We start from the raw sequence: 50,783 nt of genomic DNA, 5'->3' as shown, positions 1-50,783 counted from the left end.
TGGACAAGGCTGCTGACTACAGAGGGCTCCAGACCTAGTTCCACATCTACCAGCTGAAAGGATTAAGTCTGTCTTTCTCCCCCTCCCAGTCTCCCAGTCTGTCTGTCTGTCTTTTCTTCTCCTTCTTCTTCTTCTTCTTCTTCTTCTTCTTCTTCTTCTTCTTCTTCTTCTTCTTCTTCTTCTTCTTCTTCTTCTTCTTCTTCTTCTTCTTCTTCTTCTTCTTCTTCCTCTTCTTCCTCCTCCTCCTCCTCCTCCTCCTCCTCCTCCTCCTCCTCCTCCTCCTCCTCCTCCTCCTCTACCTCCTCCTCCTTCTTCTTCTTTTTTGAGACAGGCTGGCTCGAACTCAGAGATCTGTTTGCCTCTGCCTCCCAAATGCTGGGATTAAAGGCCACCACCACCACTGCTTGGAAGAGTAAGCTTTTATTCTGGGCAGAAAATGGCCAAAATACCTATCTATGTCATGAGGGTAGGGTCTCCAGGGAGGAATAGGTAAGTGGGTTACCTAGGTTAGGACTGCCCCAGCCTCATTTGGACATCTTTCCAAAAAGAAAAGGGGAGTTGGCTATGGGTGACCTCGGGCCACAAACTGGAATTGACCAGAGGCCTCAGGGAGCACAGGAAGCAGACAAGCACACAGCACCTCCACATACCAGTGGCCTCCTAAACCAAGGGTTTCTTCCAGCACACCAGCCCTAGGCAGCATTTGGAGCTCTCCTTTCCAGGTCCCCTCCCCCAGCTCTCCTGGAAAATGTGCCCTCCCAGCTTGTCCCGGCTCCCCACTCAACCCACCCGCTGGTGCCCTCATAGGGGAGGAGCCTGCCCCCATGTGTTCAGGAAAGTTGTCTGCCTCTGTGAAGTGAGGTGGAACTCTCAGCAGTAGAACAGAGAAAGGACACAAGGCCCTGGAGAGAGAGAAACGGTAGAAGGAATAACCCAGTTTGAGAGTGGGGGGTGGCTGCACTTGCACCCTACACTTTATGCCCCAAGACTCGTCACTATCGTCACAGGAAGATGGGACCTCAGGGTGTGCTGTTCTTCCACCAAGTACATGGGCTGTGAACCTGCTAGGCTCAGAATGGGTTTGTAGTACTCCAGCCTTGGAAGGTACTTCACAGTCCTGGACTACTCCAAGGGTGGTATTCCAGTCTCTGTGGATTAGTTAAAACATAAATATAAGTGAGCTGGGCATGGGCTACACAGCGAAACTCTGTCTCAAAAAAAAAAAAAAAAAAAAAAGTAAGTAAATAGTTAATTAATTCAAGGGCTGGATATGTAGCTCAGTTGCTAGAGTACATGCCAAAGTCCTTGATTTGATTCCCAGTACTGCAGAAACTGGGTAGCAGCACATTCCTGTAATCCAACACTCAGGTGGTAGAGGCTCAGAAGATCAAGGTCATCCTCAGCTACAGAGTGAAAGCAAAGCCGGCCTAGGATACGGGAGACCCTGTCTCAAAAACAAACAGATCAAAGAGATGCTCAACAAGAGTGTTTGCTGCATAAGCATGAGGACCTGAGTTCAAATCCCTAGAGCCCATGTAAAAAGCTGGGTGTGGCCTTGCACATATCTATAACCCCAGCCGTGGAGGATGGGGACAGAGATAGAGGGTCACTGACTTGCTGGCCACCAGCCTTGCTCCATGTTCAGTGAGAGACTGTCTCAAGGGAGTAAGATGGAGCAGGATGGGGCTTGATAGATGGCTCAGTGATTAGGAGCACTGGCTGCTCTTCCAGAGGTCCTGAGTTCAATTCCAAGCAACCAGATGGTGGCTCACAACCATCTGGCGCCCTCTTCTGGCGTGTGGGCATACATGGAGGCAGAATGTTGTATACGTAATAAATAAATCTTTAAAAAAAAAAAAAAGATAGAGCAAGACATTCAGCATCTTCCTCTGACCTCAGCACACACACAGGGGCAACACCCCCCAACCCCCGCACCACACACACACCACCTTATAGCCTCTCACACACAAGTTAGAGCCATAATAATGGTCACAGGAAATAAAAAATAGTACATGGTGAAATTTGCTTCCCATGGGAACTATTGGCTTCTACGGAAGATTCAAGGAGGCAGAAGCCAATCCTGATGACATCTTAGCAGAATGCCAAGGAGAAGGATTTTTGTTTTTGTTGTTTGACACAGGGTCTCTTATATCTCAGGCTGTCCATGAACTCACTGTGTAGCTGAGAGTGGCCTTGGCCAGGTCCTCTTGCCATTCCATCTGAAGTGCTGGTATTGCCAGTGTATACCACCATACCAGCTTCTCTGGTGCTAGAGGTATCAAACTCGGTGGTGCATGCTAGGCAAGCACTCTGCCGACCCAACGGGGTTGTTTTAAGACCACTTTGTGCTGTAGAGGGAAGTGCTTAAGAAATTCAGTTGAAGCCAGGCGATGGTGGCTCACGCCTTTAATCCCAGCACTTGGGAGGCAGAGGCAGGCGGATCTCTGTGAGTTCGAGACCAACCTGGTCTACAAGAGCTAGTTCCAGGACAGGCTCCAAAACCACAGAGAAACCCTGTCTCGAAAAACAAACAAACAAAAAAGAAATTCAGTTGACTCTATGAAAACCTTCACTCAAAAGCTGTGTTATTCATGAAAATGTTGGCCAAGGATTGTGTGGTTTGTGTTTCAGGTACATAGTTAAACGCTGAGTCTATGTGGGTCCCCTATGCAGACCCTTCCCTCTATACACAGGGTCCCTGCACCCTTTCCTGGGTCTGATCCAGGGCCCCAGGTCTCTTCCTTAAAGTGAAGGGGACCCCATGGTAGTTGGGTCACAGGCTTGTGCCTCACAGCTGGGTGTGCTCCTCTGCAATCTGGGTGTTGGCTAGGGACTCCAGCCGCAGAGATTTCATGTGCCTGGTGGGTCCAGGGGCCTCCTGCGGGTCCCTTGGGATCAGTGGCGGTAGCTGTGGCACTGGTGGCAGGGATGGCGGCCGAGCCACCGTTGTGGCAGAGTGTTGGGTGGTGCCAGAGCTGATGCTGGTGCGGGGGCCTAAGGCTGGGGACGAAGCAGGAGAAACACAGGCTGTGTTTAGCATTTCCGGAAGCAGCTGGCCTGATGGAGTTCTCCCCCCAGGGAACAGACTGGAGATGCATTGTAACGCATGGCCAGGCTGTCCACTGCACCTCCTCTGGTCCTGGTCCTGCACTTTCAAGGGTGACTAAGACACATGACTCAAAAAATGGGCACTAGAATAGAATGGTGCACCTGGGGGGAGGGGCTTGGAGCTGGGGCTCAGGTGTCAGGACTGAGCCTCAACCACGTTGTCTTTGGAAAGGACAAACAGCAGAAGAGGCAGACAGGAGGAAGTGCTCTGTGCAGGTCCTCTGGAGGTCCAGAGACAGGAACCAGGGAAGCTCAAGGGCCCAGTTCTCTCAGACAAGAAGCCCAGGGCTGTAAATGGCCTCCTTTGTCCCACGTCTGCAGATGGGGGGGGCCCTCTGGGGACAAAAACCCAGCAAGAAACTCCCCTGAGGGGAGTGTAGACGGCCAGAACCGCTAATGGCCAGAGAGCAAATGGCTGCCAGGATGTGGATGAGCAGGCCAGAGCTGGAGAGGTGAGTAGAGAGGGGCGGGGGAAGGACCAGGAGAATCTGGAGATCTGCCAGAACCCCAGGGGCGTCAGGTACTCACGGGGGTAGCCCGGAGCAAGTAATGATCCGGGGCGCACACGATCGCTCAGGTTTTGAACTGAAGGATAGGAAACCTTCACAGCTGAGGAGAAAAGATGTGACTTGGGATGTCAGATATGGGTAAACTGTCCTGTAGCTCTGGGGCCCTGGGGTTTCAGGGTGAGCTCTGACAGCTACTGGGGGGTGTGGCCTCAGCCTAGTGCATGTAGTGCTCTGGTCCATAGGCAGCCTGTGGAATTCCTATGGGTTAGATGCCCTGGGATCCTGATTCACTCCTGATGTAAGCGCTGCAGTTCCTGGGCAGGGGCAAGCTTTAGACATATCCTTCCCAGAGGAAAACATCCCCATGCGTGTACAGAGAAGCTCCGTTTTTTGTATTATTTTATTACACACCCAGTGAGGAAACTAAGAATTTTGGGGTCCTAGACACCAGAATAACCACAGCAACTGATACAAAATGCACAAAGATTGGGGTCTCTCGCTGCTCTGACCCTGGGCTCCTGGGTCTGGGTCTGGCCATGGTTATTTACCCTTACCTAGTTTCTATGCTCCAGGTAGACTCACCCTCCTGCAGTTCTACCCAGCCTACCACAGGGCCTTGAATCTGTTCTTGCTCCACATAGACCACACTCCTCCCTCTCCTCCGCTAACTCACTCCTGTATCTTCTTCAGAAGTGTTCAGGGCGCTGTCTAATCGCTCCCCCATGGACCAGCTTTGCCCGGCACAGCTCATCCCACCAGTGTGGCATCCCCCCAGGCCAGCATTTGCCGGTGTCCAGCTTCAGCTCAGCTATTCATTTCCTTTCTAGTACTAGTAAAAGAACCCAGGCCCTTGCATTTATGAACTCTGTCACAGAGCTATATACCTTTTGTCCCAAGAGACCCCAACTTTTGTGCATTTTGAAAAGGTCAGCTGGGGCGTTTTTGTTTATCTTGCTTTGTTTCCTTAGCTCTGACTGTTCTTTAACATCATCTGTAGACCAGGCTGGCCTTGAACTCAGAGACCCACCTGCGAGGCCAGCCTGGTCTACAGAGTGAGTTTCAGGACAGCCAGGGTTACACAAAGAAATCCTGACTCAAAACAAAATAAAACAAATGAACAAAAACCAAAAGGTGTGTGCCACCATGGATGGCCGGTTCAGGTTAGTTGGTTATCTCTGTCTGCCACTAGGGATTCGTCCCTTCTGTTGCGTGCTTTTAGGCCCACCCACCCACCTGGTAAAATACCAAGCACACAATGGGGACTCTACTCTTGGAAGTGACTGTGAGGGCTCCTCAGCCAGGGGGCAGCACCAGCCCTGAGTCCACCTGCATTCCCCCGTCCTGGCCAGCAGAACCAGACCCCAGGGTAGGAATCCCAGGAAACACCGATGCTCCTCACCTGCCAGGTCCTTCTCCCCAGTCCGTGTCCCAAACTGGGTGTTCATTCGGCCTTTGTACAGGACCCCATCCACTCCCAGGATGTCCACCTCAGCCTGTGGGATGGCCCAGGTCCCAAGTCAGGGACTCCATTGCCACCCCTTTCTCTTGATGCACACAGACACCCAGAGCCAGGACATGGCCTCAAGATGCCCTCGGCTCAGGGCTTCATCCCACTCTTGGGGTTGGGTATGCGGGCATCCAGCCTCTGAAAGGAGGGCAAAGCCAGACTCACCGTGTCATAGTCCATTATCTCAGGGTCCCCGTAAGGGTAGACTGTTGACAGGTCATTTGGTTTGTGCTTGAAGGTGGTCCCATTTCGGGGTCCATCACCCCAGTCCTTCTGGGGGCCCAGACCCTCCTCATGGACTCCAAAGTTGTGTAAATGCAAATGTTGTTCCCTGGACAGGGCAGAGGTCAGCAGCCACATGGTGAACCCTCACAGAGGAGCCCTGCACAGGCCCCAAAGAAGTTGGGTGGTACAGCAGGCAGGCCTGGAGCTTGGTGAGTAATTACAGACATGGACAATTCTAGGAGGGAAATCGCCCATACTCCCTTCTCTAACCAACCACACCTGGAGCCTGGGCTCCAGTCAGCAGACAGGGGTTTAGGTGAACCACACAAGTCATTCATCCTTCCCCTTGCAGTGATTAATGCTCAGCTGTTCATTCCCCTGCCCCTGTCCCACCCCTGGCCAGAAGCTCACACAGACTGGGCCCTGGAGGGACCCCCTGGAACCCAAGAATGAGGGAAATGAAGAGGAGGTCCAGGTAGCCAGCTAGGTTGAGGGAGGAAAATGATGGCAGGTAAGGCCCCAGTCACTCCCTAGCCATGGTGTGGTCGTGGGCAGGTCACTTTGTCTCAGCTATGAAGTGGGGTGAAATTGTAGTACATTTCCAAAGGAAGCCATATGACCCAACAAGACCTCAGCAAGGGCTCCCAGAGGATCCTCAGTTACCCACCAGGAAACAAGCACGTTAGTTAATACTATATTCCAAGGATTATAAGACCTAACAAGGAGCCCGCCCATCGCCACCCTCCCCCCATTCGTTCAGCTGGAGGTTGAATCCAGGGCCTGTGCAGGCTAGACAAACTGTCACTGAGCTATATCCCCGGCCTTGGCCTTGTTCTGTTTCTTTTGAGGCAAGGTTTCACTCTGTAGCCTAGGAAGACCTTAAGATCCTTTTACCTCCGTCTCCTGAGTAGCTAGCACAATATGCCTCCATTACAAGACCCTCCTGAGTTCCAGCCCACAGCAGATGCCAAATGCAGATGTTGGCTCCTCTCCTCCCCTGCCCTCTGTGTACTTATCAGCCACACCACAACCCCAGATAGGCATCCCGGGCCCTCTTTGGCTCTTGCATTGAAGGAAAGTCTGTTGGCAGGGGTCTTGGACCTCCCTGGGAATGGGGGTGGCCATGGCCCTCACCTTATCAGCTGCCGTTGCAGATACTCAAAGCTGTTGGCACTGGCTGGCCTCACTTGTGACAGCCCATGGGTGTTGCGGATGGTGATGAGCTGTCTGTAGAGGCAGAGGGGACCAGGGCTGTGGGAGGTCCAATGCCCAGCAGAGGGCTCCAGACCTGGAGAGAGGAAGCCTAGGACTTTCAGGCAGCTCACAGCCTGAAGCCCAAGTCCAAAGCTTGCAGCTGACAGTTGGGGGAAGATACAGACACCGTTCAGAATGTAAAGTGAAAACCAAGCCAGAGGCGCACACGTGTAATCCCAACACTTGGCAGTCTGAGGCAGGAGGAGAACAAGTTCAAAGTCAGCCTGTACTATTAGGACATACTTCATTCAAGGCTAAGGCTACCTTGGACGTGTGTGTGTGTGTGTGTGTGTGTGTGTGTGTGTGTGTGTGTGTGTGTGTGTGCCTTTCTCCAGTAATAAGTAACTAAGTAAATAAATAGTAGTCAAAAACCAAAGGAGGGAAATCCTAGAGATTTGTCACAGATAAGGGTTTGCCAGGAGCTATGCGCACAAGGAGGGGGACACACTGCTTGGAAGGGCCATGGCAAAGGACTCAGGTACACGTGGGGTCTGCACATCACGGACACACCAACTGTGGGAGCTCCCTTCAAGTGGCTAAGGTTATGTATGTCCATAATCCAAAACAGCCTTCCAGGGAGCTGGGCCCACTCCACCGCTCCCTCTGTGCAATGGTCACATACATGCAGACGTGTTTGTTCCCGTGCAGACGGTACACTGCATTGAAACATGTTCAGTGAGGCATACTGATCTGCATGTTATAAAGTAAAGGAAGGCACGAAGAAGCAAGCTCCCTAACAGGGACAGACTCTGACATTCATATCCTTCCAATATTATGTCCATGTTTGTGTAATTTCTTTAAAGAAAGTGGGAAAATCACATGCATATGGTCTGATTTCCTTTATCATTTTTCAAGTCATTAATATTCTTCCACAGCCATGCCATCCAGTATAGTAGCCAGTGACTACAAGTGGCTAACAAAATTCAGATAAGATTTACCACCCAGATTCTTGGTCACATTAATCCTTAGCACATGTGCACAGTCATGATCATAGAGATCAGCAGCCCGGGACAGAGTACCGTCTGGAGCATACAAAGTTACTATGTGACCCAGTGTCTCTCCCAGCCATGGAGAACTGGCACTCAAACACACACCCGTGTTCACTAGTCACACCAGCTTAGAGACATCCCAAATGCCCACCTGCTGGCGAATGGATACACAAAGGGCTTTCTGCCCCTACAACGGAATAGTAACAAAGGAGTTGTAACAAAGGAGCGAAGCATTGATTTGGCTACAATGTGGAGGAATCTCATTAAGCCCAGTCAGGAAGCCAGACACCAAAGGTCACATATTGTACAGTCAGTCCCATCTACAGAAAACATCTGGAAAAGACATTCCTGGGCTACAGGGAGGTGGCAATGAGAAGTGACTGCCAACAGGACAGGGGATGGATGCCTTTGGGGGATTGAGCAGTGCGCTGGAATTGACCAGAGGCAACAACTGCAGAATTGCAGGCCACGGGATCACGCCATTTACAATGATAACAAAGTAAGGGCAAGAAGCCGGAACTAAAGATGTGCACCCGAAATCCCATCACTGGGACGGTGACACAGGAAGATTGCAAGTTCTGAGGCCAGCAAGACTCTGTCTCCACAAAGATTAACGAAGTCAGAAATAACAAATCCCTGCTTTCCCTCAGCGATCCCTCTATCCTTTTCTTTTTCGTGTTTCTAACTCGGAGTGGTAAAGGTGAGAGAGATCTACTCCCCCTTCGAGGGAACCACTAAGGAAGGACAGTCTATGGTGGCTATAGAATGGTGCGGAAGGATGTGTAGGCAGGTGTGTGCCTTTGCTTGAGCTCTGCAGAGCGGAGTCACGATGTCTATAGGAGAGTGCCCCTGGTGGTGGTACTCACGGGCCGGTCATCATCTCTACTGGCCGGTCACAGGAGATGCACTTCACCCGCTCGAACAGTTTCCTGGAGGACAAGCAGGTCAGTAGTCAAGGATTAGCAGGTTCCAGGGCTTGGGGTGAGGTGAACTAAAGGTCCCCCAAATCCCTTTGTCATTGCCTGAGGCCCCAGGACAGAGCGCTGTGGTTTCCCACCTCTTACAGGCCCAGGCACATCAACCTCAGTTCCTGCACTAGTGAAGCCACCTTTGGAGGAGGGACATACAGGGCGCTTGATGGCAAGCCTCTCTGTCCGGGGCGGGGTCATAGACCCTGACTCAGGCTCTAGTTAGACCTGCCAATTCGGTGGGCCTATCCTGGTTTCCCTTCCCTCTCTGAGCCACGGTTTCCTCATTTGATGGATGCTCTCTACTGTGTCACACCCTCCCTGACCCCTCCCCATGGCCACGGTCTAGAATTCTAGGCATCCATCTCTTGGCCAGAATATCAGTATAAGCACCCTCACTTCTTAAAGCCTGCGGCACTGTCGGGATCGAATCGCAGGCCTTCTATCAGGAGCTTCCGAACGATCTTCCAGACCTCCTCTATGTCCTTCTTCAGGCTATTGAGGTCACTGTGGACTAGCTGCCAGTCACAGGGAAGAAAGAAGTCCCACCAGTTAGCTGACCCCAGCAACCTGTAGAGTCCCACAAAGAATGAGATAAAGCAGCTCAAGACCCAGGAAAGGGAGAACCGTTCAGCTCACGCCTTTGCGGGCGCTGTTGGCATAGGGGACTTGCAAATAAGACTCCCAGCTCCTGTGTGACCAGAGGCTGGAAAAATGTTTCTCCGGTGAACCCTGTATCCTGACGTGGGTCACAAATATTTATGGAGGGTTTGCATATAAAGTGGACAATTGTTTTAGTGTGCTCATAAAGTTATGTAACCATCACAATCAAATTTATTATTATTACTTTAAATTTTCTTTTGAGACAGGGTCTCTCCACAGAGCCCTGACTGTCCTGGAACTCGAACTCACAGATCCATCTGCCTCTCTGTCTGGGATTAAAGGGATTAAAGGCATGCACCACTGTGACCAGCAAACTTATTTATTTATGTTTGTTTTTTGAGACATGGTTTCTCTGTGTAGCCCTGGCCATCCTGAAACTTGCTCTGTAGACCAGGTTGGCCTCAAACTGGCATGTGCCACCATCGCCTGGCAATTTTTTATTTATTTATTTAATTATTTGAGCCAGTACCTCACTATGTAGCTGAGTCTGGCCTGGAAGTCACAATCTTCCCACCTTAGCATCAGAAGAGCTGAAATGGCAGCCTTACACCTCCACACCTGACTTCATAATCTATTTTAGAACATCTACATCACTCCCCCCCCCAAAAAAAACATTTCCATATACCCCTATTTCCTTCCAAATCCCCAGCCTCTGGCAACCAACAACCTGCTCTCTGTCCTCAGGATTTGTCTGTCTGGATCCCTTTTCCTTTTCCCTATAAGACAGGGTCTTGCTAGATTACCTTGGCTGATCTCCAGACTCACTGTAGCCCAAGCTGGACTTGAACTTGTGGACCTCCTGAGTGCTCGGATTCCAGCTGTGCACCACACCACCCCCATCCCTGGGAACAGTGACTTATGTGTTAATTCCTACTCGAGTCACATTGTCAGTCCAGCTTTAGATTCATTCCGTTCCACTGAAGCAAGAAACACAGGCCAGCTGTGCTGCAGAATGCTATGGCATTGTGGCTTTGCAGTGACTTGTGTCCTTTCTTTGAGGAATTTGTGTCTGCAAAGACGGTGCCCCATCTGCTTGGCTCACTGCTCACCCAGCAAGGAGCATGAATGGATCAATCTCCAGCTTACAGAAGGAAAGCTGAAGCCTGTTCGAGACGCAAACCAAGAGTACCTGATTCTAAACGCGCCACGCGGTTAAAAGAGCCACGGAGCGCGCTGGGACTGCCCATCTGCATTCCCCAGGCGTGGCATGGCATGCCGGGGCAGTCACTGACAGAAACAAATGACAGGCATGGTCCTTTCTGCAGGAAGCCCCCTCACCCCAACCTGTTAGTTGGGGTGCTTGCACCGCCCCGAGAGTTCCGGAAGTCAGCCTCCAACATGGCTGCAGATACGGCTGGGACTCATTCCACCGGAGCTGTTTCCTCTTGCTCTGAACAGGGTCCACTTGAATAATGAAGAGGACGACATGGAAATGATGGGAGTCTCATTGCACATTTTTTTTGTTGCCTTGGGTCACTTGGTGTGTGCGGTGGGGGAGTGGCTGCCATGTTGTGAGGCCCTTAAGTGGCCCCAAGGAGTCAGTGTAGAGACACTGAAGCGCTTTGACGACAGTGGCTTCACCTGGCTCGTTCAGGTTGTACAATGGGAATGGCATACCTCACTCTGACTTGGGAAGTCATAGGTCCTGAGCCACCTAGTAAGCTGCTTCCAAGGTCTTTAAAAACCATCAGCTTTTGCTCCTTGAGGCTGTTAAGCTCTGGGGCAAGTTGTTGCGTAGCTCACCTTAGTGTTCAGGTCCTTCCTGAGGTGCTTCAGCGACTTCTTCCAGTCCCCCTCATAGGTCGTGATCTTCAAGAGCATGCTCTGAATCATCTCGTTCAGCTCCATCGCCGTCACCTCCAGGTCCGCCCGGTTTGCCTTGCTTGCCAGGGCATCCCTGTCAGCTTTCTAGGCAGAGGGGGTTCAGGTCAGCAAGACCCCTGATCTCTGGGGCCAGCTTTTCTAGTTGAAGACCATGAATATGTGACCTTGGCTTAAGTGCAGTGGTGGTGTCTACACTGGCTCAAACACAGCTGTGGAATCTGAGCCAAACAGGAAAGTTGACTGTGATTTTTATGTCTATTTTTTAAACACAGTCCCATGTACACCATGGGATACAGGCTGGCCTTGTAGCCCATGGTCAAGATGACCTTGAATTTCTGAGCCTTCTGCTTCCAGTGGTGAGGTTATGGGTTCACGCCACTGTGCTGTGCTGAGGACTGACCCTAGGGCTTCATGCACACTAGGAAGGCACTCAGCCAACTGAGGGGCATCCATCCAAGGCCTAATGCCTGCTTCTTTGTCTTTTTTTTTTTTTTTTTTCTGAGACAAGGTCTGTCCTGGAACTCACTATGTAGATCAGGCTGCCCTCGAACTCTGAGATACACCTGCTTCTGCCTCCCAAGTGCTGGCCTTAAAGGTGTGCACCACTACTGCCCAGTTATGATATATATATTGAGACAGGGTCTCTCTGAGAAACAGTCCTGGCTGTCCTGGAACTCACTTTGTAGACCAGGCTAGCTTCGAACTCACTGAGATCCGTCTGCCTCTGCCTCCCAAGTGCTGAGATTAAAGGCGTGCGCCACCACCGCCCGGCTGATTTTTAAAATAATAATGTCACTAATCTCCAGTCATGGGAAAGAGGAGTGGATAGGTAACTTTTGAGGTCTCCCAGATTTCCTGAATGAATAGAGGCAGAGGGAATGCTAGCTGCTGTCTTTGCTGCGTGATTCCGACTCTGACTGGCAAATAAGAGGCAGGGGATGAACAGTGGGGGGCAGGGGATGAACAGTGGGGGCAGGGGATGAACAGTGGGGGGCAGGGGACCTCAGCTTACTTCTCTCAGCTCCTGGTCCATCGTAGTTTTATCGGCTTTAATCTGATCCAGCCTTTGGATTTCATCCTTGAGGGTCTAAGGGCAAAGTACAGTCAGGTCAGCCTTTGCTGTGGCCTTGAGGGTCACATTTATTTTGTGCCTCCAACTTTGCCACCTGCTAGGAAGGGAACTGAGGCCATGTGGGTAAGGAGCAGATGGCTGGGTTAGAGCTCCTGCTTACAGGCAACTGGGACAGAAAAGAAGCCACAGAGACTAGGGACAAACTAGCCCTAGTCTCCCGTGTCACCAGAGGTCAATCCAAGGAAGCACAAGGCAGTGCTGGCCGTGCCGTTCCCTGGATGTTTAATCCAGTCCACCTCATCTAAGCTGCAGTGGGGTCCCAGCATCCTGACGTCAGCAGGCCATACATCATGCCCAAGGATTAGAGGGGAAACCTTAACTCCTATCACCTAACTTCATGAACTCCCCTGTTGGTGCTGGCCTATCTCCACTTAATAAACACCCCTCAAGACCAGGCAGTGGTGGCACACATCTTGAATCCCAGCCCTCAAGACGCAGAGACAGGAGGATCTCGGTGAGTTCAAGGCCAGCCTGGTCTACAGAGCTAGTAACAAGTGCTGTTACACAAAGAAACTCTGTCTCAAAACAAATAAACAAACAACGAATAAATAAACTCCCCCCCCCCCCCGTGACAGGAGCAGCGGCTTGCCTGCTTGGGAAGTGCCTCCCCGGTCCCCAGAGGCTGGGGTCACTTTTCCTCCCAAGCCAAAGGGACTTCTCTCCTCGCATCTGGTCTCTCTCACCCCTCGGAAAAACTCCCAATTTAGCTGCCCAGATGAGAACTGCACTCCCAGCCTGCCTTGCATTTATATCTACTGGGATGTAAATGGAGGCTACAGGTGTGGTGTGATGAGCCTTCTTCACCCTCCGCCCTAGTTTCTAAGCAGTGGAATTTGGTTCTGGGCACGCTAGGCAAGCGCTTGCTGCCTCACACTCAGCTCCATTCTTTTTTTTTTTTTTTTTTTGCTTTTTCGAGACAGGGTTTCTCTGTAGCTTTGGAGCCTCTCCTGGAACTAGCTCTTGTAGACCAGGCTGTTCTAGAACTCACAGAGATCTGCCTGCCTCTGCCTCCCAAGTGCTGAGATTAAAGGCATGCGCCACCACTGCCCGGCTCCTAGCTCCATTCTTAACCCTGCAGGAGGAAGAACTGGTTTAGGGGGAAAGTTATAAACATAACTATTGCTACAAGAAATCCTCTTATTAAAAAAAAGAATAGAAGAAGAAGGCCAGGTAGTGGTGGTACACATCTTTAATCCCAGCACTCAGGAGGCAGAGGTAGGCATATAACCATGAGTTTGAGGCCAGCCTGGTCTACAAAGCGAGTTCCAGGACAGGTTCCAAAGCTACAGGCTATGGGGAAACAGTGCCTCAAAAGAAAAAAAAAAAGGAAAGAAAAAGGAAAAAAAAAAAAAAAGAAAGAAATCCTCTTATGCATACACTGATCTCTTTGACAAATGTCACTAAGCCTTAGATCTGTCCTGCAAAGGCCCTCAAGGATACACACTGTCCAGGCCCTTTGTGTGTGGGATTTTAGAAAAGATTTATGTGTATGAATGTTTTACTTAAATGTTTGTATGGGCACCACGTACATGCCTGGTGCTCATGGAATCAAAAAGAGGGCACTGAATGCCCTGGAACTGGAGTTAACAGGTAATTTTAAGCTGTCACATGTGGGCTGGGAATGAAACCCAGGTCCTCTGCAAGAGTCGCAGTGTTCTTAACCACTGGACCGTCTCTCCAGTCCCTGGGATTTCTTTTTCTTTTTCTTTTCTTTCTTTCTTTTTCCTTCCTTTCTTCCTTCCTTCCTTCCTTCCTTCCTTCCTTCCTTCCTTCCTTCCTTCCTTCCTTCCTTCCCTTTCTTTGTTTTTTCAAGACAGGGTTTCTCTGTATAGACTTGGGTGCCCTAGAACTCATTCTGTAGACTAAGCTGGCCCCAAACTCACAGAGATTCGCCTGCCTCTGCCTCCTGAGTGCTGAGATTAAAGGTGTGCGCCACCACCTGGGTGATTGAAGTGTACTTTGTGCAGAGTAAAATATCTGTTTCCCTTGCATTTAGTGGACCCCACTATAAACCATTTGGGGACGGTCTCATCATCCCAAGGAGGAATTCTCCTTGCCTCCCTCTTGGTCCTCAGACCTCCTAACCTTGAAGTCATCTATGCGAATCTGGAGCTTTTCCACCGTCCTGTCGAGCACCATGTAGTGACTCTTCATTGTCTCAATCTGGTGGCCCCAAACTCTCTCAAGTTCTTCTTCCTAAATGGGAGAGACAATGACATCCAAGGCTCTGCTTCCGATGTTGCCAAAATAGGAGGGTCCTAAGGTCAGGAAGCGATATCGGGCCTGTGCACACCAGGCTGGCCTCTGCCGGCACATAAAACACTTATTGATGGGGGACAACAGAGCCACCTGCCCATGGATTCTGCATGGGTGCTGTTGATGCCACCCCACCCACTTCTGCAGGTCCCTTTCCAGCAACAACAGAGCTTGATTGGAAGGGTGACAGTCAAGAGGCAGGTCCCTAACTCAAGGCAAGCCACCATCTTCTGCCTAGGGCACTAACCTGTAGCCTGGCTTTCTGGAGGTTACAAATCTTCTCCTCCAGCACATTAATTGTGTTGCCAATCTTGGCAGGGTCTCCAATGTTAGCTGAAAGTAAAAAGAGGGAGCGACCACTAAGAGGAATGTCGGAGGGACATGACGTGAGACCTCCCACGCCTATGCTGTGTCCCAAAGAAATACAGTGAGCCTGGGGTGGGGGTGGGGGGCTTGAAAAGGATGGTAGATTTTCTGATACAGTTTCTACAAAAACTCACAAAAGAACATATGAACCAAGCATGGTGGCACATACCTTTAATCCCACCACTTAGGAAGCAGAGGCAGGCAGTCAATCTCTGTGAATTCAAAACCAGCCTGGTCTACATAGTGAGTTCCAGGACAGCCAGGGCTATTTCTCAAAAAGAAGAAAAAGAAAAGGAGGAGGAGGAGGAAGAGGAGGAGGAGGAGGAGGAGGAGGAGGAGGAGGAGGAGGAGGAGACATAGAAGAAGAAGAAGAAGAAGAAGAAGAAGAAGAAGAAGAAGAAGAAGAAGAAGAAGAAGAAGAAGAAGAAGAAGAAGAAGAAGAAGAAGAAGAAGAAGCAGCAGCTAAACATGGTGCTATATACTTGGAATTCCAGCACTCGGAATGGAGGGGGGGATGTTTACTATAAAAAGAGTAGATTATTAAGAGGCTAGTAGTGCTTAAACCAAAGGGATAGGTGGCTAAAGTTTGAATGGAGATCTTGCTGAGGAAACCCAAGGAGCCAGACTACAGGGAGGGCCTGAGCCTCTGCTGCCCTCCCCGGGGTTGACCAGGCCTACCCAGGTAAGTTAAGCGCTGGTGCAGGTTGGTCGACAGATGGTCAAACTCTTCTTTGAGGGAATCGTGCCTGATAGGCATCTGGGCTATGTGGCTCATGGAGTACTGGACAGCCCTCTTCTTCTCCTCAGGGCTCTCAGCCTGCATGGCAGTTATCATGGCCTGGCACAGGACTGATCTGGGTACCATGGGGTGAAGAAGTGATGATATGATCTCTTCAGGAAGGTCTTCTAGCTCATCGTCACTGAAGGGCATGAAGTCGGTGGCCCCACGGCTAGATCCTGCACCCAGGAAATCTGCAAAGGCCCCTAAAGGCCCACCCTCTGCCGCAGCTGAGGCTAAAGAAGCCATTTGGGCTGCAGGAACATCTCTGACTGCCTTGACCGCAGCTTTGGCTGCCTGGGCAGCTGTGTTTGCTGCCGATGCATAGGCTGCAGCAGTTGCTGCAGCAATCGTCAAGACGGACTTCAGCTTCTTTAGGGCCGATGGAGGGACCTTACGGTGTGCTGTTTGGGTCATGTCTTTCTGGGATCCATCTTTGGTGGCCATGGCCTTGGGAACTGTGTCTTGGTAAGCCTCATCTTTTGGGGCTCTCTCACGGGGGGCCCCATCTTTGTGGGGTTTGTGCTTGGGAGCTCTACCCTTGGTGACTCTGTGATGGTGCACCCTATCCTTGCGAGTCCCAACCTGGGGAGCCTCTTCCTTGGCAATCTCCTCCTGGGGAGCCCCTTCCTTGGCAATCTCCTCCTGGGGAGCCCCTTCCTTGGGAATACCATCTTCGGGAGCCCCTTCCTCAGGAACAGCATCCTGGGGAGCCCCATCTTTAGGGATTGCTTTATGATACATTTCGACGTAGTCATATTCGGATTCGTCCCCTCTTTCTTCAACATCTGAAAGTTGGCGGGCTCCTACTTTAGGAATCTGGTGTCGTGGCCACACCTGAGGAGGCCATGGTGGTCCAGGTTCCATGACTGGGAAAGGAGCCCTGTACATCTGGCCCAGAGGGACAAATGGACCTAGGCTAGGCTGGAAGGTACGCATATCCCACATAGGCCAAGCATTAGCCCCAGGCCAGCCTCTTGGTGGTAAGGGCCATGCGCCTGGGGGAGCCAGTTCAGGTCTAGACCAACCGGCTGGGATGAAACCAGGACCAGGTCTCCCACTAGGCCCTGGTACTTGTCCAGGTGCAATTATAGACCCCGACTGAGATACGGAGGCCTGAGCATACTCTACCCCCTGGGGGGCGCTAAACTCAGCAGCCTGGGTGAAGGCATCCTCCTCAAGGACTCCCGCGGTTTCAAAATGCAGGACGGTCTGCAAAGGGGTGGCGCTGTGGGTAGGGTGTGAGACATCAGTCTGGCCGCCATCCTTAGCCGGCCCCGAGGTAGGTTCTGGAAGAGAGGTCATACTCTGCCACGTCTTGGAGGGTTCCAGTTCCATCTGAGGTCCCTGTAGGGGAAGGGGTTGAGTTGACCGTCTGGTTTCATGACCCCCTTGTCCCATTCCTCCTCCTCCTCTTCCTCCACTCACCGGAGTGAACATGGCCTCATGGAGACCACTCCAGAGCACCATGTCCTCAGGTTGGGGGACAGCACGAACCTTGTTCTGGAGGGTAACCTGTGCAGTGGGGTGGAGAGGGAGTGTGAGCTAGGGTTGGGCTGCTGTGGGGGATGTTGTTAACATGAATTCTTGCTCCCTGAAACCCTTTTCAGGCTGTGCTGTTTCCCACAACTATTCCAGCCCCAGAGCCTAGGGCAAGAAAGAGAATCCCAGGATCTCACCACTTCCCGCTGCAGGGCACCCAACTTCCGGTTCTGTATTTTCAAGTCTTCACAGACAAGCTCCATTCTTTCTGGGTTCACCTGCCAGGAACCATAATCCAAGGCTGGGGTACAGGTTCTGGTCTCAGCCTGGCTGCTTCTCACCATATTAGGCAAGTGAGTTTGGGATGACGGGAGTTTCCAAGCAAAGAAAAGGGTTCCATAGATTAAAAATAAAAATAAAAAAAGTTTGGGAAGTGTTGGGCTAAACACCTTCAACAATTTCTGAGCTTTTCAGAACATTGAAAGAGTAGAACATTAAGAATCTTAGCTGGGGGGCTGGAGAGATGGCTCAGAGGTTAAGAGCACTGACTGCTCTTCCAGAGGTCCTGAGTTCAATTCCCAGCAACCACATGGTGGCTCACAACCATCTATAATGAGATCTGGTGTCCTCTTCTGGCATGCAAAAATACATGGAAGGAATGTTGTATACATAATAAATAAATAAATCTTAAAAAAAAAAAAAGAATCTTAGCTGGGTAGTGCTGGCACAAACCTTTAATCCCAGCACTCAGGAGATAGAGGCAGGCAATCTCTATGAGTTCGAAGCCAGCCTTGTCTACTGAGTGCGTTCCAGGACAGTCAGGGCTACACAGAAAAGCCCTGTCTCAAACAAACAAACAAACAAACAAAAGACTCTTGAAGAGGAGAGCTGGCAGCGTGACCTAGGTGGTGAAGTACTTGCCAAGCGTCTATAAGACACAAGGATTATCCCCTGCGCTGCATAAAACCAAGAGAGACTAGACATGCAGTCTTAGCACTGTGCTGTGGAGCGGGAGGCCCTAAGTCACTCTCTGCTACCTATCAGGCCGGAGGCCAGGTGACTAGAGACCTGCTCCAGAGCAGGTGAAAGTGGAGCACAGCAATGACTGCAAGAGGTGGGCCAAGAAAGAATTGTTGCTCAGATAGACTTGCCCCAAGGTGTCCTTTCTAGTTGTCCGGTCTGGTTTTGTGTGTCAACTCGACATGAGCTAGAGTCATCAGAGGAAGGAGGAAATGCTTCCTTGAGATCCAGCTGTAAGACATTTTCTCATTTCATGATCAATGGGGAAGACCCAGGCCACAGTGGGTGCTATCTTCCCTGGGCTTCTGCTCCTAGGTTCTATAAGAAAGCAGACTGAACAAGCCATAGGGAACAAGCCAGTAGCAGCTCCCCTCCATGGCCTCTGCATCAGCTCCTGCCTCCAGGATCCTGCCCTGCTTGAGTTCCTGTCCTGCCTTCCTTTGGTGATGAACAGCAAGGCTGAAATGTAAGCCTAATAAACCCTTTCCTCCCCGGCTTGTTTTTTGGTCACGGTCTTTCATCACAGCAATAGAAACCCGAACAAAGACACTAGTTTTCACGGTCCTGCTTCCTGACCCAGCTCCAGATCAGCCTGAGACTCAAATGCTACATTAAAACCACACTGTTTGGGGTCAGTGGCTCCACCTCGGCCACTTTGCTGGCCTGGAAGTGAAGACCTGGTTCCTGAATCCAGTTTGATTTCTTCGGCTGCGGTCTGGATGCTGCTGCCTCTTGCCCCAGGGATTCTGTGCTACTCTATGGTTGGCTGGGCTGCGTGTAGGCTGGTGGATGGAGTTACATAAGAACTGTGTCTGTGCTGGCTCTTCCTGCTTTTTAGCGTGGAGTGTGCTTGCGATGAGAGGAAAGTTGGTGACACCAAGTTCTGGAGTTGCTAACTCTTGGACAACCTGAAACCTCCCAACATTTACATGGTGGCTGACAACCGTCTGCATCTTCAGGTCTAGGGGATCTGACACCCTCTTCTGGCCTTTGCAGGCATTAGATACACATGTGTGCACAAGCCATGCAGGCAGGCAAAACACCCGTGCACATAAAATTCAAAAACGAACCATGTTTAAGCACTTTAGAAAGTAAAACAAGGGCTGGAGAGGTGGCTCAGGGGTTAAAAGCATTGACTGCTCTTCCAGAGGTCAATTCTCAACAACAACATGGTGGCTCACTACCATCTGTAGTGAAAGCTGGTGACCTCTTCTGGCCTGAAGCATATATGCAGGCAGAAGACTGTATACATACATATTAAATAAATATTTTTTTTAAAAAAAGGAAGTAAAACAATAAATTCTATTGTTTATCCTAAGTCAAGATGAGCTGGTACCACAGGAGGTTCAGGACAGGGGACAGGAAAATGGCTGGGGAGAGTTAAACCCTTCTCGTCCCTTTATGGTCATGTTCTCTAAGGACAGGCCTAGAATTTTCCTTACTGCCCTAACCCCTGGAGGTCTAACCAGCATGCCAAGTGAGGATAAGGGTAGAGGGATGGCTACCTTTTCAAATATGTACTTTATCATGTCCACGTCCTTCTGGAGGGTTTCAACCGTGTTCTTGAGTAAATGGAGGTCGGTGAGCAGGTCCTGAAGAGTCTTCATGATCTGAAGAGGGGAAAGGGGGAATCGGTGTGAGGGCTAAATCACATCAGAAGTTCTCGGTGACAGCCATCTAAGGGATCCTCTTGGTTCTCAAAAGAATTAAGATGAATGTACCTACAGATTAGCAAAGAACACGAAGATATCAGTGCTTCGAGTGCATGCGGGTGCATATGTGCATGCGTGCGTGTGTGCGGGTGCGTGCATGCATGTGTGTGTGTGTGCGTGCATGCGTGCTTGTGTGTGTGTGTGATACATATTGCCACAATGGTCTTGAGAGAAACAGCACAAGCAACGAGCCCTTGGAGGGTGAGAAGCAGGGGAGATGGAACTAGATTTTCATATTTATTTATTTTTATTTAAAATTGCCTATTGACTGACTGGCTTTTGGAGGCACAGTCTCACTGCATAGCCCAGGCTAGCCTGGAACTTACTATACAGCCCATACTGACCTCTGCCTCCCAAGTCCTGTGAATTCACATTTTCAAAGATCTGACTTATGCTGGTTGGTGACAGAGGAAGGCGGTACTAGCAAGGTAACCTCTGGAACAGAACTCATGTTTGATGTATGATCCCAGCATGTGATCATAACTCAGCTCACAATGATTGGGACTGTATCTGTGGCTTCATAGGTTTTAATTTGTCCGCTCTAAGATGGGTGTGAAGGAAAAAGTGAAAATGTGTATAGATGTCCCAATGTAGAACTAACGCTTAGCAAATAGTGGAACGGTACAAGCCAGAACCTACAGCAATACTCGGGGCAAATGTATGGAACTTTGCACTGAAAGGTGGAGAGTGAGCCAGGTGGTGGTGGCACACGCTTTTGATCCCAGCATTCAGGAGGGAGAGGCAGACTGATCTTTGCCAGTTCAAGATCAGCCTGGTCTACAGAGTTCTAGGACAGCCAGGGGTACACAGGGAGACCCTGTCTTGGAAAAAAGGAAGGAAGGAAGGAAGGAAGGAAGGAAGGAAGGAAGGAAGGAAGGAAGGAAGGAAGGAAGGAAGGAAGAAGACTCAGATACCTGCTGTCTAAGGACACTTATTGTGTGTGTGTTCGTGTATGTAGGTGTACCTCTGTGAGGCCAGAGATCAACCTGGGTGTGTTCCTCAGTTACCATCCATCTTATTTTGAAGCGGGCTCTTTGATCACTCTAGGTTGACTGGCCAGCAGGTCCTCCTGACTGCATCTCCAGCCCTGGAATTACAGGCAGACACCATGCCTAGCTTTTTTTACATGGATGCCAGGGGTAGAACTTATATCCTTGTGCTTATGTGGCAAATACATTACCAACGAGGGCATTTTGCCAGCCCAAGAGACTGTGTTTCTTTTTCTTCCTTTCCTTCTTTCTTTCTCTTTCAGCCCAAAAGCACTGCCTCCCCTCTCCCTTTTTTTGAGATGCGGTCTTGTTATGTAGCCCAGGCTGACCTGAAGCTTGGACTCCTTTGCCTCAGTCTCAGGGATGCTAAGTTTCCAGGCATGAGACATAGTTCAAACTCAAAGGCATAAATAAGTTGGAAATAAAGGAACAGGAAAAGATACTCTCTGAAAGCAGTGACCTAGTGTGCCAATAGCAAACACGTTAACACTTGCTGGATGCAGGCGCAGAGCTCACAGGGGCGTTTGTTGCAGCTGACTGACAGCAATGGTGTCACTAAACAAGCAACATGTCAAGGCAGTGGCTTAGACTTCCATCATAAAACACTGAGATGGCACAATCCTCAAAATCAGAAGGCAGAGTCAAAAGGGCCATCCTCAGCTACATAAGAGACCAGCCTGGGCTACACAAGACTCTCTCAAAATTAGCTAGTGCTGGTCATGATGGTGTAAGAAAAGAAAAAGCTGGGCGGTGGTGGCGCATGCCTTTAATCCTAGCACTCAGGAGGCAGAGGCAGGTGATCTCTGTGAGTTTGAGGCCAGCCTGGTCTACAAGAGCTAGTTCAGGACAGCCAGGGCTACGCAGAGAGACTCTGACTCCAAAAACCAAAGAGTTACTGCTAACTCTGTTCAAAGTGCCAATGCTGTGATGGGATGGGTTTTGAAGTCCTCATCTACCATGGTGGGGCAGCGTTCTCCAGACGGCCCCGTGTGTGATGTGTAAAGCCCACTGATCCCTCTGTCCTGTCTGCCTTCCAGCCACTCAGGGGCCAAACACGCCAGGCAGGAATAACATCCCCCGACAAACACAGCTAAGTGCCAGGTAACCTCAAGTCCCAGCACCAGGAGGTAGGGGGATCAGGAGGGCAAGACCATCCTCAACTCATAGCAGGTGTGAGGACAGCCTTGGCTACATGAGACCCTATCTCAAAAACAAACAACAATTAGCACTCCCCCCCCTCAAAAAAAACCCCAAAAAATTATCTGGAAAAGATGAAAGAATCTTTGAGCTGCCCCCAAGTGAAGGCCACAGGTGGAAGTCAGGTTCTGTTCCCATCTGTGGGTCTGTTCAGTGGCCCAGCCTGCTGCCTCGCATGCATGGGCTGTGCCCTGGATCTAGGAGAGCAGATGCCTCAGAGAAAAGGTCACAGTCTCTGCCCGAAGACTGAGAGGGAGCTGAGTTCAGGGAATCTAACCAGCCTGGAGCAGACACTAGAAGCATGGCTGTCCAGTCTGTGACTGCTCCCTGTCCCTTTAAGAGGCTCCAAAGCACATGCAGGCTGACACAGCCATATCCAGAGCCATGGGGAACAGCAATGAGAATGGGAAAGTCTTCATTACAAGGTGGGAAGGGTGACAACAGAGTCCAAAGTGTCTCTGTTCCCACAACAGCTCCCGACCCTTTCTCTAAGCCAACACCTGTAAGCAGTGCTGTACAACCCCAATCCAAGTCAATGGAAGTCATTTTAATTTGCATGATAAACAACAGGTGTGCTTTGGTTGGAGGAGGAGGAGAAGGATAGGGAGTTTGGAACAATTTTTTTTTTTTGAGGCAGGGTTTTTCTACATAGCCCTGGATGTCCTGGAACCCACTCTGTAGACCAGGTTAGCTTCAAACTCATAGAGATCTGCCTGCCTCTGCCTCTGGGACAATCTTTTTTTTTAAATATTTATTTATTTATTATGTATACAATATTCTTTCTGTATGCCTGAAGGCCAGAAGAGGGCACCAGACCTCCCTACAGATGGTTGTGAGCCACCATGTGGTTGCTGGGAATTGAACTCAGGACCTTTGGAAGAGCAGGCAATGCTCTTAACCACTGAGCCATCTCTCCAGCCCCCTGGGACAATCTTAATATCAAAGAGTTAATGCCATTCTTCATTTGCTCCTATAAGGTCAGGTGCCAGACTGTCTCAGAAACCAAGGTTTCAGCCAGACAGCAGCTTTTCTCAGAGGTGAGAAACAGAGGGTGTGTGTCAGGGAGGGGCCTGCAATTTGGGGAACTTATGCTAGAGGGCGCTAGCGCACCGGTGGCGGTGGTACTGCCGTGGCTGGCTGAGCTGACGACAGACTGGGTTACAGTCTGTCAGGAAGGCTGAGGCTGCCATGGAAGATCAGTTTTCTTCTTTCTTTTTTCTTTCCCTCTCTCCCCCTCGCCCTTCATCTCTCCTTTCCTTCCTCCCTCTCTTCCTAAGACTGGGGTCTGGCTATCTAGCTACAGCTGGCCTGGAACCTGATCTGTAGACCAAACTGACCTTGTAGTTGAGGTAATCCTCTTGCCTCTCTAGTTCTCTGGTTACAGGCCTGTTACACCCAGCCTGGAGCCCAGGTTTTCTTTTCTTTTTTTCTGTCTTTCTCTCTCTCTCTCTTTCTTTCTTTCCTTCTTTCTTCCTACCTTCCTTCCTTCTTTCTTTATTGTTTGTTTCTTTGTTTTTCGAGACAGGGTTTTGTGTGTGTGTGTGTGTGTGTGTGTGTAACTGGGCTGAATCTCATTCTGTAGACTAGACTGGTCTTGAACTCACAGAGATCCACCTACCCTTGCCTCCTGAGTGCTGGGATTAAAGGCGTGCACCACCACTGCCCAGAAAGCCCAGGTTTTCTAATCCAGCAGCCCCCACTTGGGTCAGTGGGCACCTGCTGTGTCTGGGGTGTCTTCAGCTGCTATAAGCAGGTAGTACTTCTGGTTTCTGGTGTCTATGGGTGTCACTCAGCATCCTCCAATGCACAGGACAGCGCTAAGCCACGAAGAATGATCCTACCCACATTGTCTACAGTACTGGGGTAGAGAAGCCCTACATCTAACTCTGCTTAATAATGACTTGTTGTGGGACAAATGTACTGACCAATAGCACAGCCCTTGGACCCTCCCAGGCCTCTTGGCCACTGTGGAGCAGAAGCCCTCTGGTGTTGGTCCGTGTTAGTTTCCCAGGCACCATTCGCCCTGTCTGGAGTGGGTACTGAGAGAAGCCGTCTTTCCTTGTACCCTTCAAGGGTTAACTACTAAGAGGAACAGTAACCCAACCAGCCCCAAGAAAGGGGGTGGAAGGGTCAGTGGAGGTGACTCTCAGCATCTCTGTGATGTCCGGCCTGCCATCCTCACAGCCTGATGTGTGCACACACTTAGCTAAGCAGCTCTCCTTGTTCTTGCACCCGCTACCATGGCAACCTCTTTCAATGGGTCACTGTGGTAACCCTGGACAACTTCAATCAGGCTGGGTCCAAGGCAGCCTGCTCTAATGACTGGGACATGCCTTATTGGTACAAACAGTCCTCCAAGGGTTTCGCTGGCAGGTCTGAACCTGTCCACGAGGCCTCTCCAGAGCTGGACAGGTGACCTTGCTCAGCTACTCAGGCACTTGAGGATTCTAGAAGCCTTTATTCACCGAGCCGAAAGACCACGGAGGCAGGCTGTGGCTAGCACTTCTGACATCTGTATCCACACCCAGGCCAGGCCACCAGGGACAGCCTGATCTCTAGCAGTGTTGCCGTGGAGCCTAACAAGGCTGCTGCTGGCCCAGGGACACCTGCTCTGTTCTGTTCCTGCACACATGAACTCAGCCTCATTGCTAGCTGCCGAGCTGAGAGGTGCAGCAGAGGCAGAGTGGGGTTCGCGGGGTACACAGTGAGCACTCAGTTTTCCTGGGCAGGGAGCAAAGGGGCAGGGAGGATAAAGCAGTGGGACAGTGTGAGGCCCCAGAAAGGCAGGAGACAGGACACTGAGATGGTAGGTAGGGCATGGTGTTGCCTTAATCCTCTCTCCGGACTCCAGCGTGGAAGAGTTCACTCCCAACAGCCCCCGTGGTCGACGCCCAGTCTAGGCTCTCGTCTGACTGAGCCTTGCTAGAAAACTGGAGGAGGTTCTAGTGACTCTGATCACACTGGGGGTAGGAAGAGCCCTTCCCGTGTCTGAACCCTCCCATTGGTGACGGTTATTCTGCACCTCTCTCTGGCATTGGGCTTTTCTAGCCATCAGGCCTCACAGACCAGTGGAGCATAGAAGAAAAGTGTTCCCAGTGCCCTGTATGGCTTCACTCCCAGTCCTGACCTGGCACCTTACACCTGGCCCTCACAAACGTCACCTTGCCCAGCTGGCACACACTTTTAATCCCAGCACTCCAGAGGCAGAACCAGGCGAATCTCTGTGAGTTCGAGGCCAGTCTGGTCTTCAGAGAGAGAGTTCCAGGACAATCAGAGCTACGCAGAAAAATCCTGTCTCAAAAAGCCAAAAAACTAAAAACAAAAGCTAAAACAAAAAGCTTTGTGTGTTTTCTATGGTGTGTGTGTGTGTGTGTGCGCGCGCACATGTACTGGGCATATGGGGGCCAAAGGTCATCCTCAGATGTTACCTCTCCCTACCACCTGTTTGAGGCAGAGTCTCATTACTGGTCTGTATGACGGGATAGCTGGCCCTTGATTGCTGAGAGTTTTCCTGTCTTTACCTCCCGTCTCATTGTAGTTGAATTAGAATTGGGCCTAGAAAGACGTCTCAGCGATTAAGAACTGTACTGACTGTTCTTACAGAGGTCCTAAGTTCTGTTCCCAGCACTAGGGGAATCTGACACCTTCTCTCCTCCAAGGGTACCTTCACACATGTGTACACAAACAAACACACCGTCAGTCAAACATACTGATGGGAGGGCGGGAGGGAGAGAGAGAGAGAGGAGAGGGAGGGAATTTAAAGCAAGAGCTGACATTATAACGACAGGCTACTGGGTCTTACTGGGTCTGTCTTTTTCATGGTTCAGGGTCTGGACCCATCCTCACGCTTACACAGCAAGCGTTTTACTCAATCAAGCGTCTTCACAGCCCAAATTAGCCAAAGTAAATAAACAACCTAGCGGCTCTGACCCCAGGACAAAAGTTCAACACCCATCATTCTGACAGCAGTTCAAACACCTCCACAGCTCCTGAATCCAGCCCCATATCTACCAAGTTACCATGCCCTGTGGCTCCTGGAAATTGCCAGTCAGCCTTCTGGGCATGTGCAACTGTGGAATCCATCCTATGTTGTGTTGTCTGCTGTGTACAGCTTCTCTCCTCAGCTCCCAACTAAGGATCCTGGTTTCTGCCTGACTCCAAGCTTTCACCTGACTCCGTGCTCTCTCCATCAGTGGATATGTCCCCCATCACAAAGAAGGGAGGACAAGATGTCTAGGAGCAGAGGTGTGGTCTAGAGCACTTCTCCGGGAGGGAGTTACCTTCGCTAAGGCTTCCTCATTGCCCTCCACCCTCTTCACGAGCTTGATCATGTTCCACAGGTCCTCGGCGGGCCGGTTGGTCCCGTGGCTGGCCTCCAGCAGCTGTGTGGTAGAGGGCATGCCCTTCATGGCGAATATCTGACTCTCTATCTTGTTGATGCGGTCCACCACATGGTCGAAGATGTTGCTGAGCCTCTTCATGGGGTTGAGGATGGGCTGGGGATCTCCCTCCCTGGGCATAAGGACCACCTGTGAGGTCTGGAGGAAATCCTCTTCTCCTGACAGGACCTTCTTGAGCCCAGCGATTTGGATGTGATCCAGGATGCCCTGAATCAGGAGGTGAAGGGCCTTGAAGTTCACCACTCCACACTGCGGTATGGCTATGTTGGCCAGCTCAGCGAACGTGACCGAGAAGCTCATCCTGCCAGGGGATGGCTTGACGTGGCAGGGCTTCTGGGCGTCCTTGGGGACAAGTGATGTCCTTCAATTATCTGAATTGCTACAGGGACAGGTCCCAAGAGGCTCAGTGTGGCAAGTCACAGCGGTCAGCAAGGAATGGCCTATGTCCTTGTCAGGGCTCAGATCAGAGTTTCTGGTTGCTAGGACACCAGAGAACGTGGTCAAGTGGACGTGCTTCCAAGAGGCCAGCGTGGGGTGGGTGCTCGTAGGTGAGACTCACCCATAGGTGTTTGATTAATATTTGACGAGCACTTCAGGAGTGAAGGGCAGCCTTTTACTCAAGTCCTCTTGTTATGTAAGGCCTGTGGCGCGCAGGGAGGTGATGGCGAGGCAGCTCGCGCCTCGGAAGCTTCTGGAATCAGTACAGAATACGGTTTTCATGGAGTCATAAAGACCCAGGTTTTAAAAATGAGGATGAGAGAAGAGCTGAAGCATTGAGCTGGTTTCTGAGCGTTACCAGAGACACCTCCTCCCCACCGTACCAACACCACTCAGGCACTTGTTCCTGGAGACAGAGAAAACAAGGAGGTGAGATCTTGCTATGTTCAAGTGCTGCGTGTTCCAGAAACCGGGGTGATAATGTCTCTAGAGTGTCGGGAGTCCATTGCCAGGTGTGGTGTGCATGCCTTTAGCTCTAGCACTCAGGAAGCAAAGACAGCAAGTTTTAGGGCAGCCAGGGCTACATAGACACAGAGAAACACTATCTTGGGCATAAATAATAAATAAATAAATAAATAAATAAATAAATAAATAAATAAATAAATAAATAAATAAATAAATAAAAAAAAAAAAAAAAAGATGTTGGGCTCCAACCATCCTTCTGGAGGTGGATTAGTTGGGGTTCTCTGGAGAGAACAGGGTGCCATGGTAGAGACACATGATAGGGCTTATGTGGTTATGGAGACTGAAGTCCCACGACAAACTGCAACCTGGAGACCCTCGAATGCTGGCGGTGTAACTTAGGCTCAAAGACTTCATAAACAAGGAAGCCCAAGGTCAAAGGTCAAAGGCTTCCTGAGACCTTGGATATGGAAAGGCCGGCAGGAGGAAGGCAGCCCAACTCCTGGACACAGGTGGACATAGCTGCCCTTTCTTTGTATTTATTTCTTATGTGTGTCTAAGTTGGCTTACCTTCTCCCTACTGATCTTGGAGATCGGGTTGGCCAGCAAAGCCCTCAGAATCTGCCCGCCTCTGCCCCTGGGGCTTCAGTTAGACACACGCCACCATGCCTCGTTTTCTGTACCAGGTGCCGGGGATCCAGACTCAGATCACATTCTTGCGCAGCAAGCTCTTTGCCCACTGAGCTGTTTCCCGAGCCTCCCCACCACACACCTCTAACAGATGCCTCTAAGGTGTCCACTACGCATGGGATGTAAAAATTCAGGTGCTAGCTAGGTGGTGGTGGCGCACGCCTTTAATCCCAGCACTTGGGAGGCAGAGGTGGATCTCTGTGAGTTCTAGTCCAGGACAGAGAAATCTTGCCTCTAAAAATCAAAACAAAACATAACAAAAAAATTTCAAGTGCCCCCATGACGTTTGGGTCACACAGGGCCCTCGACTTCTCTTAAAAGAAACTGACTCACTCAGGGGTAAAGGATTCTTTTTGGCTAGCTATGCTCCGACTTCCCTGTATCATCTTTGGGGCTCTCTTCTTAAATATTCTACCTCATCTTTTTTGTGGGAGGCTGGAGGTACATTAAGCCCTCGTCTCCACGAAGTCTGCTTCCCACATGCCTTCTGGTTCTGTTTGCACGCTCGTGAATCTGCATGTCCTCACATGGCCATGAGCACATGTGACTAAAGACCCATGTCAATCATACGCAGTCAGTATCAGCAGCATTCGAATTTTGGCCTTCTTGTGTTATGGAGGGTGGGGGACAAAAAGAGACAGTACATCTAAATTTGTCCAGTTACGGGTAGTTCCAAGTGGTTCTGGTGGAGAGGATTGAGTTTGTTAAGTTAGGGATATGTTTCTGTGGCCTACGCCTTGTGTTACAATGGAAATTTAAGGGAGTATTCTCCAACTGGGCAAGGGAGGACAATGGGAATTGCAACTAGTTTGTAACACAGCATGATAGGTATTCCTGGGGCCATACAAAGATTAGGAGGTGTTCAAACACCTTGCGGTCATTCGGAGTCAGGCAAGGAACACAGACATCATGGCCCTTTGGTTTTTGGAATTTTTAGCATCAGAACCTTTTCTTTTCTTAGTTTTCTGAGACAAGGTTTCTCTATATAACAATCATGGCTGTCCTGGAACTCGCTCTGTAGACCAGACTGGCCTCAAACTCATAGAAATCTGCCTGCCTCTGCTTCCCGAGTGCTGGGATTATAGGTGTGCGCCACTACCAATTGGCCATCTTAATCATTTCTGTGTCTGGTGATACCTTAATTTTAACAGTCTTGGTGTGCTGCATCCTTACACAGCTCCAGGGATGGACTTGAAATAGGAACAGCCAGGGAGTGGAAAAAAAGACAGACAGACAAAACAGACAGACAGAAATGCAGGGATCAGACAGTCTGGGTTTTCGGATGGAAAGCCTACAGCACTCTGGAAGCTCAGGGTGTTTATTATAGAGCAGAATAGAGAGGTGGGGTACTGTACACAGCCAGACAAGGAGGCACGGCAATCACATATAGATAAACACCAGGTGGGGTTCATGCTGTGCAGCTGAATCCATGAAGCAGGTTTGCTAATCTTCGGAGAAGCGGTCTCAGCAGCGGAGCATCTACAGGCCAGAAACTCCCTCCAAGAGAAAGCTGTAATGGCTGTTTCCTACACACATGGACTAGAAGAGAAGGCTTTGCCATCCCTCTGGGCTTCATCCTTGAGGATAAGGCTTTGCCAGTTCCCTCTGGGTCTTGATATGGCTGTGTCCATATCTACAGCATATACTTGGGACTTCATTTACTAGGACTTTCTCCACTCTCCACATCTCCCCCTTTCTTGGCATCTTAGATGCTCAGGATATGAAAGACCCAGCATTGGTACAAGACACCCAAAGACCAAGTTCTCAGCACAAAGGAGATTTATTTGCTCCAGAGGGACAGTGGGCAGGGAATAGGAGACAAAGACAGGAACTGGAGGATTAGGGAGGGGGGAAAAGAACAAGGGGGAGAGGGAAGGGATATTTATCCCAGAGGGATAGAGAGGAGACAGAAGTGGCTCTGTTACACCCAGATTGCAGAGTCCAAATCCATATGCAAAAGTAAAGAGCCTTTAGGTTCTGGAGAGATGGCTCAGAGGTTAAGAGCACGGACTGCTCTTCCTGAGGTCTTGAGTTCAATTCCCAGCAACTACATGGTGGCTCACAACCATCTATAATGAGATCTGGTACCCTCTTCGGGCCTGCAAACATATAGACAGAACACTGTATACATAATAAATAAATAAAGCTTTTTTTTAAAAAAAAGCCTTTAAAAAAGTAAAGAGTCTTTATTCAAGCTCTAACTTGGACCCTCGGTGTAACCTGATACAGCTGTATGATTGGAGAGCCTCGAGCTCAATTGGGGTGGGGTTTTTGTCAGAACCGAGGTTAGGGTGAAGGGTTTCTAAGGTTCAGGACCTCTGAGTGACTGACATTTGTCTAGGGGTGTCTTAGTGAAAAGGGAAGGGTGTGTGCTGGGCTGAGGGACAGCTAGTGATGCTATCTACAGTGGTCGGAATGTTAGGCATTTCCTTTGGAGCATTAGGTAGTTTCCTCTTGGATGCTGATTCGTCCGTTCCTGGGTGGTGCCTGGGTGGTCTTTCCTGGAGTCAGGTGTGGCCTTAGGGTAAACCAAAAGTCAGGCCTACTTTCTGGCTGGTCTCTATTGAGCCTGTCATGGAAGCAGAGTAGGCAAGCAGCCCTGGGCCTTACAGCCCATAGGCAAACAGCAGTTTCTAAAGGTAAAAGCGGAATCCCCATGTTAGGACAATGGAGGGAAAAGGGTCAGCCCTAAAGAGACCTACTCTGGCTCTGAACCCAGAGCCAGTGAAAGAAACACTTTATCCCTGAGCCCAGAAGCAAAGAAAAAAAAAAATGCCTCTGAAACCATAGCCAATGAAATACACTTTGAACCAGAGTTAGTGAAAGAAATATGCCCTAGCCCCAAAACTAGAGAAAAAAAAAAAAAAAGCCAGTGAAAGAAAGAGTTTGGCATTGAAACCAGAGCCAGAGTCAACTCTGCCCCTGACCAAGTAAACTAACCAATGCCTGAGCGGAACATCTTCCAGAAAACTCTGCCCTGAGAAGCCCTATATAGTTTCCCTGCCAGGTCAGTCCGGGTGGCAGTCTTTCAAGTCCTTCACTACCCTGGCGGAGGCGGCCACTTTCCAGGACTCCTCCTTCCTGAATAAATCTTTCCCAGAAGAGTCTTGGGTGAAGATCTTCTCACCAGCACAGAACAAAAGAACCCTTAGCAGGCTGAGCAGAAATAAGTAACAACTTCTCACTGGAGCCAGAGGAGATGGCTACATTTCTGCAGTGGCTTCCCCTTTAGCAGAGTGTAGCACAAGTAACATCTTGGGCTGCAGCAGAAGCAGATAGCTCTGCTAGAACGGTCCCATAGGGAACAGAGCTGTAATGGCTCTTTCTAGAAGAGGAGCAGGATTGCTATGTCCTGCAGGGAGACCATCCCCCACCGCAACCCAGTCCTTCAGCCTGACTTCCTGACAAATCAGGATACCTTTCCCTCCAGGGCTGAGCTGTCCTATTGCGGCTCAAGGTATAACCTGGCTTCCCAATAACTCAGGATACCTTTGCAGCTCCAGATCTGTAACATTCACACTTACAGATGAGTTTGTTTGTTTGTTTTTGTTTGTTTGTTTTTAAGATTTTTTAAAATTATGTATAGTGTTCTGCCTGCATGTGTGCTTGAGGGCCAGAAGAGGGCGCCAGATCTCATTTGAGATGGTTGTGAGCCACCACGTGGTTGCTGGGAATTGAACTCAGGACCTCTGGAAGAGCAGGCAGTGCTCTTAACCACTGAGGCATCTCTCCAGCCCTGTTTTTTTGTTTTTAAAGATTTATTATGTATACATTATTATGTCTGCATGTATGCCTGCTTGCCAAAAGTGGGTATCAGATCTCATTACAGATGGTTGCAAGCCACTATGTGGTTGCTGGGAATTGAATTCAGGACCTCTGGAAGAGCATCCAGTGATCTTAACTTCTGAGCTATCTCTTCAACCCCAAATTGGTTTGTTTTGATTGGGCATGTTAATTAGGGCAGCTAAAAGGGGGCTTTTAATTGCTGGACTTCAGTACTTTGATGAACCTTGTTAGCTTCAGAAGGAGAAGTAGCTCTAAGGGAATAGACCTTGGTGGCTAGCTTTAGGAATATAATCTAAAGGTTAGCATGTAAGAGGGAATGGGGAAGGGGCAAGTGTTAAAAATGCTTCAAGATCCCCAGCGGCAGTAGGCAGCGGGCCCACATAGCAGCTAGTTCCAGGCAGAGACAGCTGCCAGTTCCCGAGTGGCAGCTGGTCCCAGGCGGGCTGGTCCTAGTGAGCTTGGTGTGTGAGCAGGCGGCGGGTAGCAGGCACATGGACAGACACATCATAAGAATAGAATCGGATATTTATTACTTAGAGGGCAGAGAGAGTGGGGGAAGAAGGAAAAGAGAAAGGAGAGAAACAGAGAAGGGAGCCGAAGAGAGGGAGCACAGCACCAAAAGGGACAGTGAGAATCAAGATGGCAAGAGGAGGGCAGGGCCCCGCTGGGAGTGGGCGTGGCTTGTCTCTTAAAGAGACAAAAACCACAACAGCAAGGCCTGCCAGAACCATGTTTGCCAGGCTCAGTCATACTAAGTCCTTTCAGGATGGTCTTCATGCTTATTCCAGGAGTAGTTCAATGCTTAACACCAGACTGCAAGGCTAAGAAGGAGAATCATAACAGCCACTATGCCCATCAGAAACAAAGGGATTGTCTGAGCAGGTTAAGGGATGGGAGCCTTGAAGTCTGACAAAGCTTGCCAAGGATCCTTTCCGCAGTATGATCAGAGGAATCTGATCATAAGCCTTTGCTTTCCCAGGATGTGCCCACATGATGACATAACTGGCCACACCCACAATATCGAGGCTCTACCCGCCTCGGAGTGGGTCCCCATTAATTCCCAATTATCTTGTCAAAACTGCAGGGTTGTAGCACATGGAAGAGTTAAAGGGAGCTGATTGGGACTCCAGATGGTTAGAGCAGTGCACCCCCCCCGAGGTGGAAGGACTCATTGGTATAAACAGGTGTGGAAGGATGTGACCAAGTCACCGAGTGGAAAAACATCCGCCCAGGAGGCTTCTCCCTTGACCATATGACATTCAAGGCCACAGTTACCAGACACACAGCTATTCCCCTTCCTCTGACTGTGCCTTCTCACCCTGAGGTAGGCGCTGTAGCAACTGAGGTGGCGTTCCCTTGCCAACCTCCCACCCCCACCCCCAGCAGCTGCTTGGCAAGATGGCACTGGCTGCACCCTGCCAGGCTCTGGTGGGTCACGCTGTAGCTTGAAGCCCACGCAGCTGCCTGAGCCTGCCCACGCTGCACGCATCCACCCCTGCGTGCTGGTGGTTTTTTGCCAAATGTGGAATGAAAGCAGTTAAGATGAAAACGACAATGGCAGCACGCTCAGAGCCCAAGGCTGTGCATCCAAGCCTTCTCATATGTTTAACTTTATCTTTCAAGGAGCCAAATTCACACCCCCTTCCCGAGAAACCAAGGGCAAGCCCCCCGAATGCAGCCCAAGAAACCATGAGGCGGGGGCTGGAGAGATGCCTCAGAGGTGAAGAGCACTGATTGTTCTTCCAGAGGTCCTGAGTTCAATTCCCAGAAGCCACATGGTGGCTCACAACCACCTCTAATGAAATCCGGTGCCCTTTTCTGGCCTGCAGGCATACATGCAGACAGAACGCTGTAAAATAAATAAATAAATAAATACATAAATAAACAAACAAGAAGAACCCATGAGGCAGCAATGGCCCCCACTTCACTTTCAGGTTTCAACATACTGACATACGACTCCCTCTCTCTGGATCTCATCTCAAAGCTCTCTTTCCAAGTATTAACATACACTTGCCTCCCTCTAGTTTCTGCCCTTCCCAACACCTCACAGTGGGCGCCTAGCACTGCACTTCCCCCTTCCTTTATTCGTTCCCGTCTTCCTCTACTTTTGCTTATTGCCTCCCTGTATTCTCCTTTTACCTACATAAGTTCTCTCAGGAGGGTTCCAACTTCCCCACCATGATGGACTGTAACCTTCCAGCTGTGAGCCAAAACCAAACCAAAAGCCTTCCTAAAATACGCTGCTTTTTAGAATAACTTTCCCCCTTTATATTGAAAATAGATTCTTTTTCTCATACAATGCATCCTGATATAGTTTCCCCTCCCTCTACTCTCCTACTTCTCCCCTCCTCCCCTCCCGAGTACCCACTCCCTTCGTGTCTCTCATTAGAGAAGAAAAGCACTCTAAAAGATAACAAAGAAACACAACACAATAAAATACAACGATAAAGCAAAACCGTTCTCTTGAAGTTGGACAAGGCACCACGACAGAAGGAGAGGACTCTCACGAGCAGGGAAGTGACTCAGAGGCCCACTCTGTTACAGTAGCAGGAACATGCCTAAGAAACACAGAGCATCAGGCATCATGTTCACTGAGATGCTTGGTGCATAGACTAGATGACTCCATAACTAAAGAAGGGCAGAGAGAAGCGAGGGGTCAGAAGTTCAAGGGCATCCTTGCCACACAGTGAATTTGGGGCCAGCCTAGGCTGCATAGGACCCTGTATAAAAAGAAAGGGGTAGCCGGGCGGTGGTGGCGCACGCCTTTAATCCCAGCACTCAGAGGCAGAGGCAGGCGAATCTCTGTGAGTTCGAGGCCAGCCTGGTCTACAAGAGATAGTTCCAGGACAGGCACCAAAAGCTACGGAGAAAGCCTGTCTCGAAAAATCCAAAAAAAGGGGGGGGGGTAGGGATTTAACTATTTTTCATTAATTGTTTTTTGTAAATTCATTCTCTTCTCAGTAAAATGGTTACAAACATGCTGTCAAACTCGAAGGTGACCCCTTGTCTCTGTACCCTTAGGTGGATGGATTCCAACAGGAATATTCACGTGTAATGTAGAAGGTCAGTTGTGACACCAGTGTGCACAGTGTCAGAAATCCTCACGAATACCCAGCATAAGAAAACAGACAAACTATGTTAGCAAGAGTCCTCAAGGGCGATTGCTTGCTGCCAAGCCTGATGACTTGAGTTCAGTCCCTGGGTCCACATGGTAGACAGGGAAAACTGCGTCCTTCTGCTCTCCATAATGCATGTGCACACATGTGCCTCCACTCCGTTAATAATGTAATAAAACAATAGATATGGCAATGGGAGGGAGGATTCGTAACTGTACCACAACATGGGCAGCTTCCGCAGCTATAAAAACAGGCAGACGTATTGGCATAAAAACAGAGAAGTCGACCAATGGAATTGAATAGAAGACCCTGACTTTAACCCACAAACCTATGAACACCTGATTTTTGATAAAGGAGCTAAAAGTATACAATGGAAAAAAGAGAGCATCTTCAACAAATTGTGCTGGCAAAACTGGATGTCAATCTGTAGAAGAATGAAAATAGATCCATATCTATCACCATGCACAAAACTCAAGTCCAAATGGATTAAAGATCTCAATATCAGTCTGAACACACTGAACCGGATAGAAAAGAAAGTGGAAAGTACTCTACAGCACATGGGCACAGGAGACCGCTTCCTACGTATAACCCCAGCAGCACAGACAGTAAGGGCCTCATTGAATAAATGGGACCTCCTGAGACTGAGAAGCTTCTGTAAAGCAAAGGACACTGTCACTAAGACACAAAGGCAACCCACAGACTGGGAGAAGATCTTCACCAACCCCGCAACTGACAAAGGTCTGATCTCCAAAATATATAAAGAATTCAAGAAACTAGACCGTAAAAGGCTAATCAACCCAATTAAAAAATGGGGCACTGAGCTGAACAGAGATCTCTCAACAGAAGAAGTTCAAATGGCCAAAAGACACTTAAGGTCATGCTCAACTTCCTAAGCGATCAGGGAAATGCAAATCAAGACAACTTTAAGATACCATCTTACACCTGTCAGAATGGCTAAAATCAAAAACACCAATAATAGCCTTTGCTGGAGAGGTTGTGGAGAAAGGGGTACACTCATCCATTGCTGGTGGGAATGCAAACTTGCGCAACCACTCTGGAAAGCAGTGTGGCGGTTTCTCAGGAAATTCGGGATCAACCTACCCCTGGACCCAGCAATACCACTCTTGGGAATATACCCAAGAGAGGCCTATCATACAACAAAAGTATATGCTCAACTATGTTCATAGCAGCATTGTTTGTAATAGCCAGAACCTGGAAACAACCTAGATGCCCTTCAATTGAAGAATGGATGAAGAAAGTATGGAATATATACATATTAGAGTACTACTCCGCAGTAAAAAACAAGGACTTCTTGAAGTTTGCAGGCAAATGGATGGAAATAGAAAATACTATCCTGAGTGAGGTAAGCCAGACCCAAAAAGAGGAACATGGGATGTACTCACTCATATTTGGTCTCTAGCCATAAATAAAGGACATTGAGCCTATAATTCGCGATCCTAGAGAAGCTAAATAAGAAGGTGAACCCAAAGAAAAACATACAGGCATCCTCCTGAATATTAACCTTCATCAGGTGATGAAAGGAGACAGAGACCCACATTGGAGCACCGGACTGAAATCTCAAGGTCCAAATCAGGAGCAGAAGGAGAGAGAGCACGAGCAAGGAACTCAGGACCGCGAGGGGTGCACCCACACACTGAGGCAATGGGATGTTCTATCGGGAACTCACCAAGGCCAGCTCGTTGAACATAGCGGTCAATGAGGACTACTGAGAACTCAAGAACAATGGCAATGGGTTTTTGATCCTACTGCACGTACTGGCTTTGTGGGAGCCTAGGCAGTTTGGATGCTCACCTTACTAGACCTGGATTGAGGTGGGTGGTCCTCGGACTTCCCACAGGTCAGGGAACCCTGATTGCTCTTTGGGCAGATGAGGAGGGGGACTTGATCGGGGGGAGGGGGAGGGAATTGGGAGGCAGTGACGGGAAGGAGGCAGAAATCTTTAATAAATAAATAAATTTAATAAAAAAATGAAAAAAAAAACAAGGAAAAAAACAGGCAGAAGAAGCAAGTTCACACTGCTTGAATCCACTGCTATAAAACGTACAGTCATGAGCTGGGTGTGGTGGCACATTTCTTAATTCCAGTACTGGGAGGCAGAGGCAGGTGGATCTCTGTGAGTTTGAGCCCAGCCTGGTGTATAGACTGAGTTCCAGGACAGCCAGAGCTACATAATAGAGAGACTCTGTCTCAAAAAAAGGTACAAAAATGGAGAGAACTAATCTTTGGTTTCAAAGGTCAGTGGGGTGGTGACCCTATGGTGACCTCGAGCTTGCAGAGACAGCCTGGGAAATTCACCAGGCTGACTGTACTTCTCACGGAAGCCTGTTCTCCATCAAAGGTCTTAGGATAGCTAAGCGTGGTGGCACACACTTAGAATCCCAGGACTTGGAAAGCACAGACAGAACTTGCAAGTCAGGGGCTAGGCTCATTATAGAGTGTATTCAAGACCAGTGAGCCTTATGTTCAGACCTTCTCAGAACGCCAATGGCTGGTGGTGTAGATTTCAGCAACATGGTGCTTATCTAACATGTGCAAGCCCCTGAGCTGGACCATCAGCACTGCAAAACCAAAACGTCTGAGTATGACCACTAGATGACCAATGCCACAGTGTGGGTTCTGCATCCGCTGGCTCAGCTCGAGGGACTCCAGTGTCCTGTGCAGGGTGTAAACAGAATTCTGCAAAGAACTGGCCCGGGTTCGACAACACTCCCTCCAGCTTGTGTGTGCTTACTCACATGAAGTTCTGGAGAGTAGCCTAGGTTGTGAGGTCTACCCCAGACTAGAATTCTGAAACACGGATGCTGCAGGGCACTGGCCATGAGTGTGTGTGTGTGTGTGTGTGTGTGTGTGTTTGGTTTTTCAAGACAGGGTTTCTCTAGCTTTGGAGCCTGTCCTGGAACTAGCTCTTGTAGACCAGGCTGGCCTCGAACTCACAGAGATCCGCCTGCCTCTGCCTTCCGAGTGTTGGGATTAAAGGCGTGCGCCACCACCACCCTGTCTGAACAACTGCCCCTCTCCATGTGCCCTTGAGAGCTGGAGGCAAACATTTCTAGGCTCTCTGTTGAAAGGTGAATTTGCAAAGTGCTTGACTTAGTACCCAGTAAGAGTGTTCAATGATACTATTGTGTTTCTCAAAATGAGCGTGTGGTTTTGCTGGAGGTTTTCAAGTCGAGCATAAACTCAATGGGTGGCAAGAGAAAGCAGAGAATGTGGTTCAGGAAGCAAAAGTACCTCCTGACTGTTCAGTCTGTGCCAGTGAACACCCGTCAGTCAACTCAGGCAGCTGCGTTATAAAGTTTATATACTGTAGGTGCCATCCAACGGACAGGAATGGGACCCAGGACCTTACTAGGCAAGTGCTCTACTTCAGGGGTGTATCCCAACCTTTCTACCTTACGTTGGAAAAAACAAGTGAATTGCACCTAATTTTAGGAGCTAGTGACTTCTGTGGGCTGGGCGAATGGGAAAGGCCATAGCAGCAAGGGTGATGGGTATGCTTTGTGCACCAACTTGGTGCTGATTGTGCTAGTGACTGAGGTTGAAGAAAACTCACCAAGCCAGCAACACTTCCTTTTTCTGTGCAGTGTAGCGCTGGAGATGGAGTCCATGTGCTTGTACCTGCTAGATGAGGGCTCTACCACTGAGCTACAGCCTCGGGCCCACAGTGCACTCTGCTTCATGGAGTCTCAGTGTAGAACTCAGGTTGATTGACTGACTGTGACAAGGTCTCATTATGTAGCACAGATTGGCCTCCTTGAACTCCCAACCTTCCTGACTGCACATGGTTCATCAGGGTCTAATTTAAGTTCTGGCCTAGAAGGATCTAACATACAGGGGCAGGCAAGAAGGGACGTGGCCACGCCTCGTCTCTGCATTGAGAACTGGCTGTGGAGCTTCTCAGCCCTGATGTTCCTACCTTTGGGCTGTTTCTGTACCAGAGCCACGGCTGAACATGGATATTTGGGAAGAATTGGTAAGATGCCTCAGTGGGTCAGGTGTAGCCTGACAACCTGGGTTTTCTCTCTAGAAGTCACACGGTATAAGGAGAGACTGGAACTCTCACAGGTTGTTCTCCAGCCAGCACGCCAACGCCTTTAATCCCAGCACTTGGAAGGCAGAGGCAGAAGGATCTCAGTGAGTTCAAGGCTACACAGAGCAACCAGAAACCAAAAACCAAAACAAAACAAATCAAACTCAAATGGACCAGTAGAGTCTCCCTTTGAAACTGCTTCCCTTTGAAACTGCACAAGCCGGGTGTCCCTCATCTTCATGGCTCTCAGCATTTTCCTCGAATCTTCCAGGTTCTCACAAGAGCTCACCAAATTTTGAACACTCTACAGCGTTTCTAGCCCAAAGTTCCAACATCCTTCCACAACCCTCCCCAAAACAAGATGGTCAAGTCGTTTACAGCAAGAACCCATCTGTTCTCAGAAAGGATCTGGGTTTGGGTCCCAGCACCCACATGGTGGCTCACAACCGTCTGTTACTCCAGCTCTAGAGGATCTGATGCATTTTACTGACTTCCATGAGTACTACATGCATGTGGTGCACAGATGCACATGTAGGGAAAACACCCAGTTTTTAAAAAGAGAAGCCTCCCTGGCTCTGGGTAGACATAGACATTTTATGTATATGACTTCTTTCACTAAGCATAGCATTCTGAGCGTCATCAATGTTGTAGCCTATATCAGACCTCATTTCTTTTTATTGCCCATGTTTTGTTATACATTTATCATTTGTATTGTGTAAGAGGAAACACAACAGCAGCTGCCTGTAAAATGAAATAAGTTCAGTTCTGATTACAACAAAGGAAAGCAAGGATTTATATCGTGTGTGTGTGTGTGTGTGGTGGCAAGGATTTATGTCTAGTGTGTGTGTGTGTGTGTGTGGTGGCAAGGATTTATATCTAGTGTGTGTGTGTGACAAAAATTTATATCTAGTGTGTGTGTGTGTGGCAAGGATTTATATCTAGTGTGTGTATGTGTGTGTGTGAGGCAAGAATTTATATCTAGTGTGTGTGTGTGTGTGAGACAAAAATTTATATCTAGTGTGTGTGTGGCAAGGATTTATATCTAGTGTGTGGGGGTGGTAGAAGTGGTGGTGGAGGTGATGGTGGAGGTGATGGCGGCAGTGGCAGAGGTGGTGGAGGTGGTGGAGGTGATGGTGGAGGTGGTGGCGGCAGTGGCAGAGGTGGTGGAGGTGGTGGAGGTGATGGTGGAGGTGGTGGCGGCAGTGGCAGAGGTGGTGGAGGTGGTGGAGGTATTGGTGAAAATTACAGAGAGGGGAGGGTAAACCAACTTAATGAGATTCTTGCTGAAGGCAGGCAGGGTGACCTAACATAAGGGTTCAGTCAGATACTGAGGATGGAAATTTACCTGACAGGATTCCTGCATGGACAGGAAAACTTCAAGAGATGGTAGTGCTGTGCCCGCATCAGGGATCCCCAAACAAGACCACCACAGAGCCCATATCTGATGCAAACACACTGGATTTTTTTTTATTACAAATTAGCTAACACAAACCATAATCCATCACTCCAACACACAGTGGATAGGGGAGAACAGCCCAAAGGGTTCAGGGTAAGGGTATTTTAAAGGGGAAAAATGGAGACAGGGTGGCACAAGCCTTGATGTTTCGAGACTGGGTGAAAATATACAACTTTTGAATTTGATAGTTGGGGTATAGGGGAATTTTAAAACAGTAACTGTCAGCAGACGAGAATTTCAAAACAGTGGTTAGTCAGATACTTACAAGGACGTTTGAAGCAAGCAGATGTTGTCTGGACACCCTGTGGGTCACTTTGATCAGGACTGACACAGTTTCTTGGGAATGCTTATGCCTTTGCTGGGTTACATTCACTTGCCCCCCCCCCCCCCCTTAGTTAGGTTCTTTCTAAAATGAAGTTTTCTCAAAATGGAGTTTGTTCTTCTTCTTCTTCATTAGAGGCTGGGCAATGGTGACGCGTGGCATTAGTTGAAAAAACAGAAACACCCCCGCAAAAAACTCAAATGGATGAACAAATAAATAAATCCATAAAAGGGGCTGCAGGTGTTCAAAAGTCAAGGTCCAGTTGGGGAGAGAATCCAGAGAAGACTGACTCAATTTTTGTCAGCGTACGTTGGCTTAATTTCTACTACATATGAACATTCATACCATGAACATTTGTGCACTTTTTTTTGTGGATCTGTACAATGGGAACCTCTTCAGTCAATGGCCTTTGGGATTCTGGCCCATTGGGCATGGTCTTGTGTACTATGAATGCAGACAAAGGGCATGCACAAGCCTGTAGGCTGCTGGATTTGGTCCCAGTTCCTACAGCACACAGAGGATTGCAGATCATTATTATGTGAGTTTACCCCCAGATAAATAAACCTTTATTATACTCCACTCTGGGCTAGTGTGGAACTATTTTAAATTGCAAGAGATTGGTGCCAAAAAGGACAAATTAGGAGAGATCTACTGTGGACTCTTAATGACTTTCAAAGATTCTAGGAGACATTTCCAATCTATAATCCACTTCTGGGATAACACCTAATCTAATAATTCATAGAAACAAAATCTTAGATGATGACAAAGACTTAAATAGTCCCAGGGAATTAACAGCTGAAACTGAGAAAGAATTGACTGTGATTGAAAAGAAATCATAGAAGGCACTGTCGGAGCCCGTTTGGGTCCAACACAGATTCTCTAACTGGACTGGAACGGAGTCGCAAGAAATAATCAGACACAGCTTACACAGTCATCATGGAAAAGGCCAGAATCCTCCTTTATTGTCCCAACATCTTATATACTCATCCCAAATGAGCGGGAACACACAAAGGCTGTTGCCTAGGCAACCAGGTGCCTGGGCTTTAGTCACATCTGCATCTAGCAGTCAGGTAGGTCCTGAATTAGCATCTCTATAAGATAACCTTCAAATTGCATAAGGAAAGAAACCCCAAACATCCTGACCAGTTTCAGTCAACACCTCTTCTCAGGTAATCCACACTTTAATAAAAGAAGCTAGGAGCAAGGCATCCTGGCTTTTGTTAAGGGCAGACAGCTTGTCTGCAGAGCTATGTATCAGCTCAAACTGGGGCAATGGCTTTTGTGGCATATTGGAATATGCGCCCACAAGGCACATGTGGATCAGATGGATCAGAATCTTTTTTAAAATTTATTAGATTAAAAAAAATACCAATCCAAGTTCCCACTCTCTCCCCTCCTCCCATTCCCTCCACACACCCTCCCACCCCACTCTATCTAATATTCAGAGAGGGTAAGGAACATTGCTTTATGGAAAGTTTAAGGCCCTCCCTACTATATCTAGGCTGAGCAAGGTATACGTTCAAAGAGAATAGGATCTCAAAAACCCAGTACATGCAGTAGGGATAAATCCTGGTACCACTGCGAGTGGCTCCCTCAGTCTTCCCCAGCCATGCAACTGTCAACCACATTCAGAGGAACTAGTTTGGTCCTATGCTTGTTCCTTCCCAGTCTGGCTGGAGTTAGTGAGTTCCCATTAGCTCAGACAAACTGTTTCACTGGGTGAACCCATCATGGTCTTGACCTCCTTGCTCATATTCTCATTCCTTCCACTCTTCAACTGGACTTTGGGAGCTCAGTTCAGTGCTCTGATGTGGGTCTCTGCCTCTGCCTCCATTGGTTGCTGGATGAAGGCTCTATGGTGATATAAGATAATCATCAGTCTGATGACAGGGTGAGCCTATAGTTCATGATCCTAGAGAAGCTAAGTAATAAGGTGAAACTTATAAAAAAATATATAAACCTACCTGGAAATTGGAAACTGACAGGGTTGGGAACATGGGGGTGGCAGGGGAGAGAGGAGGTTAGGAGGAGAAGAGGAGGGGAGAGGGGGAGAGAAGAGGAGAACTTGAGGGAATGGGATGGTCAAGATGGAGGAAGGACAGAGATGAGAGCAAGGAAAGAGATATCTTGATTGAGAAAGCCATTGTAGGGTTAGCAGAAACCTGGCTCTAGAGAAATTCCCAGGAATTCAAAAGGATGACCTCACCTAGGACTCTGGGCAATAGAGGAGAGGGGGCGTGATCTTGACTTGACCTGTAGCTGAATCTTTTTTATCTTTTTTTTAAAGATTTATTTATTAAGTATACAACATTCTGCCTCCATGTGTGCCCACACATCAGAAGAGGGCGCCAGATCTCATTTGAGATGGTTGTGAGCCACCATGTGGTTGCTGGGAATTGAACTCAGGACCTCTGGAAGAGCAGCCAGTGCTCTTAACCACTGAGCCATCTCTCCAGGCCCCTGTAGCTGAATCTTAACTGCATTCTAGTCATACTGCCCTCCAAAATTTCCCCTACAGGAATTTTAATACAGAGGGAAGATATTATCTTAGAATGGATCTTTTTACCACATAAGTGGAGTAAAAAAAATAAAAACTTATGTTGAAAAGGTCTCTGAATTAATTATAAAAAGAAAATTGAGTCTTTGTCCATTAGCAAAATAGACCCATCAGAAATTATAGTGCCTTTCACTGCTGATGAACTAAAGAAATTATGGGAAGATAATGAACCATGGCAAAGAGCTTGTGCTAATTTTTTAGGAGAGATTAATAACAACTATCCCCAAAGCTATAGAACCTTATAAAGAGAGCTAATTGGATCCTTCCCCGTACTGTATGTGACACACCAATAACTGGAACCCATACAGTCCATACTGATGCAAATAAATTAGGAAAGGCTGGTTACAAATCAGAAGATTTAAGCAAGGTGGAACAAAGCCCGGATAACTCCGTCCAAGAGTCAGAATTATATGCTATTCTCATGGCACTAAAGGATTTTAAAGAACCACTTAATATAGTTACTGATTTTCAATATGCAGAAAGAGTTGTTTTGCATACTGAAACTGCTGAATTTATGCCAGATGATACAGAACTGACTTCATTATTTATTCAGGTTCAAATATAATCAGGAACAGGCTTTGTCCCACATACATAACACACATCCAATCCCATATGGGTCTGCCAGGTCCTCCAGTACAGGTAATGCAGAAATTGATATATTATTGATTGGAAATGCATGGAAGGGCTTTATAAAAAAACATCATTTCACTAGCAAAGGTTGTTTGTTTTTTTTTTATTTTCGAGACAGAGTTTCTCTGTAGCTTTTTGGTTCCTGTCCTGGAACTAGCTCTTCTAGACCAGGCTGGCCTCGAACTCACAGAGATCTGCCTGCCTCTGCCTCCCGAGTGCTGGGATAAAAGGCGTGTGCCACCACCGCCTGGCTAGCAAAGGTTTAACAGAGGAGTTTTCTATTACATGGCAACAAGCTAAGGAGATTATAAAGAAATGTCTTACTTGTTCTTTATATAATCAAACACCACTATCTGCAGGAAGTAACCCAAAGAGCACTCAAAAGAATGAATTCTAGCAGATGGATGGCTTCCACTTCATTGAATTTGGAAAATTAAAATATGTATACCACACCATTAACACCTATTCAGGTTTTCAATAGGCAACTGCTTTGAGTTTGGAAAAAGCTGATTCGGTAATCACTCATTTATTAGAAGTCATGGCTATCATGGGTATACCTGTACAAATAAAGACAGAAATGGTCTGGCATATATCTCTAAGAAAATGAAATAGTTTTTGCTTATTATAAAGCATATTGCCCAATGGTAGTAGTATAAACCTTTAATCCAAGCACTTGGGAAGAAGAGAAAGGTGAATCTCTGTGAGTTCAAGGCCGGCCTGGTCTACAGAGCAACTATAAAGCATATTACACATATAACAAACAATCCTACAGGTCAGGCACTTATAGAAAAATCAAATTGAACTATAAAGTATATGTTAAACAAACAGAAAGGGATGGAAAATACCCCCAGAAATAGGTTGCATAATGTTTTATTAACCTTGAATTTTCTTAATACTAATGAGAAAGGAACAACAGCATCAGAGAGACATTGGATAATAGAAAAAGCTTCTGAATTAAATCAGTTGATGCACTTCAAGGATGTGTTGACCTCAGAATAGAAACCAGGAGATGTTCTACATTGGGGAAGGGGTTTCGCTTTTGTTTCCACAAGAGAATAAAAGCAATGTATATCATCAAAATAAAGATTAAGTTTTAAAAAGAGAAATCTATTGATAAAGAGAAATAATAACTCATCCACAGAGGTGTCAAACCTATAGGTAGTAAGGAAACCTCATAAGGGTTGGGGCAGGGTTCTGTTCTTGTCTTTGCAGGAAAATACCCATCTTTCAAAAGTCAAGAGACCTCGGGCATCTAGATGCCTAAAGAAGACAGCTATCCAGAAAGAATCACAGGAAATCTGACTTATGGTACCAATATCCTCTGCAGGGTAAAATTTCACTACCTGAACATGCACATATCTCTACTTCTCAGTATAATAATAGTCACAACTCACTTAAAAATCAAAACTTGCTTTGGAGTTAGACAATTGGTATGGGAAAATTCTGTATTCTGTCAATTATGTTTTAAATAAATGCTGATTGGCCGGTAGCCAGGCAGGAAGTATAGGTTGGACAATCAGACAGAAAAGGCAGGTCAATGAGAACAGGAGAATTCTGGGAAGGAGGAAGCCCATTCCTCCGCAGTCCTGCCCAGACACTGAAGAAGCAGGATGTGACCTATCCTGCTGAAAAGGGTACTGAGCCATGTGGCTAACATAGATAAGAATAATGTAATTGTAAGAGTTAATAAGAAGCCTGAGCTAATGGGCCAATCAGTTTTATAACTTATGTAGACCTTCTGTGTGATTCTTTGGGACCTAACAACTGTGGGAACAGGGCAGGACAGAAACCCCAATAAGCAGGCCCTCCTGTTACAGACAATGGCTATCCTTATCTAAAGCCAAGAATGTTGTTAAAAGAAAAATTCAAATTTTCTGTTTCATATCAGGAAATATCTGGTATGGGACAGAAAGAAGAAAGAATTTAGGAAAAGTTTTACGATGGTAACTTTCATTGAATATATGTCATGAAGCTGATAGCACCACTTTAAGATTGGTTTTTGGTTACAAGCTGCTCAAAATGATTCAAACTTGGCTAGCTGATATGGTGCACATTCTTACAACATTCTCACCAGGACTTCAAACAAGAACTTCAGAAATAACCCAACCAACTACTCAGAGATCATCTGCAATTGTACCAGAAACTTAACTATCATTTTAGTTTTTATAGGATCCCATAGAAATAACATTGCCTCCATGACAGATGGAAGTAATTCTATAAAACTATGTCCCCTCTCCCAACAAAGTCTGTCCTCAAGGTTAGATGCGGTGGGAACTCCTTCAGCCAATAGCGTTTAAGATACCAGTGACTTGGGCATGGTCTCTTATACTATAATGCAGACATAAAACTTGTACATGCTCTCTCTCAGCTGCTGGATTCAGTTCCTGTTCCCTGCTTGTGCAGAGAACTGTGATCTGTGAGTCTACCCCTAAATAAAGAACCCTTTATGATACTTAATTCTGAGCTAGACTACTTTATAGTGTCCATCTACATCTGGTGTGCCAACGTGGGCTGACTACATCCACATAAAACCTGAGAGAGCTTGGAAAGGAATTCTAGACACAAGAGAGCAGAGTTTAGTGCAGCTTCTTGGCAACCGCATTTTTTTTTCCTGGGTGGGCTCAGTTTGCTGGCAGCGAGCAGGGGTGCTGCGACTCCTTCAAGAGAGGTCTTCCTGATTCAGCATTAGCAGCAAAAAAAGCCCATACAGCTTCTTTAAGAAATGGCAGCTTCCTGGTTCCTGCTAGTTGCAGGAACAGCTCTGGCTCTTTTAGGAGGCCGAGCACTTAAATGGGGTCTGTGAGCAGCATGTTACAAATTGCTGAATGGTGACATAGACTATGATCCTGAAGCCAGGGCAGTGTTGACAGCTCTCAGAGGCAGTGAGCATAACTCTACCATGTTGGACTGGATGGAGCCAACAGGCAGGGCCCTGGAGTTGGTCCTAGCCATGCCTACTTAGCATTTAAAAAGAAAAAAGGTGCTCCTTGTCAAAAATAATTACAGATACACAATAAAGACAGATTCAGAAAAAAAGGACCTCTAAATGGATCACAGTATTGGATAAATGTACATAGGCTTGAGAGAGAGGGGAAAAAGATAATAGACAAAAATAAAAGAGTACAGACAGTCATAAGTTAAAGGAGTAAATATAATAAAATAAATATCAAACTTGTATAAAAAATAATAGAGTAAAAAAATAAGCCACGTAAAGATGGAATATACACAGAGAGTCTGGATTATGTATACTATTGTGTTTTCTTTGAATTTTTTGCCTGTAAATGAGCTAAGTACAGAGAAACATTTCATTGTATGGGCTGCTAAACTAAACCAACATATATATTCTTAAAGTATCTTGACTTCAAATTTTGGGTCTAAGGATATGTTGCTTTGGAAAGGAGGTTCTGTTTTTGTTTCCACAGAGAATAGAAATCTGTGGATTCCTTTCCAGCTAATATGGTTTGACCAAACAAGACCCCCTGAAGCAATGGCCCAGATGGTCCAATGTCCATGACATCTTCAGGACTGCTAGCTAAGATGGACCTACCACACAGGATACTCCATAAAAGACCCAATTAACAGTGCCCCAATCAGCAGAAAGTAGTCTAGAGAACAACGCCCATATTCCCTAAATGTTTGTAAATATTTGTTTACATTTAAAGGGGGATATGCTATGGAGATGAATTCTTTGCATTGGTATGGATCTTGGTTTACTGATACAAATTTAAGGTCAATTTTGTTATATGTATATTTCTACTCTTGATTATTTTGTGCAGCTCATTTAAAAATGTAATGTAGTTTAAAAAACACAGATTAATAGTCATTTGTAAATTTGTAATAGTCAAACTTATAATCATGTTAGTTAGGTTTTCTAGATGTATAAAGATATATTTCAGATGGATAGGTATTCTTCAAACCTTTCAAAGACTTAACAGAATATGGCATTTGAACTGTTTTAAGAACTTAGGACTTTTCATGACAATGAGACACATCTGCTCCTGGCAGCACAATCTACTTCAAGAGGAAGATGGGCATTGAAGAGGCTCCTTAAGGAGTTTGTTAACCATTTGGGCAAAAAACTGCTCTTGCCTGGACTGCCTGACTGGTATGCTGTATGAAGTGAACATGCAGTACCCATAGAAAAATGACTGCTGAAGTTGCCTAAAGAAGGTGAGACAGTCCTGCAGGGTTCCTGCTTCATAGAAGAGACTGCCAGTCATTCTGCAGGACACAGAAAAAAGTGACTGCCAAATTGCCAAGGCAGGCAGAACTGTCTTTGAAGTTTCCTGCTTCATGGAAAAGTCTGCCAGATGCTATGGGCCTGTAGGCTGAAGATAGATGCCCCAACGTTACAGAACTTGGGATGCTCTTTTTCGTGGTGCCTCCTAGGTGGTCAGCTGTGCAAAGATGAAGCAGAATATCTTCTTCCCTACTACCAGCTGTCAGAAAGTCATCAAAGTGGGTGATGAACGCAGCGTCAGACGTTCTACGAGAAGCGCATGGCCACTGAAGTGGCTGCCGATGCTCTGGGTGAAGAGTGGAAAGATTATGTGGTCTGAATCAGTGGTGGCAATGACAAAGAAGATTTTCCCGTGAAGCAAGGTGTCTTAACCCATGGCAGAATATGCCTGTTGTTGAGTAAGGGGCTTTCTTGTTATAGACCACTGGAGAGAGGAAGCGCAAATCTGTCCGAGGATGCATTGTGGATGCCAATCTGAGAGTTCTCAACTTGGTTATTGTAAAAAAAGGAGAGAAGGATATTCCTGGACTGACAGATACTACGGTGGCTCGTCAGTTGGAACCTAAAAGCTAGCAGAACCCAAAAGATTTTTAATCTTTCTAAAGAATGTCCACCAGTACATTGTCAGAAAGCCTTTAAACAAAGAAGGTAAGAAGCCCAAGACCAAGGCACCCAAGATTCAGGGTTTTATGACTCCACATGTCCTGCAACACAAACGCCAGCATATTGCTCTGAAGAAGCAATGAACAAAGAAAAACAAGGAGGAAGCTGCAGAATATGCTAAGCTTTTGGCCAAGAGAATGAAGGAAACCAAAGAAAAGTTTCAGGAACAGATTGCCAAGAGGCGAGGGCTGTCCTCCCTGAGAACTTCTACTTCTGAGTCCAGTCAAAAATAAGTCTATAAGGGTAACAAATAATGATCAGACCTTGAAAAGAAAAACAAACAAACAAAACAAAAAACAACAAAAAAAAAGAACTTTGGATGACTGTCTAGGCAGCAAGATGTCTCTGTCAGTTCTAGAGTTTTGGAAGTTGCTTACAATGCACTTCCTGTTAACTTAGGTAACATCATATCCTTCTGGAGTCTTTGATGGAGTTGAAACACAGATAGTTATAGTTATCCTTTTCCTTAGTTATGATAAAAAATAGATTAGATATAAAACTTTAGACTCACAAAGATAGGATAAATGATAGAGTATTTTCCTTACTTTGCCAAATGTAAATGAACTAAATATTGTAACTATAATTCTTGCTTGATAACTGTTTTGTTGTATGTAATCTTGTATGTTAAAGTTAAAACCTTCCTTTAATTTAGACAGAAAAGAGGAGGTGATGTGGGATTCCCCTTTGTATGCTGTGATGTGTTTTGTTACCATTGGTTAATGAATAAAGCTGCTTTTGCTTACTGGCAGGGCAGAACACAATAAGGTGGGAATTCCAAGCAGAGATAGAGGAGAAAGTAGGCGGAGTCAAGGAGATGCCACGTAGCCTTTGAAGGAGAAAGATGCCAGGAACCTTATCAGGACATCACAAGCCTTGTGGTAAAATACAAAGTAATAGTAATGGATTAATTTAAGATGTAAGAGTTAGTGTGCATGCATTTTTCTACCTCTGCTTAATATATTTTGTATATTGATGCAATTTTAGGATATACTTATCATATTGCACTATACGTTTTTCCCTCGTTCAAGACACTTATACGTTGTTTACATTTGAAAGTCATTGTCCTTATTTGCTGCACAGTTGTTTAAAGATAGTTTAATATTTTAATATGAAGCCTTAGTCTTTAAGCTATATAGGTATTAAGAATTATAGGTCAAAAGTCATCCATGGTTGTCATACTTATATTTAGACTAATCAGGTTCTTTAGATGCATAGAGATTGTATTTCACATAGATTGGTAATCTTCATGTAGTTCAAAGAACTGTAGAATATGGCAACTAGACAACTTAGGATTCTGTTGATGTGATACACGATTGTTCCAGGCAGCACTGATCTATTCCCGAGAGAATGTTGACCACTGAAGACACTCCACTTGGAGCTTGTTTTCTTCGCACTGGTCTTTAGGTAAAGAACTGCTCCTGCCTTGACCACTGACAAAATGCACGGTGTTCAGACCGGACAAGTAAGATACAAACAAAAAGACTGCCAAACCTTGCCAATTCAGGGTAAGATGGTTTTGAAAATTTTTCCTGCCTCTGAAAATGGTCTGTCAGTTACTCTAGGCCTTAGCCCCAACGTTGCAAATGAAGACTTTGGGTGATTGGCCAGGTAGCCACTTGTCTCTGTGCCTCTGTTATTTCTTGCACCTTTTGAAAGTTGCATGATTGCATTTCCTGTTTACCCAAGTAGTATTATTTCCCTTCTCAGGTCTTTTATGGGGTTGAAGACTAGATACTTATAGTTACTTTCCTCTCAGGACTCACCCAAGCCATTCCTAATATAAGACTTAGACTTCTTAGGACAGGATAATTATTGAAACATTTAGCATATGGAGAAATGACAACTCATCCACAATGATGATATTCATACAGGTGGTAAGAAAAATATATAGAATGGGGGCAGGGTTCTGTTCTTATCTCCACAGGAAAACACTCATCTTTGAAAAATTCAAGGGACCGTGGATGTTTGGATACTGACAGATGGAAAAATACCT

The 50,783-nt window shown here is 47.5% G+C and overlaps 1 protein-coding gene and 1 pseudogene across 1 annotated transcript; one reads left to right on the top strand and one right to left on the bottom strand.

Moving 5' to 3' along the window:
• Positions 1–334: 334 nt before the first annotated feature.
• CUNH16orf96 (chromosome unknown C16orf96 homolog) lies at positions 335–26,956 on the bottom strand. Its single transcript, XM_050135784.1, has 16 exons — positions 26,260–26,956; positions 19,587–19,691; positions 17,259–17,339; positions 17,008–17,094; positions 15,480–16,926; positions 14,683–14,768; positions 14,265–14,375; positions 12,060–12,134; positions 10,967–11,131; positions 8,960–9,078; positions 8,459–8,521; positions 6,484–6,576; positions 5,290–5,455; positions 5,017–5,110; positions 3,637–3,717; positions 335–3,000 (listed from the first exon to the last, which is right to left on the bottom strand). Exons 1-16 carry the CDS (start codon positions 26,677–26,679, stop codon positions 2,789–2,791), a joined length of 3,405 nt encoding a protein of 1,134 aa, XP_049991741.1. The 5' UTR covers positions 26,680–26,956; the 3' UTR covers positions 335–2,788.
• Positions 26,957–48,294: 21,338 nt separating this feature from the next.
• LOC126498503 (40S ribosomal protein S6-like) lies at positions 48,295–49,023 on the top strand (annotated as a pseudogene).
• Positions 49,024–50,783: the final 1,760 nt, after the last annotated feature.

Source organism: Alexandromys fortis, unplaced genomic scaffold (assembly GCF_014885135.2).
Source record: "Alexandromys fortis isolate MF-2015 unplaced genomic scaffold, M_Fortis_MF-2015_v1.1 scaffold_29, whole genome shotgun sequence".
NCBI classification, from domain to species: Eukaryota; Metazoa; Chordata; class Mammalia; order Rodentia; family Cricetidae; genus Alexandromys; species Alexandromys fortis.
Note: the sequence above shows the minus strand (reverse complement) of the source record. Positions and strands in the feature narration are given on the sequence as shown.

Excerpts from the sequence above, each read along its gene's own strand:
- CUNH16orf96 (XM_050135784.1), bottom strand. The coding sequence starts at position 26,679 with ATGAGCTTCTCGGTCACGTTCGCTGAGCTGGCCAACATAGCCATACCG. Across the intron at positions 12,135-14,264 it reads TTCGCATAGATGACTTCAAG|ACCCTCAAGGATGAAATCCA; the intron begins GTTAGGAGGTCT and ends CTTTGCCCTTAG. Across the intron at positions 3,718-5,016 it reads TGGGGAGAAGGACCTGGCAG|CTGTGAAGGTTTCCTATCCT; the intron begins GTGAGGAGCATC and ends TTTTCTCCTCAG.